The sequence below is a fragment of the Zingiber officinale genome, chromosome 6A (genome assembly GCF_018446385.1).
Source record: "Zingiber officinale cultivar Zhangliang chromosome 6A, Zo_v1.1, whole genome shotgun sequence".
In the NCBI taxonomy this organism is placed as follows: domain Eukaryota; kingdom Viridiplantae; phylum Streptophyta; class Magnoliopsida; order Zingiberales; family Zingiberaceae; genus Zingiber; species Zingiber officinale.
Window position 1 is genome coordinate 128,951,383 of NC_055997.1, and position 71,757 is coordinate 129,023,139.

The following is a 71,757-nucleotide window of genomic DNA, read 5'->3' on the forward strand; positions in this document are numbered from 1 at the left end:
ACCTTAAACCATGGTTTTCATCAACAGTCTGTTGATACAGTCTGACCTGGCTGTTGTTTTGATGTTGACACTGATTTAAGTTTGTATCAGATATTAATTAAACTCAGACTGATTATTGATCAAGGTTGATCATATGAAGAAGAAAAGTCCAAGTACGGATACTTGGCACGCGAAGTCAGAGAGGGCTCGGAAGCTCGTTCTCTGGACCAGACAAAGTCGGAGAGAGCTCGGTAGCTCATTCTCCGGACTAGGTCAGAGAGGGCTCGGTAGCTCGTTCTCTGGACCAGACAAAGTCGGAGAGGGCTCGGTAGCTCGTTCTCCGGACTAGGTCAGAGAGGGTTCGGTAGCTCATTCTCTGGACCGGACGAAGTCGGAGAGGGCTCGGTAGCTCGTTCTCCGGACTAGGTCAGAGAGGGCTCGGTAGCTCGTTCTCTGGACCAGGGAGACGTTAGGATTTAGGGCTGGGAAGCTCTAAAACTAACTCAGGGAACTTGGATCGGTCTCCAGACCGATCCAGTGATACTCTGTGTGACTGGATTGGTCGGCAGACCGATCCAGTGATACTTGAAGTCTCTGATCAGTCTATGGACCGATCAGAAACCACACAGAAAGTTTAGAGAGTTTCTGTGGGTATTCTGATCGATCTGTGGACCGATCAGTAACCACACAGAAGGGTCTGTGGGTATTCTGATCGGTCTGTGGACCGATCAGTAACCACACAGAATCGTTCTGTGAGTTTTTCTGATATATCTACAGACCGATCAGAAAGAGATCAAAAAGAAGAGCGAGAAGGGGGATCGGTCTGTGGACCGATCCACCCATCGTCTGATCGGTCCACAGACCGATCAGACTCCCTCCAGACCGATCAGGATGAGTCCTGATCGGTCCAGAGACCTATGGATCGGTCTGCTGACCGATCCACAACATGTCATTTTGTTTCTGCGCTTCTCTGATTTTGCTGATTCACTTCCGATTCACCTGACCTAACTATCTGCTATGAGATCTTTTAGTTACAGGTTGCAGGTACCGTGCCATTGGTTGATTTCAAATGAATCTCCATCAGAAGAATAAGAACAAGTGCCTTTTACGCTGTATTTCACTGCAAATGATGCATTTGAAGCATCAACGGATATTGGCGATCTGAGTATGTTCTGGCTACAATCAGCTTTACTCCTTGGCATTGGTTCGAGCTCAGAAGATACCAGTGAAGACCATGGATGGTATTGGTGTTAGTTCAGAGGACCAGATGAGGAGGAGGAGTGATTGGTTACGCATGAGTTGATTGCAGTGATTCGATACAGATTGCAGCGATTCTATGCAGCTTGCAGTGATTCGATGCAGGAAAACGCAGTGAAGAAAGCAGAGAAATAAGAAGGAGGAAGAAGAGAGGATTGCTAAGGTTCTGAAAAAAAAACTCTCTGTCGACCAAAGCAAGGGCGCTGTGTGGTTGAGCTCTTGGCTGAGGAATCCTTCTGTCTTTGCGCGTTGTTTTTCATTGTGGCTGTCTAGTTCATTTGTTCATTCCTTTAGCCACAAAGCTCTGTAAGTATGTGCTTCATTTCATATCATTTTCTGTGACTTCTGTGGAGAGGTTACTCCACCGAGAAGGAGGATCTTTAGCCGGAATTTATCCGGGGTGCGATCTACCGAAGATCAAGGGGTCGTCCACCTTACGGACACGCCGAGGAGTAGGGGCAAGTTATCCCCGAACCTCGTAAATCCGTGTGTTAGTTGTGATTTGTTTTCTTCCTTGTATTAGTTTGTTTTTGCTTATTTCCGCTGTGCTAACAAAGTTCTGGAAGAAAATTTGTGTTTAAGTTTTTAAGAGGCTATTCACCCCCCCCCCCCTCTAGCCATCTAAGATCCTAACAAGTGGTATCAGAGCGAGGCGCTCTTTCATTCGGTTTAACACCCTAAAGAGCAAAAGAAGATGGCTATGAAGGAAGGATTTAGCATCAATCGTCCTCCCTATTTCGACGGAGCAGATTTTCAGTACTGGAAGAGCCGCATGGAGTATTACCTCAAGACTGATATCTCCATGTGGTTCTCGGTCAAGGAAGGATTCACACCACCGAAGGACGAAGAAGGTAAGGAACTCGATTCATCAAGGTGGTCTACTGAACAAACTCGTAAAGGGCAAGTCGATGCCAAGGCGGTAGTCACCTTACAATGTGGGATTGCCAAGGACCAACTTGTCAAGGTAGGTCCATTCTCGAGTGCAAAAGATTTATGGAACAAGCTTATCGAGCTCCAAGAAGGAACTCGAGATTCTCGGATAGCCAAGAGGGACCTATTCTTGAATCAACTACAAAATCTCACCATGAAGGAAAACGAAACAGTAAGTGAACTACATGGGAGGTTCAAGGAAATCATCAATGGTCTACATTCCGTAGATGAACGCGTGGAGAATCGCGATCTAGTAAGGTACGCTCTTAAATCCTTTCCAAGGAATGCCTTGTGGTCATCTATGGTAGATGCCTACAAGGTTTCCAAGGATCTTTCCATTGTAAAGTTAGATGAATTCTTTTGTGAAATGGAGCTTCATGAACTTGCTAACAAAGGTCAAAAGGAGAAAGGTATAGCTTTGGTTGCAGGAGAAAAGAGCAAGGATGGGAGAAGAAAGAAAGGAAAGAAGAAGGAGAAAGAGATTCTTTCATCTTCATCCTCCTTCGAGTCCGATGATGAAGGTGGATCATCATCAAGCGAAATGGCAAATTTTGTGAGAAGGATTATGAGAAGAAGCAGGAGATACAAAGGTAAGACTGTAGATCAAAATATTGATAAGTCTAATGTTACATGTTATGAGTGTAGCAAGAAAGGCCACTACCGGAGTGAGTGTCCAAAACTCAAGAGGGAGGAACGGGCCAAAAAGAAGGAGGAAAGAGCCAAGAAGAAGAAAGCTCTCAAGGCCACTTGGGATGAATCATCCTCAAGCTCATCGGAGGAGGAAGAAAAGAAGGAGAAGAGTACTCGGCAATTGGCACTCATGGCAAGGGAGGAGTCCGAGTCCGAGAGTGATGACTCAAGCACTTCAGCCGCGGCTTCATCATCTTCGGATGATGAAGAGGTAACCTCTTCTCACTTAGAAAAATGCTATAAGACTATTACACATTTGTCTACCTTGCTTAAAAAATCAAAAACAGAAAATAAATCATTAAAAGAAGAAGTAAAGAACTTGAGAGCTCTTAGGGAAGATGAGGTTGATGACCTACATCTAGAGCTCCTTGAAGATGAAAACAAAGTCTTGAAGAGTGAAGTTGAGAAACTCAAGAAAATGTTTGAGAAATTCTCAACTAGCTCTAAGACCCTAGACATGATTCTAAATGCCCAAAGGGCGGTCTACAACAAGGCTGGATTAGGATACCAACCTAAGGAGTCTAACTTTATTTCTTTAGTGTCAAGAACCCAATTTCATAGATCGTATGTTTCTAGGGTTCATGAGACTAGGAAGAAGGTAACAAAGGCATGGGTGCCTAAGCTTTCATTGTAGATGCATTAGGTCCCAAGATTTGGGTACCTAAAACATCTATCTTTCGTGTCTTGTAGGCATTTGTCGAGGGGGAGCATCTATCAACTTGGTTTGTTGATAGTGGATGCTCCAAGCACATGACCGGGGACAAGTCACTCTTTACTACCCTTCAAAACAAAAATAGAGGTAATGTGTCTTTTGGTAATAATGGTAGCCTTAAGATTATAGGAGTTGGAGATATTCATATATCTGAATGTCTCCAAATTAGAAATGTCCTTCTAGTCAAGGGGATGACTTTTAATCTCCTAAGTGTCAGCCAATTGTCTGATACGGGTTACACAATTAAGTTTCACTCAAGTCAATGCCTGGTCAAACACATTGACACACTTGACACGGTACTAGTAGGCACAAGAGTAGATAACATTTATCAAGTATCATTTAAAAGTGCTACTAATGCCTCTGCTAAGTGTTTTATGTCAAAAGAAGAATAATCTTGGCTTTGGCATAGGAGGTTGGCTCACGTAAACATGAAGAACATTCGAAAGCTGGTCAACAAAGGACTAGTGCGAGGCTTACCAAGCATCAAGTACCAAAAGACAAAACTATGTGATGCATGTCAAAAGGGTAAGCAAACAAAAGCAACTCATAAAGGTAAAAGCGTTGTAAGTACCTCTACTATTTTAGATTTACTGCATATGGACTTGTTTGATTGTAGTAGTGTCATTTCTTTGAATGGTAGTAGATATTGCTTAGTGATTATTGATGATTTTACTAGGTATACTTGGACCTTCTTTTTGAAAAATAAGGATCAAACCATAGATATTTTTATTTCTTTTTGTAGAAGAACTGAAAATGAAAAATCAACAACAATTAAAACAATTAGAAGTGATCATGGTGGAGAATTTCAAAACCATAGATTTTTAGAATTTTGTCAAGAAAAAGGATATAGGCATGAGTTCTCTACTCCAAGGACCCCACAACAAAATGGGGTTGTGGAGAGAAAGAACCGAGCTTTGCAAGAGGCTGCACGAAGCATGCTCAATGAGTACTCACTACCGAGCTACTTGTGGGCTGAAGCTGTAAATACAGCTTGCTATGTGCAAAACCGAGTCCTGATACATAGGTTTTTAGGAAAAACTCCTCATGAACTTTGGTTTGGGAGACCCCCTACAATTAAACATCTTAGGGTGTTTGGTTGTAAGGTGTTTATCTTGAACACCAAGGATCATCTTGGAAAGTTCACGGCTAAGGCTGATGAAGGGATACTAGTCGGGTACTCTCTCACCAGCAAAGCCTATCGAGTTTACAACAATAGGACTAAATTGATTGAAGAGTCCTCAGATGTAGCATTTGAAGAAATCCCTAAATCGAATGATCAATCAAGGGATGTAGGAGATATTCAACTTGAACTTAGAAATCTAAGTTTGAATGATCAACATGAAGAAAGAGTCGAGGTTGACTCTGATGACGATGAGCAAAGGCAACAAAGGGCTCAAGCTGATCATTTGCCTGATATCGAGTCTCTGCCTGTGCCTAGTGAGACCATTCATGAGGCACCGCCAACACCAAGACAATCTAGGATAGCCTCTAGTCATCCCCAAGACCAGATTGTGGGAGACATCCAACAAGGGGTTAGGACTAGATCATTCTTTAGAAATGAGTCTAATGAGGTCGCCTTGATCTCAGAAATTGAACCAAAAATAGTTGATGAGGCATTGCACGATCCTAATTGGGTCATAGCTATGCAAGATGAGTTAGGCCAATTTGAAAGGAGCCAAGTGTGGGATTTGGTTCCTAGACCTAAGAAGACCACCATTATTGGAACCAAATGGGTCTTCAAAAATAAGCTAAACCAAAAGGGAGAAGTAGTAAGAAATAAGGCAAGACTTGTAGCCAAGGGCTATAGTCAAGTCGAAGGCCTCGACTATGATGAAACTTATGCTCCCGTGGCTCGATTAGAGTCCATTCGTTTAATGTTAGCTTTTGCTGCACATAGAGGCTTCAAGTTATATCAAATGGACGTTAAATCGGCCTTCTTAAACGGTTTCATTAAAGAAGAAGTCTATGTTGAACAACCACCGGGGTTTGTGAATACCGAAGCTCCAAACCACGTGTACAAGCTCAAGAAAGCTCTTTATGGGCTTAAGCAAGCACCTCGAGCATGGTACGAAAGGTTGTCAACTTATTTATTAGAAAAGGGTTTTGTAAGAGGTCAAATAGACCCAACACTATTTCTGCGTAGAGATGGTGAAAACATATTTGTAGCCCAGGTGTATGTTGATGACATAATTTGTGGCTCAAATAACAAGGGCTATTTGAATGAATTTATTACTCACATGGAAAGTGAGTTTGAGATGAGTCTTGTGGGAGAATTGACATTCTTCCTTGGACTTGAAATCAAACAAACTCGAGATGACATTTATGTCCATCAAACAAAATACACTCAAGAGATGCTCAAGAAATTCAAAATGAGTGACTCTAAAGAAGTATCCACTCCAATGGCGACGAACACTCGCTTAGACAATGATGAGAATGAAAAACCAGTTGATCTAACGCAATATAGAAGCATGATCGGTAGTCTTCTATATCTCACAGCTAGTCGACCGGACATACTCTTTGCTGTGGGCATGTGCGCTAGATATCAAGTCTGTGCCAAGGAATCTCATTTAATTGCGGTTAAGAGAATACTGAGATACCTTAAGGGCACAATTAGAGTAGGTCTATGGTACCCTCGTACGGAGTCTTTTGACTTAATCGGCTATACCGACTCCGATTATGCTGGGTGCAAATTGGATCGGAAAAGCACTAGTGGGGGTTGCCAATTTTTAGGCTCATCATTGGTTAGTTGGTCAAGTCGGAAGCAACATTGTGTTGCTCTCTCCACGACCGAGGCTGAATACATTGCCATGGGAGAGAGTGTATCACAATTGTTATGGATGATCCACACTCTAGAGGATTATGGACTTTCGTATAAGGGAGTGCAAGTGTTGTGTGACAACATTAGCACAATAAACCTAACGAAAAATCCAGTCCATCATTCTAGGACCAAACACATTGAAGTGCGTCATCACTTCATTAGAGATCACGTAGCTAGGGGAGACATTGCACTCACTTACGTTGAGTCCAAGTCAAACCTAGCCGATATTTTCACCAAACCTCTTCCGGAAAATGAATTTAGTCATTTAAGGAGAGAATTAGGAATGTGTTTGGCTCAGTAGGCCATTAGGACCCCATCATGATCAATAAGGACAATTAAAACAACAAGAGAAATTGGGAAATTAATTTGGGCAACTTGGGAACATCTCACACAAACTATAAGGATTATCAAATGATTTTTGTTTGCTAGAAATGGGGTGAGATGCTAGGATCAGCCAAATTATTCAAAATGTATCATGCATCCCTTGAATAATTAGGTTGACGAGACATAAATTGAGTATGGGGAAGACCATTACATAACTCATGTGTATTTGGTTCCTAGATCTTACTCATATATTCCAACCAAGGAAACTTGGTTGGGCCTTTGCCTAGATTTTATCTAACCTTGATTAATGTGTTGTTTGATATGGCTGTTTGATATTGTTCATAATTTTGAATGAAAAATAAGACAAGCTATTGAAGTAATAATAGCAATTTGAATAAATTTTGACAAATTTGAAACTGTACATAACAAAGGTCAAAAAAATTTCAATTTTCAGGCCTTAAGTTGTTTGTTTTCTAATTATCTGCATCTTTAGGGCTATAAACAAGTTCAGGCCATAATTTTTAGGTAATAGTTATGCTTGTAGATCCTTCGGGTCCTAGATTCTGAACTTGGAAGTTTTCCTAGCGAAACTCCCAGGAACTATCGAACATCTCTATGTATTTCAGTTACTGAAACTGCGAATTTCAGTTACTGAAATATCTAGTATCAGACACTGATCGGTCTACGGACCGATCAGGTCAGCCTGGAACGCAGAGCCCGCTACTGATCGCTTTCTGATTGGTCTACAGACCGATCAGGGAGTTCCCTGATCGGTCCGGAGACCGATCAGATCAATTCGGCAGAAAAGCCACTGATCAATCTCTGATCGGTCTACCGACCGATCAGGAAGCTCGCTGATCGGTCAAAGGACCGATCAGTGAGTACTGATCATCTCCTGATCGGTCCGTCGACCGATCAGGATGTTCCTGGATCGGTCCAGGGACCGATCAGGAGGCTGCTGATACTCCTGATCGGACAACCGTCCGATCACATTTCTTCACTGTACACCCATCTAAACCCTTAAAACCTCCCGATTCCTTCTCTTCCTCTTTCATGCGAAACCCTAGCCGACTCTTCCCAACACTTCACTCCTTCTCTTCTCCTTGCACGCCGGAACACTAGTACGCCGGAACACTAGTCGCAGTTCTAGCCCTCCGAAGCTCTAGCCAAGAGTTCAATGGCACCAAGGTAACTCCTATTTCTCTAGAACTTTGGCATTTCGATTTCATTTCTCACATATCTGTGGCTTTGTGTTTCGGGTGGCTCCGGTGCTCTTCTTTTTCCCATTGTATCCCATTAGAAAGAAACCAGTGGGTGAGGGGACCTCTAAATCACCTGAGAAGTCGAAATCTAAGGCTCCTTCCCGACCTCAACCATCTCTTTCCGGGAGATTCCCGAACCACAATTTTGAGGAAGCCTTTAGACAGAGAACTTTTAAGTTACTCCCTTGTAGGTCTGTAGATCGTAAATTCATGGACGAATTTTGTCCAACTATATCTGAAACCATTGCCTACTACAAACTTGACTCACTTGTTTACTTAGAACGGGATATCAACTATGACTTGGTCTCTGAGTTTTATAATAACCTTCATCAGACTAATGAAGTAGGTTATAAAACAAGAGTTGCTAAGCGTAATCTCGATTTTAGTTTCTCATCCTTCTTTGAATATCTCGGTTGTCGGTTGTGTTCTGGTAATGTTTGTTCGATATTTCCTGATTTACCAGATCCTTTACCTCCCCCCTTTGATATCTCATCTGACGAGATTTATGAGTACTTCTTCAGACATCCTAGACCAGGGGGCCTTGATGAGCTAGATGTTGACTTTCCTACTTTCGCAGCCTTGAGATTATCCCCTCAAGACTACATTCTTTTCAAAATTGTCACAAACTGTCTTCTGCCTATCACATCCAAACCATTGTCTGAGATCCGACCATATCACTGCCTGATGCTTTATGGATTGCGTCGGCGTCTCGACTTTGACATCGTATCTAGCATCTACTCATCGATCATCTCCTATAGTGAGCCGAGCGGCTACACTGTTTATATGCCTTATGGGCATATAATTATAGATTGGCTCGAGACCCTTTAGGTTGATGTTTCTAAGGGTAGGATAATCAAGATGGTCAGACAAGATTGTAGACTTGGGAAGCGGGCATTTTCCAAATCTGGGATCATAGGACGAAATGGGGATGTTTGGTGGAAGGATGGGAGAGCTCTAGGGGAGTTACTACGGAGACCTCCACAGGTTGCGGCTGCTCCTGTTGCTCCTCCTGCTGCTGCTGCTGACGATGGAGAGGCCGACCCTGATCTGCGCTGGCAGATCGCAGAGCTGGAGAGTCGTTTTGACCGACACGACGAGCTGCTGGTTGCTGAGCTTCACGGGCTACGCGTCCGGATTGACCAGCGCTACGATGACTTACGCAGTCAGCAGCTGGCGACCCATCAGACGATCATGGACTGGATGGCCAGATACCCACCTCCGCAGGATTTCCCGGGTCATCCATCTTCGAGCAGCGGCTTGCCACCTCAGGGATCCTTTCCTCCCGCTGATATTGCTGATGCTCCTCATGATGAGGAGGTTGACTGACACACACTGTTCTATGATATCATTTTGATGTTTTGGATGTTGCTTGTTGATACTTATGTCTGACCAGACTTCATATATTTATGCTGTCCCTTTTTCTTATTTTTCTATATGTTTCATTTCCTATTTGTTTTCTTTATATAAATTTGTTGCTCATATACAATGTCTGGTATGTCTCTTATGTTGTTATCACTGTCTCGTAATACACTTAGAGGCATTTTAGGTGGATTAAGAAAGAAAACAGTATGGGTTAAGGGAGAGTCTTTTAACACTTTCTTACTTAGTTCGCACCTTTTCGGTGTTTGACAAAGGGGGAGAAGGTAACTAAGTTTAGAATTAAATGAAAGTTTGAGTTAGGGGGAGAATCATGATTCCCCTATTCTTACATGGTATTGTATCTATCTTAGGGGGAGGATCTTGATTCCTCTAAAATTAGGGAAACATGAACATCTCTGATCTAAACTTAAATCTCGTGTTGTCAAACAACAAAAAAGGGGAGATTGTTGATACAGTCTGACCTGGCTGTTGTTTTGATGTTGACACTGATTTAAGTTTGTATCAGATATTAATTAAATTCAGACTGATTATTAATCAAGGTTGATCATATGAAGAAGAAAAGTCCAAGTACGGATACTTGGCACACGAAGTCAGAGAGGGCTCGGAAGCTCGTTCTCTGGACCAGACAAAGTCGGAGAGGGCTCGGTAGCTCGTTCTCCGAACTAGGTCAGAGAGGGCTCGGTAGCTCGTTCTCTGGACCAGACAAAGTCGGAGAGGGCTCGGTAGCTCGTTCTCCGGACTAGATCAGAGAGGGCTCGGTAGCTCGTTCTCTGGACCGGACGAAGTCGGAGAGGGCTCGGTAGCTCGTTCTCCGGACTAGGTCAGAGAGGGCTCGGTAGCTCGTTCTCCGGACTAGGTCAGAGAGGGCTCGGTAGCTCGTTCTCTGGACCAGGGAGACGTTAGGGTTTAGGGCTGGGAAGCTCTAAAACTAACTCAGGGAACTTGGATCGGTCTTCAGACCAATCCAGTGATACTCTGTGTGACTGGATCGTCGGCAGACCGATCCAGTGATACTTGAAGTCTCTGATCGGTCTATGGACTGATCAGAAACCACACAGAAAATTTAGAGAGTTTCTGTGGGTATTCTGATCGGTCTGTGGACCGATCAGTAACCACACAGAAGGGTCTGTGGGTATTCTGATAGGTTTGTGGACCGATCAGTAACCACACAGAATCATTCTGTGAGTTTTTCTGATCGGTCTACAGACCGATCAGAAAGAGATCAGAAAGAAGAGCGAGAAGGGGGATCGGTCTGTGGACCGATCCACCCATCGTCTGATCAGTCCACAGACCGATCAGACTCCCTCCAGACCGATCAGGATGAGTCCTGATCGGTCCAGAGACCTATGGATCGGTCTGCTGACCGATCTACAACATGTCGTTTTGTTTCTGCGCTTCTCTGATTTTGCTGATTCACTTCTGATTCACTTCCGATTCACCTGACCTAACTATCTGCTATGAGATCTTTTAGTTACAGGTTGTAGGTACCGTGCCATTGGTTGATTTCAAATGAATCTCCATCAGAAGAATAAGAACAAGTGTCTTTTACGCTGTATTTCACTGCAAATGATGCATTTGAAGCATCAACGGATACTGGCGATCTGAGTATGTTCTGGCTGCAATCAGCTTTACTCCTTGGCATTGGTTCGAGCTCAGAAGACACCAGTGAAGACCATGGATGGTATTGGTCTGAGTTCAGAGGACCAGATGAGGAGGAGGAGTGATTGGCTACGCCTGAGTTGATTGCAGTGATTCGATACAGATTGCAGCGATTCTATGCAGAAAAATGCAGTGAAGAAAGCAGAGAAATAAGAAGGAGGAAGAAGAGAGGATTGCTAAGGTTCTGAAAAAAAAACTCTCTGTCGACCAAAGCAAGGGCGCTGTGTGGTTGAGCTCTTGGCTGAGGAATCTTTCTGTCTTTGCGCGTTGTTTTTCATTGTGGCTGTCGAGTTCATTTGTTCATTCCTTTAGCCACAAAGCTCTGTAAGTCTGTGCTTCATTTCATATCATTTTCTGTGACTTCTGTGGAGAGGCTACTCCACCGAGAAGGAGGATCTTTAGCCGGAATTTTTCCGGGGTGCGATCTACCGAAGATCAAGGGGTCGTCCACCTTACGGACACGCCGAGGAGTAGGGGCAAGTTATCCCCGAACCTCGTAAATCCGTGTGTTAGTTGTGTTTTGTTTTCTTCCTTGTATTAGTTTGTTTTTGCTTATTTTCGCTGTGCTAACAAAGTTCTGGAAGAAAATTTGTGTTTAAGTTTTTAAGAGGCTATTCACCCCCCCCCCTCTCTAGCCATCTAAGATCCTAACACAGTCGAGCGGCGACCTTAAACCCTGGTCTACATCGACGGTCTAGCGGTGACCTTAAAGCCTCGTCTTCCCCAACGGTCGAGCGGCGACGTTAAATCCTAGTCTTCATCAACGGTCAAGCGGTGACCTTAAACCCTAGTCTTTGCCCAGTTTGCATCAATGGTCGAGCGACGACCTTAAACTGTTGGCTCAATGAGCGGACAAGCGTCGGTCTTATAATTCAAGATCGATGAACGACCGACCATGAATACGAGCTACTCGAAAGCTCCAAGTCTTCAGAATACGGTGACCGTTCGGAAGGTCACAAAGTAGTGATAAGCAGCTCAAAATCTCGCTCGGGGGTTTGTGCGGTGACACGAACTAAAATATGAGTCAAATCAAAAGAAGCTGAAGGACAGCAAGGGGACGAACACATAATAAAAGCTCACCGAACATGCGATCAGGGGCGGATCCAGAATTTTAAATTTGAGGGAGCCGCATGTTAAGTGATAAAAATAATTGTCGTCAGAAATTTGTACACCCTTGAACAACCACCGAATTCTCAATTTAGGATTGAAATCGAGGTCAAAATTTACCTAGAAATCATCGTCCTAGGTTACACAATGGTTGATGAGACAACAATAGTGAACAAATTCAAATGTAGCTCCGACATGAAACAAGGGCCAACAACCCTTCTCAAGTTGCGATGTTATTTCAAGATTTTGGTATCAAACTACCAATACAAAATTTAGGTTGCAGATTTTCTAAATATGTAATCAATTTTGAATTCTGGCGATCGACAATGGCATAATTTATAATGAAAGTAATAACAATGATTTTGGAATGAATTGGAGAAGATCGAGATAAATGCATATATCATAAATTAGAAAAGATTTTTATATAGAAATAAACTAATAGTATTATTACTAATAATGTTTGTATATAATTAATGATCAGTTTCCTTTTGTTAACGAAAGTATCATTTAAATTTTTTTATTGTAACTATCAATCTCTTAAAATAGTCTTACCAGTACGTTCCAACATAATTCCTATCAGGTAAATTAAAAAAACACCCAAAAGAAATATTTTTCTCTAATATTATATAGCATATTTAATAAGTCTATCATTCCCATCGATTATATTAAAATATATTAAAAAGAAAGATTAATTTCATCCTCTTGTGCTCCTTCAACATATATATATATATATATATACAGTTTTGATACTGTGCGCGTCTTCTGTTTTTTCTTTTTTTTTTTTTAAATCCAAGATTTTCTCATCAAAACAATTTCGCTTTGAAGCCGATGGCGTTGGCCGTGAGATCTTGAAAGCAGACGTTGGCCGTGGAGACCTTGAAAGCAGACGATTTGAAGCTGAAAACCCGGAATGGATCGGTGAATCCCTTCGTCTCGCTAGAATTCCGAGGCAAGCGCCGCCGCACTGCCACCAAGCTCTACTCCCTTAGCCCCTGTTGGGACGAGACACTGCTCTTCCCTGTCGCTGACCCCCTCGACCTCCCACAGAGCACGATCGAGGTCTCTGTCTACCACGACAACTCCAACTTTAACTCAACCGCCCAACATCGCAACAGCTTCCTTGGCCGCGTCAGCCTGTCGGGTTCTTCCGTCGCGCCATGCCGCCTCGACGTTGCGCTCCAGCTTTGTCCTCTCGATAAGCGCAGCTTCTTCTCCAACACCAAGGTGAGCGAGGAAGGCCGAGGAACACCGAGGCGAAGACAAGGAACTCCGCGGAACAGCGAGGAACGCCGCCGAGACGAGCGAGGAGAGTAACCAAGGAACACCGAGGCGAGCGAGGAAGACAACGATGTTCCTGTCCTGAACTTTGTTCAGGCGTAGGCGGAGACAGAGACTCTGTTCAGGCGGAGGCGGAGGCAGAACGCCGAGGCGAGTGAGGAGAGTTTTGATGAGAAAATCTTGGATTTTTTTTTAAAAAAAAAACAGAAGACGCGCACAGTATCAAAACTGTATATATATATATATATATATATATATATATATATCCGCCACTCCATGCGATCATTCATTAATACTTAGAAAGGTTACAAACATCTGGCAGGAGGGTTACAAACAGAAGGGTGTGTTAGGATCGGTTGAGCTAGAGGGGGGGTGAATGGCTCACTTCTTTTTCTGATTAACTTTGTTTTGCACAGCGGAAATCTGAAGGCAATGCTAACACCGTTATTTACTTGGTATCCACCTCCTCAAGGAGGTGACTAATCCAAGGATCCACACCACTCACACTCTTTCACTATCGAAAACCCTCCTTCTCGGAATCACACCGAAGGTGGAGAAACCTTAACAGAAATACACCTCTCCCTTTTCTTCAAAATAAATATCACAAAAGCTACAAAGAAGAAGTAGAGAAGGATTACAAGATTTAACCAGCTTCTTCTTTGCAGGTGAGATTTCAGTACGTAGTAGAGAGGAGCTTGAACCCTTTGCTTTGAATCTTTATCACTTGAGAGCTTTCAAAAGGCTTGGAGAGCAATGGAACAGTATAGTGTTTTCTTGTTTTTGTTTTCCCGTTTCTTTCCGTGCTTTATACGTTGAGAAAACTAGCCGTTTCTCACGCCGCCGTCGCCGTGGATCGATTGAGGTCATATTCCAATCGATTCACAACTATCGGTTGGAAGCCATCGCGTCAAGATCAACGGTGCAGATTCTTTTATTTGACTTGGATCGATTGGGGCGGCGTTTGAATCGATTCAAACGCTTGCTCATGAATTTAGCAGCTGCGTGAATCGATCGGCCGATCGATTCAATAACTTGAATCGATCGGCTGATCGATTCAGAGTGATTCTGTGCTTCGCACAGAATGTTCACGATTGAATCGATCGGCTGATCAATTCAGAACGATTCTGTGCTTCGCACAGAATGTTCACGGATCGATCGGCCGATCGATTCAGTACCTTGAATCGATCGGCTGATCGATCCAGACGCATTCTGTGCTGCGCAGAACTTTACCAATCGATTGCCTTACCTTCAATCGATCGGCCGATCGATTCAGAGGCAATTTGCCGCACAGCCATGTCTGAATCGATTTTCCAGTCGATCTCTGACAGTGAGCCTATCACACACATAATCTTGTGACTTGCAGGAGGTTTCTCTTGCCAAGAATCCGGTTCCCGACCTTCTTGGACTTCTCTTGCCTTGCATCTGGTCTTCTGACCTGCAAGAACTCTTTTTGCCAAGAATCCAGTCCTCGACCTTCTTGGTCTTCTCTTGCATCTGGTCTTCTGACCTGCAAGAAACTCCTCCTGCAAACTCACAATGCATGTTAGTTCCACCGTATTAACCTAAACTTAAATAAATGTCAACACATTGAAACTTCCAGGGCATGATTGCACCAACAGGGTGATACAACATCACTCGAGAAAAACTCACTCTAGATAATCGAAGGCATCATTGGGCAGCGATTTGGTCAGTTTGTCCCGACTGATGACCTTACTCGATAAAGCAGCAGAGATGTAGTCGCCCGCTTGGAGTTGGCCGAACGTCCCTTCAATTGCAAGATTAAATAGGCAAAGAGCTCGATTGGCGACCTTGTCATTGAAAGCGTCCGAGCGGATGTATGTTTTCTTCATAGTCTCAAACCGGCTAGACTCGGCATCTTGATAGGTTTTCAAAGCCACTCAGGAGGCCCCCAGCTCGTCCTTCATGGTGGCCAACTCATCATCTTTTGCGGAGAGTTGGCCTCAAAGGGCAGCTTCTTCGGTCGATCGGCTTTTCCGTTCGGCAACCAAAATATCTTCAGCTTCTTTGAGTTTCTTAGCGAGGGTGAGGGCTCGGGCCTCTTTATTCTTCAGATCCAGGTCTTCGATTGCTCAAAGCTTCCTCGCATTAGCTTATTCGATCTTGACGTCAAAAGTGCTCATTTACTTGTTAAGCCGAGCCAGTAGAGAGGCCTGCTCTGCGCTCTTTCCCCGCTCGGCCTCTAACAGCTCGGTGCTCTTCGCTAGATCGGCCCTCAGCTTAGCCACCTTAGCATTCGTTTGCTCCTGAGAGGCGGATGATTGACCGCTCGACACCTTAAGCTCCTTGACTTCCTCCTCCAAAAAGGCGAGCCTCTAGCACATGACCAGGCTCTCTACCTAATACTGTGAATAACCAGGAAAGTATAAGTGTCGACCGGGGATAAATTGAGAAAATACAATAAAACACAATATTTACCCTAGTGGACATCTGGGTGTGGTTGTTCGCAAGCGCCCTCGGAGGCATCATCACTGCACGGGCTCGAGCGTCAGCCCATATCTATGCAAGCGGCTCCTGAATAATTATTTGGTGCTCGAGGGCTCTGGATTCAGCGTTGGTCGACTTGTGCCATTCCTCAATCGACAGATGAATAACCGCTGTTATATGGTGCTGGCCGCTCGGGACTGATTGGGCAGAGGTCACTTGGTGGGATGGCCAAGATGAGGATGTCGAACGGAGGCCAAAGTTTTTGACCTTCGATGGTGGTGGCATGAAGGTCACTGGTGGTGCGCAAAGAGTTCCCTGCGGCAGACCAGATAACTAGGGTGTCCGATCAGACTACGTAGGGACCACAGTCTCTTGAACTGGAGTTAGGGTCGAAGTTTCAACCCGCTCGACGGTCCGCACTATTGAAGAAGCGGAGCGCGAGGAAGGCTCCGCTCGGCGCCTCTTGCACCTGATTAGTGGCTCCCCTGAGGAGGTCGAGCCCGACAACCCCTCAACTTGAACGATCATAAGCTCGGAGGGAGGTTGTGATCCACCAGCCGCTCCACCGCTAGGCATTCGACTGGTTGCCCCTCCGCTTACCAAGATTAGAGCCGCTTCGCTCTTGTCTTGTGGATCTTCTTGAAAGCCGACCGGCTGCAGACCACGATTCTCCAATTCCTCCACAGCCACCGCATTGATCGCGGCATCCGCAAGCTTAGCCTTTCCAGCCATACGCGTGCATAGCATGACTTCAGCTACAAAAGAGGAAGAAAAATAAGTTAGAATCAAAGAAAGGAGTGAAGAAATTGCATACCTAGGCTGGACAGAAACAGGGTGTGGATCGGACTCAAGTCGAAAATGTAGAGAACACCCTCCAGTAGCAACTTGTGGATGTCATATTTCTGACCAGCCAACATTGAAGCTGCGTTGAGGTAGTCCGACCGACTCTTGTACTGTTTCAAGGGAGGTTGACTCGCCACTTCGAGCTACTAGTTGGTCGGGAAGTCTGGCTGCTCGGGAAGGCATACAAAAAAGAAGTATTCCCTCCAATGCTTATTGGAGGTCGGTATTTTGTCAAAGAAAATTAAGCCCACTCGGGCTTGGAAAAGAAAAGTCCCCGACTCGGACAATTTCGAGTAATAAAAGTAATGAAAAATCTCAGGAGTGAGAGGAATGTCATGTAGGCGGAACAAAATCACTACCCCGCACAACAATCGAAAGGAGTTCATCACTAATTGATGAAGGGAGATATGGAAGTATTTACATACAACGGGAAAAAAGGGATGAATAGGAAATCGCAGACCGGCGGTAAACTAATTCCTAAAGAAACAAAGACAGCCGGGCGGCGGAGAATTTAGCCGATCGGAAGGAGAAGGAAGAACAACTTTATATTTGGAAGGGAACTCAAAGGTGGTTGTTAGGCTTCAACATCACCGGCGTCAAACATGGACTCAGTAGAGGTGTACCAAGGCCTAGGGACGCCGGCGGGAGGCTGTAAGGAACTTGTCATCGCAAAAACGCAAAGGAGAGCGAAAAGATGCGATTGGAAGGGAGAGAAGCTTACAGGGGTGTCGCTGGAGAACAACGGAAGAAGAAAATCATGGAAGAGCAAGGACAAAATGTCGCCGGAGGAAGTCACTAAAAAACGAGCACGGGAGTTATCGTCGAAGAGCTCGAATACGAGGATGCGAAGGAGGAGAAGTGACGCGCACTGGCTATAAGCCTCGGAGCTGACCGCCGGAGCCGTCCGATCTAGGTCGCGGAAACCCAGGTGGAAATCAGACCGTTGAATTCTAAACGCCAAACGTCACATCGCTAGTGGATATCCGCCTATCACGTTAAGCATGCAATGGCAGCGAGCAAGACACATGACGCCTCGTCACAGGTCGACATTTAATGGAGACAATTAAGGAAGCATGGGGCATGCTCAGCCATCAGGAGTCGGGATTTGCACGATCTCCCAAAAATATAGTCGACGTCAGCTTGGATCGCGCTCACTCAAAAAAGCCCAAAAAAAGATTTCCAAGTATGAATGTTCGTTGTGTCGATCATCTTAAGGGAGTAGACCTATGGCCGAACGACAATCTTCAATAGGCCAACTGGCAAAGAGAAGTCACATAGTCGACCGTTGGGCCACGTTAGTCCGATCAGAGGCCAAGGAGTGTCGAAATCGATCGGGTGGAAAGCTTCATTGACAATTTTGTCTAGTCAGTCGGACTTGCAGCCTCCTTCGACTAGACTTGAGGATGAGGCATGTGATGCGGTGGTAAGGAGGGACCCCACCCTGTGGAGGATAGTTGCCACAGTGGAGGTCAAGGTCAAGGCGGTCAACGCTAAGATATCATCGGTCGGTCGGGTGATCAGGTCAACACTCAGATGTAATCGACCGGTCGAGCATTCATGCCCTGACCGGGAGAAGGTTCCGGTCCAATCCCGCTTTTGACACGGGGAGGTGTCGAATGACCGACGCTCAGTGGAGTATTGGATGTTAGACGGAGGAGGAGACGATATGCAGAAGCCAGACCAAGCAGCTACCCCGCTCGGCCAGGCAGCAGGACTCGACATTGGCAGAGCGGAACTTCGGCCGAGCGGACGTGGCACAAGCACAGGGGAGTGTCGGTCGAGTGGACGCAACACATGCAACGAAGTCCTTACCGAGTAGCTGGTACATAGGAGCAGCAAAGTCTCAGCCGAACGACTAACCCGCTCGGCCCAGCAACAGACTCATTGTGCTATCTCTCGATATCCTTTTAGGAGTTAGTGTCGTTAACATCTGACATGGGCAATAGGAAAATCGTATGGCGGAAGCTTCCACTGTCACGTCAGAAATATGCTCGGCTCATTAAGATATTGTGTCAGAGACACTTTATTGATAAGTCTTTTAGGAAAATTTTCGAGAAGCATGTCCGCCTGAGGAAGCATGCATGCGCGCTACAGGAGCTCTATATAAAGAGTGGGTCCAAGCATCGGCGGAGGTACACAATAGACACTACTTGTGCTATCGTTCATTGTTGTTGTTGCTCCGCCTTCTATATCAACGTCGGTGGCTGACTTGAACGTCAGAGGGCCAACGCCGGAAACCCCTTTACTACCTCGGCACTGACATTATTTGTGTTATAGGTCAAAGCAAAATCTATATATAATTAATAGGAATGTCATATTCCTATTTTTCTATCTTATTGACTTTCGAACAATATCATAAGTATTTTTAAAAATATATAAAAAACGATAGGAATAGATTTATTTTTATCTTTATTTTTTTCTATAGTCAAAGTTAAACCAAATTAAAGATTTCGTTTTTATAATCCATCACATCTTCATTTTATTATTCTCGGGAAAAAAAGTTAATAATGATTATCTTACGTCTCATATTAAAAGATAGTAAATGTTAAGAGTTTCTCAAAATTGAAAGATAATGAAGATCAAATTGAATATTGAGAGTGATAAAGACGAAGATACATTCGGGAAGTCGGCAACTGACGAGATAAAAACATATTTTAAATAAAAAAAACATTATTTCATTAACAAAATTTTAAAGAAAAAAAATAATAACAAACCTGATAAAAAAATTAAAATTATAACAAAACTAAAAAATAATAAAAATAAACCTGATTAAAAAAGAAAGAAAATAGAAGAGCAGCATCGCCTATAAATGATGATGTCGCCGGCCATGGAAAGGTCTTCTTCACCAGCTCACCAATCAAGCTTCATCTTCGATTCCATTTCTAAAATGCTGTCGCCGCCAACGGAATTCCGAGTCCTCGAGACCTCTCGCGTCGCTCCTCCGCCGGGATCGGTGCCAGAATCCTCCCTCCCCCTCACCTTTTTCGACATGATCTTTCTCTACGCCGGGCCAGTGCAACGTGTTTTCTTCTATTCTTTCCCCTACTCCACCTCCCACTTCATCGACTCCCACCTCTCCACCCTCAAGTCCGCTCTCTCCCTCGCCCTCCAAGACTTCTACCCCCTCGCCGGAAAAATCCGCCCTACTCCTGGGAGCCACAACCAGTTCGAGATCCGCTACGCCGAGGACGACTCTGTTCCCTTCGCCGTCGCCGAGCACGACGGAGACTTTGACGACCTCTCAAGAAGCAACCCACGCGAATACACCAGGATACAACCCTTAATTGCCCAGCTGCCGGAGCCCACAGACGATGGCCAAAGGCCGGTGATGGCGGTGCAGGTGACTCTGTTCCCAAACAGAGGCTTGGCTTTGTCCGTCACCGTCCACCACTCTGCCTGCGACGGCTCAAGCTCCACCCGGTTCCTGTCGTCGTGGGCTTGTAGAGCTTCCGGATGCGAGAAGGAGGCGCCGGCGCCGCCCTCCTTCGACCGGAGCTCAGTTCCGGACCTTAATGACGCGTATTCCAAGTTTTTCAGCAGCCTTGCCGCCAACGCTCAGAACATGGGATCTATGATGGTCCAATTCGCGCCGCCTGACGCGGTCATCGGCACGGTGACGCTCACCGCCGACGACCTCCGGAAGCTAAAGGAGATGGTTTCCTCTAAAGTGAACAACTCCGCTTTCCGATGCTCCAACATCGTAGCGACCTACGCTTACGCGTGGGTTTCCCTCGTCAAAGCGCGAGGGCACAACGCGGACACACCTGTGCACATGGTGTTCCCCGGAAACTGCAGGGGGCGGATTCAGCCGCCGCTGCCGGCGGAGTACTTCGGCAACTGCATCGGCGCCAACTTCACCCATGCGAAGGCCATCAACCTCGCGGGAGAAGATGGGGTGGCGGCGGCTGCTCGACTCATTGGGGAAGCCATCGAACAGTTTAAGGAGGATCCGCTGAAGGACGCAGACAAGTGGCATGAGAATTACCAGGCGATCGCGCTGCAGAGGCCGCTGAGAGTTGCGGGGTCACCGGGTTTCAAGGTTTACGAGGTGGATTTCGGGTGGGGAAGGCCGGTGAAGGTGGACATGCCGTCGATAATGCGGGGAGGAGCCATTTCGGTGTCGGAGAGCAGAGATAAGAGCGGTGGAGTCGAGATCGGTCTGGTGTCGCCTAAGACTGAGATGGATGAGTTTCAGGTTCACTTCTCGAATGGTCTTAAACTGCTGCTGCAGTGAACTGATTCGACAGTCGCCGTGGCTCGGATTTAAGATCCCACAAGTTTCAGAAGAATGATCGTAGTTTCTTTTAGCTTCTCCTCCTACAAAATATGCCTGCCTTAGTGCTTTGTTATTTATGTTGTGTTCTATCTATCATATATCAGTGTGGATACCTTCCTTCCTTCCTTCCTATGTATTTTCGATTATATATATCTCAGTGAACTTGTTTTACATAACATGAACCCGAAACAAAGACTGCCTAATTCTCAAGCAACCAATTAAGAACAAGTCAACGATCTATATTTCCTTCTCAGTTATGGATTTATTAAGCATCATGAAGAAATTTTCATGGACATTACGGACCTAGCAGCCATAGCTGAATGCACATGTTTAGTAATAAAGATCAATGTGCTTCGTCATAAAATGTCAACCAAGTTCACATCGTCAGATAGAAGAAACACGAGGAAAACAACTGTGTTTTCCTTTTTCTCAGTTTAGGCATCTTTATAATGTTCCTCTTGACCAAGCTTCTCTGAAAATTAAACTCTTCTCAGTTTTGGAATAGATTCGTTGCAACTAAACACAATTTTATTCTCAGGCCATTAAGTTCATTCATCGGTACTGCTCTTTTAGATTTTAGTTAGATTATGGTTCTGGTGTTGCCATTGCCAGTGTGATCCTCATCAACTGAATTGCCCATATCTACTTTTAGGAACACAAACAGCTCCTAGGAAGAAGGCTGCTGCTGTTGCTGCAGCTGCAGTTTAAAATGGGTAGACATATACATGTGTTCTCTTGTCACAAATGCTGATTCGCTCACCCCACCATCGCTGTCAATCCATCCTTAGATCAACACGGAAGAGATAAATCATGGATGACTACTAGTTATTAGTGCAAGTGATTAAGGCATGAGGAAAGACATGCTCAGACGCGTCGAATTTCAACCCTAATACCTCATGTGACAATACTCTATGCTTCAATCATCGGAGCACTCCGAGAGTATAGATATATGCTTTCTCTTGATGGCATCTCGCCCTCAGTGCCCTCACTAATCCGTCCCTGGCCAACACAGAGAAGGTAAATCACGGATGACTATTAGCCCAAACAATAACTGATGTATAGGGGAGGATAGAAATTAACCTGACTATTAACTAAAATTTAACCCCCAGATTTTATAATGATAACACTTTGTACTAGCTACTGGTCCATCCCAAAGGGACAGATACATGCTTTCTCTTGAATCATAAGGAAATGAGTTTTCTCTACTACTTGCTATTCTTCTCAGAACATTTTTGTTTAAGATTTTTTGTTTAAGATTGGGTTTAGTAGTCACTTTTGGCTTGCTTTTATTGGAAGACTACAAAGTAATATTATTTTAAAAATGAGGCATTTGCACGAGAAAGCCCCTAATTTTACTATATTGCCTTGATTTTTTTTTCATAAATAACTTTTGTTTTCTAAGATAACCTTTAACTCTCAATCCTTCTCCCATTTCACCTTTTATAACACATCTTATAAATATTAGAACTAATATGTTTTATTAAATTATATAATATTTTACTCCTCAATTATAATTTTAAAAACTTTTTGCAAAAAAGATTTAAAAAAATTGGCTGCCTTTTTAGATGATGGCTTAATATTGTAAATACTTTCTCTAAAAAAAAGAAAAATAAGAAATTGCTACTGGTATAAATAATGGTTTGTGTTGATTTTTTACACCATCAAAATAGGGTGGGTTCATTCTCACTTTTCATTTTGCAACAGTAATCAATTAGTTGCTTGATATATGATATCATGACATCGTAGTGAGTAAACAAATGCGATAATGATGAGGAAATCCATGTTGAGTGATGACCAAGTTCATGTTTACTTGAGATATGGAGTGGAATTCATTGCATCGAATGAGAAGGTCAATCAATTCCTTGGACACATCACATAGTATCATATTTTAGAGAAGATCTACACGATGTGATTTAGTGTTAAACAGTAATTTATTGTGATTTAATCTGGTTCTTTCCTATGAATCAGAATGAAAATGAGAATATAAATCATAGTAATATGGATATCATTCTTAAAAATAAAATTTGGTTAGTTGAATATTTTCTATCAAAATAAATTAAAATTTTTTTTTTATCCTTAGTGAAAAATAAGAGAAAAAATTAGATGGGAGAGAAAGTTGAATATGAGAAAAAAATATGATGAAAGAGAATATATTATAAGAAAGAATGAAAAAAGAGAAAGTGTAATGAGAGACAATAAGGAAAGAAAGTGTGATGAGAGAGCATGGTAGCAAAAGGCGACTACGCTCGCCCCAACGCCCCCGCCAATCCATTTCAAGGATAATACGAAGGAGGTAAATCACGGGTCGCTACTAGCCTTTGGAATAGTGACTGACGCATGAGAGAAACATTTACCTCAGGTATGCCGAGATTCAAACGCCAGACCTCATTGTAGCAGCACCTCATGCACTAGCCACTAGACCGTCCTAAGGGAACGTGTGATGGGAGAGCATCATGAGAGAGGATGGGGAGAGAAAAAATGTGATGAGGAAGAAAATATGATGGGAGAGAATAAAGAGAGAGAGAAAATGTGATGAGAGAAAATGAGGAGAGAGAAAGTACGATGAGAGAGAAAATGTGATTAAAAATGAGAAAAAAGAGTGTGTGATCGATGAGATTGAGGAGAGAGAAAGTATGATGAGAGAGAAAGTGTAATGAAAAAAATGAGAAAAGAGAATGTAATGGGAGAGAAAGCATGGTGGCAAAAGGCGACTACGCTCGCTTCCAACACTCCCGCCAACCCGTCCTAAGGCCAACACATAATAGGAGAGAAAGCATGATGAGAGAGTATGATGAGAGAGAAAATGTAATGAGAGAGAATTAAGAGAGAAAGTGTGATGAGAAAAAATGAGGAAAAAGAGTGTATGATAGGAGAAATTGAGGAGAGAGAAAGTATGGTGAGAGAGAAAGTGTGATGATAGAATGAGGAGACAAAGTATGGTGAGAGAGGATAAGGAGAGAGAAAGTGATATAAAAGAAAAATTGAACAAATATATTAACGAGGTTTTCATCCAAAACTTAATTCTCATTCTCATTCTCATTCTCATTCTCATTCTCATCAAAACTCAAGGGAAAAAGTGAGTTTCATCAATACCCAAGTTTTTAAATTTCATTCTAAAATTTTAATTTCATTCCTATTAATCAAACATAAAATTTAGGAATGAATTCATTCTCTTATTCTCAAACCCCTAAACTAAACGCCACTTTAAAATTAAAGCAGTTACTAATTGCAAAAAAAAAAAAAAAAAACGAGAGTCTAAGTCCTCATCTTAGTAGTTCCTTCAAGTTCCATATATATATTATAAATCATAAGGGAGACATGTTGCAACAAACATCTATGCACATATGTGTGAATCCATGAGAGTAAAGATCGGATCCTCTATTTTGAATGGTCCCTATCCCCGTCTCCAGGTCTCACTCGTCGTCCCTAGCTCATCGTAAGCCGTCTTCAACCACCGGTTTGACTGCTGGTCCCGTCGTCGATTTGACCAGAACTATATCCCGGAGGGAAAGTAAACTCAGGGGATCGCCGTTAGCATGATCGGCGCCGGAATCTAGCTGGATATGAGCAGGAGCTTTGAGCAACGGTGGAAAAAATTCTACTCAGATCCGGTCGGATTCCGGTGCAGATCGCGCTTACAATGATCCCCTTAGATTCATCTTTCCCTTAGGATATAGTTCTAGTCAGGTCGACAACCTCTATGAGACATTAAAATAATTAATTAAAAGAATAAATAAGAGCATTAAAATTGAGATTTTAATGGAGATAAATATTTTGAAAAATGATTTCTAATTGTGCATAAACTATGTTCTACATTTACTCGATCATAAATTAAGAGAAAAGACCGTTTATTTTCGAGGGAAGAAGCTTGAACACTTGAATATATCAAAACAAAAAAAAACAAAAAAAGAAAACAAAAAAAAAATAGAGAAGAAATTCGGATCTCACAAATTAAATTGGGTAATAGCTTGACGTGAAAAGATGGTGGACTACCCAATTTATTGCGTCGGCATCACTCCCAGAGTCTAAAGGAAGGACTAATTAAATATTGTAGGGTATACATTAGCTCCATTAAAAGGGTGCTATAATACTCGTTTAGTATTAAAATTAATATGAAAGGATATAGGTACAGTGGAGACCGGTAAAAGGGAGGGTAAATTATTTCTGAAAAATAAAAACTATATCCTCCTCAGAATTTTCAACTCAAAAGTGCAATAACAATAATTAAATATCAGAAATAAAGAAACAGAAATGAAAAGGAACTCAGAAGTTAACTTGATTATAACTAAGAGGGTTATTAATTCAGGATGAAAAGTGCACTCGAAAATGTCTCATTCTCTGAAAGCGGAGAAGCCTTTTACACTTTGCAAGCTTAGAATTATTGCTAGGAAAGACTATACAGTTAATTGCTTCAGTTGTTGAATATTTTCTAGCTCCAGGAGCCTTTATATAGCTCATGGAAAGTCTATCCCAAGGGTCCAAGGCGCCTCCAAAAAGATTTAAGGCGCCTCCAGCTCGGTCTGCGGATAAAACTTTATCCGCAGCGCAAATGGTCACTTCTGCCATGTCTGAGGCGCCTCCAACAGGCATTGAAGGCGCCTTCAAGCTGGAGGCGCCTCCAAGCCTGATGGAGGCGCCTCCAAGCTGGCTGGCAACTTTTTCCAGCTTTCTTGCTTCTTTGCTTCGTCTTCCGAAGTTCCATTCTTTTGAGTAATTCCGGCCAACCAAAATAGGGCTCACCCGAACCCAATTTCCGGCCTTCTCCTTGAGCAGGCTTCTGTCCGGCTTCTCGTCCCTCGAACGCCGCGCACGTTCTTCTCGTCCACCGGAGTACTCTTCCGCAGCTCTCTCGTCCTTCGGACGCACCGAGCTCGTCGGCTCCCTTACTGTGCCGTCCTTCTCGCTAGCCGCGTCTTCCGCTCTACTTCCTGCGCTCCTAAGCTCCTACAATGTAACGACCACCCTTCTTTCTACTACTACTACTCTCTAAGAGTGACCGTTACTTATCTATTAACTCTACTTAACCGGTACGCTACTTAACTACGAGAAATCCCTACCGAAAAATTTCGGCAGAATCTCCCCTGTACCGGTGACCAAATCAACAATACAAACAAACTATACTCAGCCACAGGCGGCTGGAACATATATTTTCACAACCATGCAGTAAATAAAAATAACAATAACTCAAAGGAAACTATTCTAGCAATGGTAAACAAGTATATAACTCCAACAATAGACATAACAAGCTACAAATGCGAAATAAACTTAATTACAATCTTAACTCATAATAACATTTAAAGAAAACTAAAAGAACTCTAAACAAAAAAAAGTCTTAACAATTCCTTAATAAACTCTTGATCTCCCCATAGTCCAGCCATCACACACCTTCATCACCACCACCTTGTCGCCTTCCTTGCTAAATCTTTTCCTTTCCTTTATCTGCAGTAGGAGAAAGTGCAGTCTTAAGCATAAAGCTTAGTGAGCGCTATCTAACTCACAAAAACTCGATATGCATGTATACAAATAAAAAACATGCTAAAACTGAATGCTAATATGTAAAGCTACTCATGCTCATAAAAAGCAAAGAAATCAACTAACAGAAAAGATAACATGTATAACTACTCATGCTCATAAACTAATAAAGAAAGCAAACTAACTGGAATGCTAACATATAAAGCAAAACATGCTCATCAACTAGCAAATAAATAACATGTAAGAAACTAAACATGTAAAAGCTGCTAGCATAAAAGAAAGCTAAACTTGCTGATCTTTAAAACAAAGTGAAACTTACTTCTTTTACTCTAATCTTATTCTTTTATTTCACTTGTTTAAAATTTATACTTTAATACTTGAAAATAATAATCAACTTCTCTTGGGCCCAGGCTTAGTACCATTTATGCGCGTTCCCTAATAGGTTGGGGTAGCTAAAAGAGCAGACCTTGGTCTACCAGGGCCAAGACCTTGGAATTGGACACCTGGATTTGTTTAACGACAACCTTGGAAGTCGGGTACTAGTCTCTTCTTAAAAGTAAAATACTTATTATCTTAATTACTTCTTTAAATGCCTTGGCATATTAATAAGCACCTTGTGTGCTAAAATCCCTAAAGTCTTGACTTTGGGATCTACTTAAGGCCTTGGCCTTTTCTTTCTTTTCTTTATCTTTCTTATACTTTTCTTTAACCCAAAATACTATTAGGGTATCTTTCGTATGCATCTATGAATGAAACTAACTATGTAACACATAATCATGCATAGAATACAAAAGAAATCTGCACATACAATAGTTATCAAAAATCTGCACTAATACTTAACAGAAATCTGCATACTAGCTCAATAAAAATCTGCATAATAGCTTAACAGAAATTTGCATACTAGCTTAACAAAATCTGCAATTGCTTAACAGAAATCTGCATACTAGCTTAATAAAAATCTGCATACTAACTTAACAGAAATCTGCATAATAGCTTAACAGAAATTTGCATACTAGCTTAACAAAATCTGCACTCCTAAAAGCTTCTGTAACCTTAATGTTATGAATAACTCTTTCCTCAATGCTATATTTTGAAGGTGTTAATTAAATAATCTGAAAATAAAGTTCTCATCCAAGCTAAGCATATCTGTTCCAAAAAGGCAAGTTGTACCACTTCAAAAGCCAACTTAAAAGGGCTATCCAAATTCTGGAAAATCCATTTTGTTGCATCTTTGCAACATCTAAAATGTGCTATTGCAATGATTCCGTAAAAGTAGTTTTCCAACTTTCAAAATTCATCTCATGCCTTAATTCTCTACATAGAACTGTAAAACTAGCCAAATTGATATCAGAAATACTTCCATTAATTAGCTTGGAATCTATAGATGTAACAAGCAACAAGCAACAAAGGAGTTTCCAATTACGTGCAGCATTAAAGATCTAGAAAATTATTGTGTTTCAAGTTTGTAATAAGACTTTATGCACGCTTAAAAAAAACAAGGTTCTGTAGTGGTCAGCACAGATGCAACTAGGTAGCATAGAATCCGATCAAAAGCACAAAGCACCTACAATCTGTCCCAAAGCTCTCGGGAAAAAGGAAAGGAACAATCGGAGCTATCCTACTACAGGTGAGTAGCGACTCACCTCACTGCTCTTGGACTTACAACCAGAGAAGAGCAAAATTCTAGGGTTTCGGGTGAAGCTTGAAGATTTCGGCAGTTTCTTTGCGTCCGCGAGCTCCCCTCGACGAGAGGGTCACGGTGGAGTGAAGACCGGCCGGAAAAAAGGCCTAGCTCCGTCGCCTTCTCCGCCCGAACAGTGGAGTCGCCGCCGCCGTCGCCGTTCGCGCGAGAGAGAAGAAGATTTTGAGAGGAAATTTAGATTTTCCGAAAATAAAAACCTAAATTTCTTTTCTTATACTAGGGTTTAAACCGAACTATACCTTAAATCAATTTGTTCTCATATCTAGTTAACAAATCGATCACAGCTCGGTTGGTCGGGCCGAGTTCTGCTTGGGTCGAGGAGCTGGGTTCGAACCCTAGCTTCTACAAACTTATTTTTCTTTTATTTTATTTTATTTTTAAAACTTCTTCCTCTGGGTAAAAATACCAAACAAACTCCAAAAATTACATAAAAATATTCTAAATTTTCCTTAAAATCTCTAGAATATTTTAAAAGCATATCCAAATATTTTTATGGACATTTGGAACTCAAAATAGGGAAAATTGGGTCGTTACAACTCCCCATACCTTATAAAAAGTTCGTCCTCGAACTTAGAATAGCTCTGGATACTTCTGTCTCATACTGTCCTCCCGCTCCCAAGTGACTTCCTCATGCTTCTGGTTCTGCCAAATAACCTTCACTAGTGGCACTTCTTTATTTCTTAGTCTCTTGACTGCTCTGTCCACTATCTGTGTAGGTCTGCTCTCATAACTAAGATCCTCTTGGATCTGCACTGACTGAGGCTGAATCACTTGGCTAGGGTCATGGAGACACTTCTTTAGCAGAGAGACATGAAATACATTATGTATTGCTGACATGTCCTGTGGTAAATCCAGCTTGTAAGCTACTTTCCCAATTCTTTCTGTAATCAGGTAAGGTCCTACATAACGAGGACTTAATTTGCCCTTCTTGCCAAATCTCATCACTCCCTTCATAGGAGCGACCTTGAGGAAAACTGAATCCCCTACTTGGAATTCAAGTGGCTTACGGCGTGTGTCAGTATAACTCTTTTGTCTACTCTGGGCAGTCTCAATTCTCTGTCTGATCTTCTGAATAGCCTGAGTAGTCTCATCCATCAGCTCTGTCTGAATGCCCAGTTCTACTTCCATTTCTTTTCTCTCACCTGCTTCTTGCCAGCAAATGGGTGATCTGCACTTCCTGCCATACAGTGCCTCATAAGGTGCCATCTTGATGGTGGCTTGATAGCTGTTGTTGTAGGCAAATTCAGCTAAGCATAGATACTTGCACCAACTTCCCTTGAAATCTAGTGCACAAGCTCTGAGCATATCTTCTAGAATCTGATTTACTCGCTCTGTCTGTCCATCAGTCTGAGGATGGAAGGCTGTGCTGAACTTGAGTTTGGTGCCTAGTGCAGTCTGAACACACTCCCAAAAGTGAGAGGTGAAGCGCCCATCTCTATCAGAAACAATAGATTTAGGAACTCCGTGAAGTCTGATCACCTCTTTAACATACAACTGTGCCAACTGCTCTATAGAGTGGGACACCTTGATGGCTAGAAAATGAGCAGACTTGGTCAATCTGTCCACTATCACCCATATTACATCATATCCATTTGTGGTTCTTGGGAGACCTGTTATGAAGTCCATGGATATGTCTTCCCACTTCCACTCTAGTATAGGAAGAGGCTGTAGAACTCCTCCTGGTCTCTGGTGTTCTGCTTTGACCCTCTGACATGTCAGGCAGGTACTGACATATTTAGCTACATCACTTTTGAGTCCAGACCACCAGAATCTCTGTTTCACATCTTGATACATCTTAGTAGAACCAGGATGCATGGAGTAAGGTGTACTATGAGCTTCTTCTAAAATTTTCTTTCTCAGCTCTTCATCATTAGGGACACAAAGGTGACTCTCCTGATAAAGAATTCCACTGTCTGATACTCGAAACTCCGAATTACCTTCTTCTTGTATCCCCTGCTTGATCTTCTGGATGTCTGGATCTTCACTTTGCTTTCTCTGTATATCCTCAAGCAGGGTAGACTCCAAGGTCAATGCAGAGAATTGCCCATAAATAACTTCAAGTCCGAAATCTGATAACTCTTTCTATAGTGGAAGGGCTAATGATGACAAAGACATCAGGGATGCACTGGATTTTCGACTTAGAGCATCTACCACTTTGTTAGCTTTACCTGAGTGATAGAGGATTTCACAGTCATAATCTTTGACCAACTCTAACCACCTACGCTGTCTCATGTTTAAGTCCTTCTGAGTGAAGAAGTACTTAAGACTCTGATGGTCTGTGAAGATTCTGCACTGGACTCCATACAAGTAATGTCGCCAGAGTTTCAGTGCAAAGACCACAGCTGCCAGCTCAAAATCATGAGTGGGGTAATTCTTCTCATAGTCTTTGAGTTGTCTGGAAGCATAAACTATAACTTTTCCTTCTTGCATGAGTACAACTCCTAGACCCATCTTGGAAGCATCACTGTAGATGTCAAAACTCTTCTCACTTTATGGAACAGTCAGAATAGGAGCACTGGTCAGTCTCCTCTTGAGCTCTTGGAAACTCTGCTCACATTTATCTGACCATTCAAACTTCTTGTTCTTTCTGGTCAGGGCTGTAAGTGGAGAGGCTATCCTGGAAAAGTCCTCCACAAATTTTCTGTAGTACCCAACTAAACCAAGGAAACTTCTGATCTCCCTGGCATTCTTGGGTCTACTCCAGTTGTTGACTGCTTTTATTTTGGCTGGATCCACTTGGATGCCTTCTTTAGAAATTATGTGACCTAGAAATGCCACCTAATTTAACCAGAACTCGCACTTTGAGAATTTAGTGTAAAGCTGCTTTTGCTGAAGGTTGTGCAACACTATTCCCAAGTGCGTGTCATGCTCCTTTGGGGTTCTGGAATAAACTAGATTGTCGTCGATGAACACAATGACAAACTTATCAAGGTATTCTCTGAACACTCTGTTCATTAAGTCCATGAAGACTGCAGGTGCATTAGTCACTCCAAAAGGCATGACTACAAATTTGTAGTGTCCAGATCTGGTCCTGGAAACTGTTCTGGGTGTATCACTTTCTTTCACCTCCAACTAATGATACCCAGAGCGCAGGTCTATTTTAGATAACACTATTGCCCTTTTTAGCTGATCATATAGATCATCTATTCTGGGATGAGGGTACTTGTCCCTAACTGCTACTTTGCTCAGCGCTCTAAAATCTATGCACATTATCATGGATTCATCTTTCTTCTTGACGAACAACTCTGGAGCTTCTCAGGGTAAATGACTAGGGCGGATGTAACCCTTGTCAAGTAGCTCCTAAAATTGTTCTTGTAACTCGTTTAGCTCTGCTTGAGAAATTTGGTACGGAGCTTTTGAAATTGGCTCCACTTCTCTGTAGGGAGGTAGTCCAGGTAGCATTTCTGGAAATACCTTTGGATACTCACAGATCACCTGAACATCTTCCTGCTTGGGTCTTTCTTGTTCTTCTGTACTCCAGTTCTGATTACTTGACTGGGGTCTCTGTTTCCCCACTGTCTTGTCTTCTATCTTGACTGACTTGTGTTACGTTTGTTGTGTCTTATCGCTGTTCAGATAGTACTCACTAATGCCCTGCTGACCAGCTCTTCACCAATCTATGGTTAGTGAGTTTCACTACTCACATTAGGTGTTATTTCTGGTCTCAGCGTTAGGAGCATCAGTTTGACTCATTCTTTCACTGTACTTACTAACTCTAGGCAAAGGTGAGCTAGCCTGTTAAATCTTTTAACCGCTTCTTCTACTGGTAGATCACCTGGTCTAAACTCTATAAACTCCTCATAATGTTTATTGGTGATCCGTTGGCGGAAGAATTCTTCATAAAACTCTGTCTCGAAGTCAACCCAGCACATCTGGTTAACTGCTCTCTTACTCTTAACTCGCCCCCACTACATACAAGCATCTCCAGATAAGTAGAAAGAGGCACATTTAACTTTCTCGACTTTTGGTCAGTCAAGAAGCTCCATTGTGCTCTCAAGTGTCTTGAACCAAGCCTGGGCACCCCAGGGCTCAGCTTTCTGGTTTCAGTTTCAGCCACTGGATGAGGTATGCTTTTTGTCTTATAGGTGTTGTGGCGACTTCCAGAGCAACTGATAGGACTTCAGTCACCACTGGAGTCTCCACATTAATGGTTGGGGAGTGGGAGGAGCTGGCTTTTGATTGGCCATTAGATTGGCAATTACTTGTTGCTGCTCTGCTACCTGTCTCTGGAGTTGAGCAACAACTTCAACGAGATTTGGTTCAGCTGCTTTGGGCTCTTCGTTCTCCTGAGCCTGGTCCTCAGTACGAGCGGTACGGGGGTGTCCTCTTCTTGACATCTAATTATGCAAAGAAAAGAAAGACTTGATATATTCTTTATCCTTTCTAAACATACATATGTATGAATAAAGAGAAACAAACTTTTATCTTACTAAAGCGCATACAAGCAAATACTCTATACTGCAAATAATAAGGAAAGCATAAGAAAGAAAACTTAAATACTTTCTTACTTGAAGACGACAAGGATGATGCTGATGTGTGTGTGATGCTGGAGAATGGAACACTGCTCTGATACCAACTGTAACGACCACCCTTCTTTCTACTACTACTACTCTCTAAGAGTGACCGTTACTTATCTATTAACTCTACTTAACCGGTACGCTACTTAACTACGAGAAATCCCTACCGAAAAATTTCGACAGAATCTCCCCTGTACCGATGACCAAATCAACAATACAAACAAACTATACTCAGCCACAGGCGGCTGGAACATATATTTTCACAACCACGCAGTAAATAAAAATAACAATAACTCAAAGGAAACTATTCTAGCAATGGTAAACAAGTATATAACTCCAACAATAGACATAACAAGCTACAAATGCGAAATAAACTTAATTACAATCTTAACTCATAATAACATTTAAAGAAAACTAAAAGAACTCTAAACAAAAAAAAGTCTTAACAATTCCTTAATAAACTCTTGATCTCCCCATAGTCCAGCCATCACACACCTTCATCACCACCACCTTGTCGCCTTCCTTGCTAAATCTTTTCCTTTCCTTTATCTGCAGTAGGAGAAAGTGCAGTCTATAAGCATAAAGCTTAGTGAGCGCTATCTAACTCACAAAAACTCGATATGCATGTATACAAATAAAAAACATGCTAAAACTGAATGCTAATATGTAAAGCTACTCATGCTCATAAAAAGCAAAGAAATCAACTAACAGAAAAGATAACATGTATAACTACTCATGCTCATAAACTAATAAAGAAAGCAAACTAACTGGAATGCTAACATATAAAGCAAAACATGCTCATCAACTAGCAAATAAATAACATGTAAGAAACTAAACATGTAAAAGCTGCTAGCATAAAAGAAAGCTAAACTTGCTGATCTTTAAAACAAAGTGAAACTTACTTCTTTTACTCTAATCTTATTCTTTTATTTCACTTGTTTAAAATTTATACTTTAATACTTGAAAATAATAATCAACTTCTCTTGGGCCCAGGCTTAGTACCATTTATGCGCGTTCCCTAATAGGTTGGGGTAGCGAGCCGCCAATCCTAAAAGAGCAGACCTTGGTCTACCAGGGCCAAGACCTTGGAATTGGACACCTGGATTTGTTTAACGACAACCTTGGAAGTCGGGTACTAGTCTCTTCTTAAAAGTAAAATACTTATTATCTTAATTACTTCTTTAAATGCCTTGGCATATTAATAAGCACCTTGTGTGCTAAAATCCCTAAAGTCTTGACTTTGGGATCTACTTAAGGCCTTGGCCTTTTCTTTCTTTTCTTTATCTTTCTTATACTTTTCTTTAACCCAAAATACTATTAGGGTATCTTTCGTATGCATCTATGAATGAAACTAACTATGTAACACATAATCATGCATAGAATACAAAAGAAATCTGCACATACAATAGTTATCAAAAATCTGCACTAATACTTAACAGAAATCTGCATACTAGCTCAATAAAAATCTGCATAATAGCTTAACAGAAATTTGCATACTAGCTTAACAAAATCTGCACTTGCTTAACAGAAATCTGCATACTAGCTTAATAAAAATCTGCATACTAACTTAACAGAAATCTGCATAATAGCTTAACAGAAATTTGCATACTAGCTTAACAAAATCTGCACTCCTAAAAGCTTCTGTAACCTTAATGTTATGAATAACTCTTTCCTCAATGCTATATTTTGAAGGTGTTAATTAAATAATCTGAAAATAAAGTTCCCATCCAAGCTAAGCATATCTGTTCCAAAAAGGCAAGTTGTACCACTTCAAAAGCCAACTTAAAAGGGCTATCCAAATTCTGGAAAATCCATTTTGTTGCATCTTTGCAACATCTAAAATGTGATATTGCAATGATTCCATAAAAGTAGTTTTCCAACTTTCAAAATTCATCTCATGCCTTAATTCTCTACATAGAACTGTAAAACTAGCCAAATTGATATCAGAAATACTTCCATTAATTAGCTTGGAATCTATAGATGTAACAAGCAACAAGCAACAAAGGAGTTTCCAATTACGTGCAGCATTAAAGATCTAGAAAATTATTGTGTTTCAAGTTTGTAATAAGACTTTATGCACGCTTAAAAAAAACAAGGTTCTGTAGTGGTCAGTACAGATGCAACTAGGTAGCATAGAATCCGATCAAAAGCACAAAGCACCTACAATCTGTCCCAAAGCTCTCGGGAAAAAGGAAAGGAACAATCAGAGCTATCCTACTGCAGGTGAGTAGCGACTCACCTCACTGCTCTTGGACTTACAACCAGAGAAGAGCAAAATTCTAGGGTTTCGGGTGAAGCTTGAAGATCTCGGCAATTTCTTTACGTCCGCGAGCTCCCCTCGACGAGAGGGTCACGGTGGAGTGAAGACCGGCCGAAAAAAAGGCCTAGCTCCGTCGCCTTCTCCGCCCGAACAGTGGAGTCGCCGCCGCCGTCGCCGTTCGCGCGAGAGAGAAGAAGATTTTGAGAGGAAATTTAGATTTTCCGAAAATAAAAACCTAAATTTCTTTTCTTATACTAGGGTTTAAACCGAACTATACCTTAAATCAATTTGTTCTCATATCTAGTTAACAAATCGAGCATAGCTCGGTTGGTCGGGCCAAGTTCTGCTTGGGCCGAGGAGCTGGGTTCGAACCCTAGCTTCTACAAACTTATTTTTCTTTTATTTTATTTTATTTTTAAAACTTCTTCCTCTGGGTAAAAATACCAAACGAACTCCAAAAATTACATAAAAATACTCTAAAAATTCCTTAATATCTCTAGAATATTTTAAAAGCATATCCAAATATTTTTATAGACATTTGGAACTCAAAATAGGGAAAATTGAGTCGTTACATACACACTCAGACACAAGGATCAAATACAAAGCAGGACTTAACTAACTTGGTTGATCACATCAAAATACCCATGGGGACCAACAATCTCCCCCTTTTTGATGTGCATCAACCCAAGTTCAAGTTAGGGTTAAAATAGACAGAAAATTAATTTTAAAAGAAAATTACTAAACTAACATGTTAAGTATCAGTTTGTAATAAATAAAATTGCAACTACTAAATTAAGAGTTAACCAGAAAAAATATTTTTAATTTTAAAAAATTCTCTCCCCCTAAACATGTACTTCTCTAAACTTGTACCTTTCTCTCCCCTTTTGATCACAGCAAAAACGGGATAACAGAAAAAATTTGTAGCAAATTTTTAAGTTAGAAAAATTTCTAATTTAAGATGAAAAAATGTTAAGTAAATTGAATTTATAGAATTTTCAAAAATAGAATTTTAAAACAATTTCTAAGTAAAATGAAATTTTTGGAATTTTTTTAAAAAAAATTCTAGGTAAAATTTCTAAGTCAAAAAATTCTAAGTAAAACTTTCAAGAGACATTTTTCTAGATAATTAAAAAAATAAATTTCTAAGGAAATATTTAAAAACTTTTCAAAGCATTATTTAATTCTAATTTTAATGCTTTTATCAGAAAGTTAATTAAATATTTTTATTTCGATATTTCGGCTTCCAGGTCGTGGCGAGGCACTAGACCTTCTTGGTTATTGGAGCAACAACCACTTCCTTAGACAAAGCTTCCATAAAGAAACGCAAAGTTTAATTTTCTCACTATAAGCTTTTAATTAAATAAATTAATTTAGCACAGATTTCGGAACCCAATAGAGGTTCCTTCCTACAGGGTTATTCAAAAATTTTGGGGGTACATAGTTCTTGAGCACTCTTCTAAGTTGACCCTGATGGTTTCTAATGTACCAATTCAATTTTCCATAAATTCTAACTTTTGATTTTGGAAATCTATTTAAGCATGCATCAGTTTTTAAATTCTTAATTTCTAATTTTAGATTATCATTTTCTGATTTTAGATTATCGTACATCTCAAGTGGACATGCTTTTGCTAATTTCGTTTTCAATTCAGTATTTTCTTTTTCTAATTTGAATAAATTTTTAGAAAGAGACTTAATAAAGAGAAAAGACTGAGTCGGGGTTAGGTTACATACCTTACTTACCTAACTTGGTGAGGCTCCCCCTTCACTGCAGCTTTTCTCTTCTGATGTTCCTCCTCCTTCATCTATGCTCATCTTTGAGCTTGACTCTTCTTATATCTGATGGTTAGCCATTAGCGCTAACCCCGAGAAGGCTTCGATGTCTAATTCGGAAGACGACGAGTCTGACCAAGTGGCCTTCAGGTTCTTGTGCTTGGAGGATTCTGGCTTCTTGTACTTAACCCTTTTCCTTTTCTTTCTGCTTGCTCTTTAATTTCGGGCAGTCATCCTTGATGTGCCCTTCTTCGTTGCAGTTGTAGCAACAAACCGTTCTCCTTTTTCGCTCATGCTTCTGTGATCTAAATTTGTTAGATTTAAAAAACTTATTAAATCATCTTACTATTAATGCAGCTTTGGATTCGTCGATCGAGGCTTCGGAGTCAGAATCGTTTGTTCTTTCCTTGAAGGCAATGTTCTGACTTGCTTTCTCCACTTTAATGGGCTCTGCAATCCGAGATTCGTGAAGTTCAAATGTAGAAAACAAATTTTCTAAAGTACTTACCTCGAAGTCCTTAGAGATATAGTACGCATCTACTAAGGAGACCCGCTCTGGAGTTCTAGGGAAGGCGTTGAGCGCGTACCAGATAGAGTCCCGGTTCGTTACTTCTTCTCCAAGATTAGTTAGTTATGTGATCAGCTCTTTGATCCTTGCTTGGAGTTGCGCTACCTTCTTGCCTTGGTTCATCCGAAGGTTCGTTAACTGGGTCCGGACGATGTCGCGCCTTGCTAGCTTAGCTTCCGAGGTATCTTCGTGAAGCTCCAAGAATTTTTCCCAAAGGTCTTTCGCGGAGGAGTAGCTTCCGATTCAACTTACCTCTTGTGGTGGCAGCACGCTCAGCAGGTGGAATTCTGTCTTTCCGTTGGCAACAAACTCGGCCTGCTCATTCTTGCTCCACCGATGCTCTTCTTTGTCTTTTGGAACTTCAAAACCATATTTCATAGTTAGTAAAATATCGAAGTCGGTTTTAAAGAATACCTCCATCCGGCATTTCCATGTCGCGAAGTCTCCGTCGAACTTCGGGGGATGAGTATTCACTCCGGCCATCGTCTTGATCGTTGTGCTTCAGTCGGCGTTTAGTCCTTCTGAGGCGGCGGTTTGGCTCTAATACGAATTGTAGGTGCAGTGGAGGCCGGCAAGGGGGGGTGAATTGCTTCTGAAAAATAAAAACTATACCCTCCTCGGAATTTTCAACTCAAAAGAGCAATAGCAATAATTAAATATCAGAAATAAAGAAACAGAAATGAAAAGGAACTCAGAAGTTAACATGGTTACAACCAAGAGGGTTGTTAATCCAGGGCGATGAAAAGTGCACTCGAAAACGTCTCCTTCTCTGAAGGCGGAGAAGCCTTTTACACTTTAGAAGCTTAGAATTATTGCTAGGAAAGACTACACAGTTGATTGCTTGAGTTGTTGAATATTTCCTAGCTCCAGGAGCCTTTATATAGCTCCTGGAAAGTCTATCCCGAGGGTCCAAGGCGCCTCCAACAAGGTTCAAGGTGCCTCCAGCTCGGTCTGCGGATAAAACTTTATGCGCAGCGCAAACGGTCACTTCTGCCAGGTCCGAGGGGCCTCCAACAGGCATTGAAGGCGCCTTCAAGCTGGAGGCGCCTCCAAGCTGGCTGGCAGCTTTTTCCAGCTTGCTTGCTTCTTTGCTTCGTCTTCCGAAGTTCCGTTCTTTTGGGTGATTCCGGCCAACCGAAATAGGGTTCACCCGAACCCAATTTCTGGTCTTCTCCTCGAGCAGGCTTCCGTCCGGCTTCTTGTCCCTCGAACGCCGTGCACTTTCTTCTCGTCCACCGGAGTAGTCTTCCGCAGCTCTCTCATCCTTCGGACACACCGAGCCCGTTGGCTCCCTTCCCGTGCCGTCCTTCTCGCTAGCCGTGTCTTCTGCTCGACTTCCTGCACTTCTAAGTTCCTGCACACTCAGACACAGGGATCAAACACAAAGCAGGACCTAACCAACTTGGTTGATCACATCCAAACACTCATGGGGACCAACAAGGATGTTATAATATATCTTCTTTTGAACATTGATACGGTGTATAAAAGAAGACCCAATAATATCAGAAAGTCAATAATCTAGATGACGTGGTAGTCAATAGTTAAGGGAACATGACAGTTAACAATCAAAGGGATGTAACAGTCAACAGTTAAGAGGATATGATAGTTGCCAGTTAGAAGGATGGGACAGTCAACAGTCAATGGGAGGTGGTAGTTCAGCTTTATAACTTCACCCTCTACATAATTCGTGACCGGTCATATGCAGGTCGGGCCCTCGAGGCTGAAACACAGGTTGGGTTATGGCTAATTCCATGCCGATAACATACGACTCAGGACCCGTCCTCAATCACATTCGCAGATGATTCCTGGCCGGTTCTTCACAGCCCATCCTCTTCATCAAGGATCAGCGCTTGCAGTACATATGAGCAGTCATCTCAAGCTGTCTGCGAATTGAACTCAGGCGGGACGAAGAGCGCTAAGCGACAACAACATCAGAGAATCGTAATCTCCTATCAGAGAACAACTGTCATACACCAGGGAATATTCCAATGGTATGCCACTCTCTGATAGTGGAACCTTCCTTCTACCAATGGGAGGCCGCCACATATCCTCTCTCACCTGACATTCCTTGACACCCGACATTTTTTAGCAGCAGTCAGGTTCAAAAGGTATGCAGAGTCATATAAAAAGGGAGGTCCTCTTCATTGGCTAGGTACGCACACATACACACTCATCTTCAATAGTTCCTTTTTCTTTTCGTTATCGTACACTGCTTTTCCGAGGAAAGGGACTTGACTCAAGCGTCAGAGAGCTTGCGCCGAAGACTTTTTCCCTGGTTTCTGGTTTCTAATGCTCTGTGTACTTGTCTGAGTGTGTACAAGGCCCAAGTACCACCGGTCCTGTTACTACGGCCTGTGGTTCTACATGGGGGGTTTGCTTTTGCAACGTGCAAGCACAGGATACATCAAAGTCGCCTCTCCATCAACACCTACGCCATCTCCGTCGGCCTCCATCTGACTCAACTTTCAGATTGGATCAGTTTGGTGCCATGTGTGGGAATCTTCCCTTTGTTCTAAACGTAACCATGTCCGCGAGAGAATACAAGCTGTTCAAGGAAGCCAAGAGGCGAGCAACCTCTGAGAGGCACACCGCAGAGTCACATCCCTAGAAGATACCCGTAGCCTCGAAGAACCATGCCCACACATCATATAGAGGGTCTAAGAGGAAACAACTCGAGGACTTCCCTCGAGATTTCTATCGCTACCCCGATTGGGATTGCAATAACAAGAAAGAGCAGTGCCAAGCCTCTATGGCCGAAAGTTCTCCACCAAGAGATTCAAAAAAAAAAAGAAAAATCCATTGTCGTCAGGGAGGACCCTAAGGAGCTGCCTGAAGAATTGCAAGTGCCCTTCTCTCCAAGAGTGCTTGAGGAAAATCTACCGAAGGGGTATAAGCCCCCAGCCATTGGAGAATACTATGATAGTAAGGATCTAGAAGATCACCTTCGTAAATATTAGAATGATGCACTGCTGCATCAATACAGCGACATCATTAAGTGTCGGGTGTTCTTAAACACTCTATCAGGCTTGGCACAAAAGTGGTTCGATGGATTGTCTGTTGGATCTATCACTTGCTTTCAGGATTGCAAGAACGCTTTCCTATACCACTTCGCCAATAGCAAGAAGTACCAAAAGACCAACCACTACTTATTTGCTCTCAAGCAGGGATCTACGGAGCCCCTAAGGGCCTACATAAGACGCTTTAACCATATTGTAGCCCTGGGCATCCCGACTGCCACATTTGATATTTTGATGAGTATCTTCTCCTTAGGACTGGTGGAGGGGGATTTTTTCTGAGCCCTTATGTTGGATCGAGAAGCGCTAGAGGGGGGGGTGAATAGCGCTCGTGGCTATTTCGTTCGATTATCGGAAAACTATCGAAGTTAAAACGTGCAGCGGAATAAGCGGAAATAAAATAAAGAGACAACACAAAGAGACAGGTCGATTTTACTTCGTTCGGAGCCTAAGTCGACTCCTACTCGAAGGCCCGCGATCCTTGATCGCTTCCGGTGGGCAACAACTATAAGCTCGTTAAAAGATTACAATTATGAGTACAAATAAAAGCTATAAAAAATTATACCGACAACAAGAAATGATAATTCTGAAGCTTCGGGTCGTCGGGCACTTGTAGTAGCACTTCGGAGCGTCTTTTGGAGCATCGTGTAGATAAAAGATCACTTAGAATTCGTTGTTTTTTGAAGCTGCACCTCAACCCTCCTTTTATATGCGGTTCCGGGCGCCTGGATCCCTTCCAGGCGCCTGGAGTGTGACGTGGCCAACCAACCAGGATGCTCCACGTGGCGAAGTCGCGCAGGGGATAGAATTTAGTCCCGGGCGCCCGGACAGCCTTTTTCCAGCAGGTTCCTCACCTGCAAACAAAGGTTAGTCCGAGCAAAATACCCTGCAAGACAATGTTAGAATCTGATAAAACACAGTAAGTAATAATTGACAGTCTTCGGACTGTCCGAGTCTGACTTTGGATTTCTAGCCGGAAGCCCTAGGTTGACCCAACGCCTCTCGCGTCGAGCTCCTCACCTACCCACTCTAGCTACTTTTCGGTCTCAACAGACTGGACTTTTGCTCAGCACTCGATGCTTCCGGACTTTCTGCTGGACATCCGCTTCCCCGGCTAGTCCAGTCTTTCACCTGGTTCGCGACACCAGGACTTTTCACCTAGGGTTACCACCCCCTAGGACTTTTGCCTGAAGCCATCAACCTGCCAAGACTTTACGCATAGGGTTACCACCCCCTATGACCTAGGGTTACCGCCCCCTAGGGTTTTCCCTTTGCCTAACCGCAGCTAGGACTTTCCTGAAATCCTCAAGTAGACTTGTTAGACTAAAAAACATCTTAACTTTGAATTCTTTGCCGTTATCAAAACACGAGTTCGATCGTCGGATGCTTCCCGCACCAACAATCTCCCCCTTTTTGATTATGGCAACACAAATTCGAAGTTAAGTAAACAAGCGAATAGATAGTCATTTTAAACACAGGCAAAATTTGCTAAGTATAGCTGAACAATGTAACTAAAGTAAATTTTGCCCTATATACTCCCCCTTAACTTTGGCTCCCCCTTAACTTTTGCTCCCCCTTAATTTTTAACTTCTTGAATTTTATGTTTACATTTTTGCTACTCTCCCCCTTTGTCATAACTCAAAAATAGGCAATGTATAAAGAGTTGTACATGATTAAAGTTAGCAATATTCAACAGAGTTTGGAAGTTAAGGTCAATTGGAATTTAAGTTTTTAGGACCAGATTATTCATTTAAGTTCAGTTGGTCCTTAAGTCCAAGCACAAGTCATGTTTATATATTAGGTATCAGAGCCATAGAGAATAAAACATTCTTGAAAAAGAAATTGAGTATCTTTTGCCAACTGTCTAACCTTTAGTTACTTGCTGATTGTCTATAGGACAATAGCTTTTACTAGGTTAGTCAAGTTAAGTTATTTAGGTCCAGATAGACTTGACTAGAGCTGGAGAACTTTAACTTGATTAATGTTTATTGCATATTTAACGCCCAGACTCATATTGATACACAGATATAAGCATTCTTGAGTCCAGGCTATACCCTATGCATCTCACGCCATTCTATATTTTTCATTCACAATCAAGGTAAACCTAGGTGTTTTGTGAGATGCTCTGGCTTAATTCTAGGGGAACATGCTATCTAGGGGGGAAATCCTAGACTAAACCCAACTTTTGAAAGTCTAGTAAAATTGGAGTTTTGAAAAACTGTTTTTCCTAGAATTTGAAAACAAAATAATAATAGTAAGATATCTATTCTATCCAACACATTCCTATTTGCCTTCTAAGTCCACTGAACTCAAGTTCAGGTAAGGGTTTTGTAAAAATGTCAGCTAGGTTTGATTTGGACTCAACGTGGTTGAGTGCAATTTCACCTTTAGCTACATGATCCCTTACAAAGTGGTGTTTTACCTCTATGTGTTTGGTCCTAGAGTGGTGTATAGGATTTTTGGTCAGATTAATTGAGCTGATATTATCAATAAAGATTTTAGTATTTTTATAGTCTAGTTGATAGTCTTTTAGTGTATGCATCATCCATAACAATTGAGATGCACATTCTCCTAGAGCTATGTATTCAGCTTCTGTAGTAGATAGAGCAACACAATGTTGCTTTCTGCTTGACCAACTTACTAGGCACTGACCTAGAATCTGGCAGCCACCACTTGTACTTTTTCTGTCTAGCTTGCACCCGGCATAGTCTGAATCAGAATAGCCATAAAGGTCAAAAGTGCAAGTTCTTGGATACCAAAGTCCTACATTTAGAATTCCTTTAATATACCTCAGTATTCTTTTAACATATGTTAGGTGTGACTCTTTTGCACAGGATTGGTATCTAGCACACATACCTACTGCAAACAGTATGTCAGGTCGACTTGTAGTTAGATAAAGTAAACTCCCTATGGCACTCCTATAGTATTTTGGGTCTACAGATTTTCCGTCAGGGTCAGAGTCAATGTTTATGTTGGTTGCCATTGGAGTATTTATAATTTTTGAGTTTTCCATACTGAATTTTTTGATTAACTCCTTAGCATACTTAGTTTGATAAATGTAGATTCCATCTTTGGTTTGTTTTATTTGTAAGGCTAAGAAAAAGTTGAGTTCCCCAACCATGCTCATTTCAAATTCACTTTCCATTAACTTAATAAATTCTTTTAGAAATTTTGAGTTAGTTGAGCCAAAAATTATGTCATCAACATAGATTTGGGCTATAAAGATGTCTTTTCCTATAGTTTTCACGAACAAAGTAGGATCAATTTGTCCTTGGTTAAATTCTTTGGATATTAAGTAATTAGATAATCTTTCATACTATGCTCTAGGGGCTTGTTTTAGTCCATATAGTGTCTTTTTTAATTTAAAAACGTGATTAGGGTAGTCTATGTCTTCAAACCCTGGAGGTTGGCTTACGTAGACTTCTTCCTTGATAAAACCATTTAAAAAAGCTGACTTAACGTCCATTTGGTACAATTTGAATCCTTTATTGGCTGCATAGGCTAATAACATCCTAATGGACTCGAGTCTAGCTACTGGAGCATAGGTTTCATCATAGTCTAGGCCTTCGACTTGACTAAACCCTTTGGCTACTAATCTTGCCTTGTTTCTTACTATATCACCGTGATCATCTAACTTATTCCTAAAAACCCATTTAGTATCTATTATTGATTTATCTATGGGTTTAGGTACAAGGTCCCAGACTTGGTTTCTCTCAAATTGGGCTAATTCTTCCTGCATTGCAATGATCCAGTCTAGATCAGGCAGGGCTTCTTCTATAGTTTTAGGTTCAATTTTAGAAATTAGAGCAATCTAACTAAGGTTTCTATAGGACGATCTAGTTCTGACTCCTAGGTTTGGGTCACCCAAAATTTGGTCAGGTGGGTGAGAGGTGCTTATTCTAGTTGGTCTTATTTGTGAGTCAGAAACTGGTTCTTCAGACTCATTAAGATTAGTTTGGATTTCATCATCATCTACATCTCTTGGATTAGTGTTAATATTTGCAGTTATATTAGGTAAGTTGTTTTCTTCATCAAATATTACATTAATTGTTTCTTCAACTTTCAATGTATTTTGATTATATACTCTAAAGGCTCTACTGGTAGAGGAGTGTCCTAAGAATATTCCTTGGTTAGATTTGGGTGTAAATTTTCCTAAGTAATCTTTAGTATTTAAAATGTGAACTTTACAACCAAATACTTTTAAATAATTTAGATTGGGAATTTTATGATAGTAGAGTTCATACGGTGTTTTGTTGTGATATTTGTTTATTAAAATTCTGTTTTGAACATAATTTGCCATATTTATTGCTTCAGCCCAAAATTGGTGACTTAACTCATATTCGTTTAACATTGTCCTAGCGGCATCTTGTAGTGTTCTATTTTTACGTTCTACTAGTCCATTTTGTTGGGGGGTTCTAGGACATGAAAATTCATGTTGGTATCCATTTACTTTACAAAATTGGGTGAACTTATGATTTTCAAATTCCCCTCCGTGATCACTTCTTATCCTTTTAATTTTAGTATCTTTTTCATTTTCCGTTAAGTTACAAAAATTACTAAATATTTCATAGGTTTCATCTTTTGTTTTTAGAAATTTTACCCAAGTGTACCTGGAGTAGTCATCAATTATTACTAAGCAATATTGGTTCTTGTTTAGTGATTTGGCTCCATGTGAATCAAATAGATCGAGGTGAAGGAGCTCAAGTATGGTGTTGGATCTTTCTAGGTTAGTTGACTTATGGGTTGACTTGGATTGTTTTCCTTTTTGACATGCATCACAGATTGAATTTTCAATAAATTTTAATTTGGGCAAACCTCTAACTAGACCATTTTGACTCATTCTTGAAATAAGTCTTGTGTGTGTGTGACCCAGCCTTCTGTGCCACAGTTGGGTTTCCTCTTGTTGTGTCAGGAGACACTTTATAGAGGATATTGATAAATTAATTGTGTAGATGTTATTTTTCCTAAGTCCCTTAAGTTTAATTTCTGGATTTTCAATATTTTTAACTAGACACCCAGTTTTATCGAAATTAACTAGATATCCGCTGTCACACAATTGACTTATACTTAGTAAATTAAAGTTAAAATTGTCAACCAATTAAACATTTCGAATAACGAAATCCGAACTAAGTTCAATATTACCTTTTCCGATTACTTTAAGTTTACCGTTGTTGCCGAATGCAACTGATCCTAGACTCTTGTACTTGAGTTTGGTAAACTTCAACTTGTCTCCAGTCATATGTCTGGAGCATCCACTATCCAACATCCATTGATCCAATTCCTACACATGAAGTAGTTGAATTGGTTTGTTTTTAATGGATTAAAGATAGCGTGATTGAAGCAGACACTATGTTTATTGTCTCCTTAAATTTTCTATTCTATTGTATTCAAGATAAAAATAATTTTGAAATTTAAGTTTAAAATAATTTTGAAATTTAAGTTTTGAAGTTTTAAAATAATTTTAAGTTTAAAATAAGTTTGAAATTTAAGTTTAAAATAATTTTGAAATTTAATTTTAAAATAATTTTGAAATTTAAGTTTTGAAGTTAAGTTTGAAATAATTTTGAAATTTAAGTTTAAAATAATTTTGAAATTTAAGTTTAAAATAATTTTGAAATTTAAGTTTAAAATAATTTTGAAATTTAAGTTTGAAATAATTTTGAAATTTAAGTTTGAAATAATTTTGAAATTTAAGTTTAAAATAATTTTGAAATTTAAGTTTTAAATTAATTTTGAAATTTAAGTTTGAAATTAGTTTGAAATAATTTTGAAATTTAAGTCTGAAATAATTTTGAAATTTAAGTTTAAAATAATTTTGAAATTTAATTTTAAAATAATTTTGAAATTTAAGTTTAAAATAATTTTGAAATAATTTTGAAATTTAAGTTTGAAATAATTTTGAAATTTAAGTTTGAAATAATTTTGAAATTTAAGTTTAAAATAATTTTGAAATAATTTAAGTTTAAAATAATTTTGAAATTTAAGTTTGAAATAATTTTGAAATTTAAGTTTAAAATAATTTTGAAATTTAAGTTTAAAATAATTTTAAGTTTTGAAGGTTTTTTTTTTTTTAATTACTTAGTCATCTCACCCGATCTAAATTCTCAATCAGGGAGTCCTATAACTTTTTGTGAGATGAATTGAGGTTCAATTAAAGGGTTTTGTTTAGTCTTGTGTTAGATTCAGGTTTAGCTTTGGATTCAACAAGTAAGCATTCTTTGGATAAACTTCTGGGCTATGGTGAGTCACAAGGAGCTCATTAAAGTAACCATGCCTTCGAGGTTTTCCAAATAGTCCTACCCATTGAACTTAATACTAAAACTTGGTCTAACTAGTTAGGATCCATTTAAGGGTAGCTTCGATCAGTTTCACTTGGCCAAATGCACCAGGTCGAAGCCATATCTTCCTAGACATGCGATGCCCAAGTTTCCCTAACGTACTATCATCCAAAAACTTCACCAGTACTGTGATTCAAGTTAAACTTATCCTGTTTTAATCTAACCTTAACTACCCTGCCGGGTAATCTATTCTTATTTTACCCATTCCGGATAAATTAGGTTCAGTTACCCTGTCGGGTAGTTCAGTTGGAGGTGCCAGCTAGTTTGGACCCTCCATCTATTTATAATTTCGATTTGTTTAATTTTGAATTTTTAATTTAATTTCGAATTGATTTTTAATTTTAAAATTTTTTAATTTAATTTTGAATTTTAAATTTTGAATTTGATTTTTAAGTTTTAAATTTTTAATTTAATTTCGAATTTTAAATTACGATCGTTTTCATTTTAGCTTTCCCTGGATCACGACCTCGATATGGTCTGTCGAAGTAGTATATTTGATCCTTCGGAACCCAGTATTGGCCAAGTCCCATTTGATTTATCAATTTGGACTTGGGGACCCATGCTTGGACTGATTTACTACTTTGTTTGTTTATTAAGGATAAATAAGATTTATATTTCTTTTTACTTTTATATCCTAGCCCAGTTCTATTGTAGAGGGCTCTTTGTGTCCCAAGAATTAGATCCAAATTCTTGGAGCCCAGAGAGAACTTTTCTAAAGTAATTTTTAAATCATTTAACTGATTTTTCAGATTTGAATTTTCTTTCTCAAGTTGTTGTACTTGAGTTGAATCTTCAGTTAAAGATTTTGAGTTAGTTACTCCTTTAAGAATGGTTACTTCTTTTAAAAGTGACTTAATTTTCAAATTTGACTTGGCTAATTTGCGAAGTAAATAATTGACTAAATTATTAAGCCTAGGAATACTTACAGCGGAGTCTGGCCCTTCGGAAACGGATGCGGATCCGTGGCTTTGCTCGGAGTCGGCTTCTGACTCGCTGATCTGGTCCAGGGCCATCAATGCGAGTAAACTTGTTTGGTCGAGTTCGTCGTCTTCGTCCTCCGAAGAAGATTCGTCCCAGGTTGCCTTTAGTGCCTTCTTTCTTCTTTGCTTTTTGGCCTCCTTTTGGTTGGGACAGTTGGCCTTGATATGCCCTTTCTGGTTGCACCCGTAACATGTGACTTCGAACTTTACCTTTGAGTTTTGTTGGGCCTCCCTGGATTGGACTGCTTTCTTTAGATCTTTCTTGTTGAAGCCCTTCTTCTTCTTGTAGAGCTTCTTTACAAGATTCACAAGTTCGCTGGTTAGTTCATCTTCTGAATCTTCTGAGTCAGGTTCATCTTCTGATTCCGATTCAATTTTTCGCCGTCCTCTTGATTCCCGTGTTCGATTCGTTCCTGCAACCAAAGCAATCCCTTTCTCGGATGGCTGTGCATTAGTTTGTTCATGGAGTTCGAATTCACTAAATAATTCGTCTAATTTCAAGGAGGACAAATCCTTAGAGACTTTATAGGCATCTACCATTGATGCCCATAGTGTACTCCTAGGGAATGAGTTAAGGGCATACCTTATTATATCTCCATGTAGAGAATTCAGGATATCTTGAATTCGGGCGTGCAAAGAGCTTGCCGTCTCACCTTCCTGCATTTTCAAATTGTATAGTTTATTTAGTAACAAATCACGCTTACTTACCTTGGTTTCCGAGGTGCCCTCGTGTAGTTCGATCAGTTTCTCCCATAGTTCCTTTGCGGAGGAGAATGGACCGACTCTGTTGAGCTCTTCTTTGGTAAGACCGCACTGGATTGTGCAGGTGGCTTTGGCGTCGGCTTCCACCTTTTTGATAAATGTTGGCTCCCAGTTCTCACAGGATGTAGGCTTACCGTCTGTACCTGTTGGTAGTTGCAGTCCTGTTTTGACGATCATCCAGGTGTCGAACTGGATCTTTAGATAAATTTCCATTCGCCCCTTCCAATATCCGAAGTCTTCTCCGGAAAATAATGGGGGACGAACGGTGCTAAATCCTTCTTGTTGGGCCATTTAGATCTAAAAAACAGAAACAACAAGATCTATTCCAAGACTAAGTCTTGGATTAGTAGTGCGGGAGGAAGAAAAAAATTACAGGCTCAAGTGGTATTGACCGGCTTTGAGCAGAAAATCGATTCGTAAAAAAAATTAGAATATAGCTATGAGGCTAAATTCTAATCGACTCCGAACAAAACCACGAAAAAAATTGTCTCGAATAGTGGTTGCACTGATTCAAGACGACCCCGCTCTGATACCAATTGTTGGATCAAGAAGCGCTAAAGGGGGGTGAATAGCGCTCGTGGCTATTTCGTTCGATTGTCGGAAAACTATCGGAGTTAAAACGTGCAGCGGAATAAGCGGAAATAAAATAAAGAGACAACACAAAGAGACAGGTCGATTTTACTTCGTTCGGAGCCTAAGTCGACTCCTACTCGAAGGCCCGCGATCCTTGATCGCTTCCGGTGGGCAACAACTATAAGCTCGTTAAAAGATTACAATTATGAGTACAAATAAAAGCTATCAAAAATTATACCGACAACAAGAAATGCTAATTCTGAAGCTTCGGGTCGTCGGGCACTTGTAGTAGTACTTCGGAGCGTCTTTTGGAGCAGCGTGTTGATGAAGGATCACTTAGAATTCGTTGTTTTCGAAGCTGCACCTCAACCCTCCTTTTATATACGGTTCCGGGCGCCCGGACCTCCGGGCGCCCGGATCCATCCCGGGCGCCCGGACAGCCTTTTTCCAGCAGGTTCCTCACCTGCAAACAAAGGTTAGTCCGAGCAAAATACCCTGCAAGACAATGTTAGAATCTGATAAAACACAGTAAGTAATAATTGACAGTCTTCGGACTGTCCGAGTCTGACTTTGGATTTCCAGCCGGAAGCCCTAGGTCGACCCGACGCCTACTGTTCCCTCTTCGGGGAACGTGTCCTCATCTACTCCACTCAGGAGATTTACCTGTTGCCAGTCGATCCTCCAGATCGACTGGACTTTTGCTCAGCACTCGATGCTTCCGGACTTTCTGCTGGACATCCGCTTCCCCAGCTAGTCCAGTCTTTCACCTGGTTCGCGACACCAGGACTTTTCACCTAGGGTTACCACCACCTAGGACTTTTGCCTGAAGCCATCAACCTGCCAAGACTTTACGCATAGGGTTACCACCCCCTATGACCTAGGGTTACCGCCCCCTAGGGTTTTCCCTTTGCCTAACCGCAGTTAGGACTTTCCTGAAATCCTCAAGTAGACTTGTTAGACTAAAAAACATCTTAACTTTGAATTCTTTGCCGTTATCAAAACACGAGTTCGATCGTCGGATGCTTCCCGCACCAACACCTTATTCGGGAGTCTATGAAAAATTTTGACGAGATGCATGGAAAGGTGGTAAGCTACATCAACGTAGAGGAAGCCCAGGCAGCTTGAATGAAAGAAGCTAAGGCGTTTGCTCCTACCAATAAGGCAGATAGGAGGCCACCCCAACCTCCCGCTCGACCCCTGGCCTGCCCATAGATACCTGACCTGGCTTTTCGCATGTCCAGGAATCTAGGGCGGCCCAACGAGTCGAGGTTATACAAAGAGTTGGTCAGCGGGGACCTCGTTACTGCACTTACTATAGGGCTCCCACTCACTACACGGGAGATTGTGTCCAGTTCGCCCGAGATTCTCGACATGCCACCGAGCTCGGCTTGCCTCCACCCGAGATCACCCCCAGCTCCAAAGGCAACCAAACCATCCTCCCACTACTACAAGACAATCAAGTAAGCCCTTGACCGAGAGAGAAGGTTAGGGAAACCAGCAGGCAGGACGGGGCAAGGAGACGATGGAATCTCCTAAGGAAGAGAATAGGGGAAATATCGCCATTCGGGAGATCGACATAATCTCCTGAGGACCTACGGATGGAGATTCCACCAGAGCCCAGAAGTCCCATGAACACTGCTTAGAGATACACGCGATAGGTTGTAGTCGGGAGCAAGTTGTAGGGCCCTCAATTAGCTCTGGACCGCAATACCTGGAGGGAGTGGAGGTCTTTCATGATGATGCCCTCATAATCAAAGTTGTCATCGCCAACAGTCGTGTGGCCAGGGTTTTCATTGACATAGGAAGCTCTGTCAACGTGTTGTTCAAAAGTGAATTTGATAGCATGCAGATTGACGCCAGCGAACTTCAACCTATAGCTATCTCTTTGTACAAGTTCACAGGAAACAAAGTATGACCAATGGGTCAAATCAAATTAGTCATATCTTTGGGCAGCGAACCATTAGTGAGGATGTGAAGGAGGTTAGGGAAACCAGTAGGCGGGACGGGGCAAGGAGCCGATGGAATCTCCTGAGGAAGAGAATAGGGGAAATATCGTCATTCGGGAGATCGACATAATCTCCTGAGGACCTACGGATGGAGATCCCACCAGAGCCCGGAAGTCCCATGAACACTGCTTAGAGATACACGCGATAGGTTGTAGTCGGGAGCAAGATGTAGGGCCCTCAATTAGCTCTGGACCGCAATACCTGGAGGGAGTGGAGGTCCTTCATGATGATGCCCTCATAATCAAAGTTGTCATCGCCAACAGTCGTGGCCAGGGTTTTCATCGACATAGGAAGCTCTGTCAACGTGCTGTTCAAAAGTGAATTTGATAGCATGCAGATTGACGCCAGCGAACTTCAACCTATAGCTATCTCTTTGTACAAGTTCACAGGAAACGAAGTATGACCAATGGGTCAAATCAAATTAGTCATATCTTTGGGCAGCGAACCATTAGTGAGGACGTGGAGGAGCACCTTCATCGTGGTGGACTCTCTGTCCTCGTACAACTTCATTTTAGGGAGACTCACGCTTCATGAATTCTGAGTGGCAGTTTCCACTTTTCATTAGAAAATAAAATTTTCGGTGGGAGACCATGTCGGGGAAGTTAAAGGTGGACAGTTGGTCTCGCGCAAGTGCTATGTGGACATGGTGAAGGTCGAGGCCCGAAAAACTCAAAAGACCCAGGATAGGGGAATCCACGTTATTTAAGAAGAGCCTTTACTTATAGCAAAGGAACCCATTCCCTGGGAGGAGGTCTAGCTTTATCTTGATCATCCTGAAAGCATCACTCGTATATCAAGTGACCTACCATCTGAGATCAAGTCAAATCTAGTTGAATGTCTGGTGCGCAACAGGGACATTTTCGCCTTGTCCCCCTAGGAGCTGCCTTGAGTTAGGCCAGAGATAGCTGAGCACAAACTTCATCTCCAGACCGATTCTTGGTTAGTCAAGTAAAAGAAAAGGAACTTCTCAGCCGAGCAAAATAAAATCATCTGAGCTAAGGTGGACCAGCTCTTAAAGGCAGGACATGTCCGAGAGGTACAATTCTCACCCTGGCTTTCTAATGTGATCCTGGTATCCAAACCCAATAACAAGTGGAGGATCTGCATTGACTATCGAGACCTCAACTAGGCCAGCCCTAAAGATTGCTACCCCCTACTGAGGATCGATCAAATGGTAGATTCTACCTTCGGCTGTGAAAGAATCTGCATGCTCGATGCATACCAAGGGTACCACCAGATTCCTCTCGCTCGGGAAGACCAGGAGAAAGTTAGCTTCATCACGACAGATGGTACTTTCTGTTATATAGTTATGTCATTTGGATTACGAAATGCATGGGCCACTTACCAAAGGATGATGGACAAAATCTTCTGAAAACAAATAGGGTGGAACGTGGAAGTCTACGTGGATGACATCCTTATCAAGTTTATCGTGACAATAAACTTGATTTCTGATATGGAGGAGACCTGCGACACACTATGGTAGTATGGGCTAAAGCTAAATCCCCTGAAGTGCTTGTTTGGAGCTCGAGGAGGAAAGTTCCTCGGATACCTTATCACCGAGCGAGGAATCGAGGCCAACCCAGAGAAGGTCCAAGCGCTTCGGGATATGCAGGCTCCTAGAAATCTAAAGGAAGCCCAGAAGTTGGTGGGAAGAATCACAATGCTCTCCATGTTTATATCTCGGTCCGTAGATTGAGCACTTTGCATTTTTATAGTGCTCCGGAAGGCTGCCAAGTTCCAGTGGGACGAAGAATGTAGTAAATCTTTCGAGAAACTGAAGCGGCACTTAGAGACCCTACCCTCATTGTTCAAGCCTATCACGAGAGAGCCGTTATAGGTGTATTTGTCAGCTACCCCTGAGGTCGTAGGGACAGTTCTAGTGAAGGAGCAAGACAATACACAACGACCAGTGTATTTCTTCATATATCTATTTAAAGGGGCCAAGTCCCGGTACATGGCCATCGAGAAGTTGGTTTATGGATTGGTCCTTATGGCTCATTGTCTAAGGCTTTATTTCCTAGCACATTCAATTGCCGTGATGACCAATAACACTATGGGGAAAGTCCTCACCAACACGAAAATAGCTGACCATCTCATTAAATGGGCAATTGAGCTGAGAGAGTATGACATACAGTACCAGCCTCGAGCAACAATTAAAGCACAAGTCTTGGTTGACTTTTTGATGTTGATCTATCAACATGATGCCAAGGAAATATAGAAAATATATGTAGATGAGTCATCCACTCAACAAGGAAGTAGGGTGGGAATACTTCTTATATCCCCTCAAGAGAATATCATGCAATTAGCTGTTCGGTTAAACTTCAGAGCTACCATTAACGAGGGAGAATATGAGACGTTACTGGCTGGACTGCAAGCAGCTCGGCACGTAGAGGCCACGTGGGTAATCATTTACATAGACTCCTAATTGGTGGCTTAGTAAGTGGCAGGTAACTTTGAGATCAATAATGAGAAGCTACAGCTTTACAGAGAAGCGTATGAGAAAATAAAGGAGGGTTTTGAAGAAGTCACAGTTGAAGGGCGCTGTAATTTCGTTTTGTTTTAATTTTCCTATACAAAAAAAATTATATAAGAACAGAACTCTTCCTAGCAACCCGCATGTTCGATCAATCAAGCAAGTTCTTGAATGATCAAAGCACACATTGCTCGAAATACAAGATCGCTGGCCTCTTGTGTTGGTATTCAAAATTGATACGCAAAATTGATACAAAGAAAAATGAAACTAGATACGCAACGGAATTAAAGAATCAGTTGTACCTTTTCTTTGTAGCTAAAGACCTCTTGATCTTCTGTTATATTACTCTCCTCTTCTTGGACGTCGTGTGGGCGACGATATACCAAGAACAAAACCACCCTCCTTCTCTTCTCTTCTAAAACCGCCGGCCACAGAAAGGAGTCTCTAGGATGGGGTACCTTCTAATCTTCTTCTTCTTCTTCCTCTCCTTCCTCTTCTTCCTTTTCTTCAAGCCACTGGCCACCAAGAAGAAGAAGTGCCGCCGACCCTAGCTAGGAGAGGAAAGGGGCGACCCTTGCAAGGTGAGAAAGGGGCAGCCCTTGGTGGAGGTGGCGCTGGCCCTAGGTGGGGTTGAAGGTTGTGCCGGCCACAAGGAGAAAAGAAGATTGTGGAGAATTAGAAAGTTAGGTTTTAGGAGCCACATCCTACTCCTTTTTATAGACTTGTCGTCGGTTACAAGGAAAGAAAAATTAACAAAATTTTGTTTAGAAAAAATCTAAACAAACTATGTTAAACCAAACCAAGTTAAGTTAAAATAAACCAAGTTAAGTTAAACTAAACCAAGTTAAGTTAAACCAAACCAAGTTAAGTTAGACCAAACCAAGTTAAGTTAAACTAAACCAAGTTAAGTTAAACCAAATCAAGTTAAGCCAAACCAGGTTAAGTTAAACCAAACCAAGTTAAACCAAACTCAGTTATGGATGGGTGGATGCGAGGCTTTATATATAGAGGCTACAAAAGGGACCTGGAGGAGGAATTGGTTTAGGTCTCCCGATGGACTTGGGTTTCCCGTGTTCGTCCCGAACACCCAACTCAAGTCCATCAATAATAACCCATACCACCACTACAACAAAAACCTTCATAGACATCGGTTTTCCACCGGTGTTTATTTCATTTTCGACCGATGTCTATGAAGCCGATGTTAAAAGTCTGCCATTTTAGACATCGGGTTAAAACCGGTGTAGTATCACTTAACGACACCGGTCTTCGAATCGGTTATTAATCGGTGTAGTATCACTTAACGACACCATTTCATCAACGGTGTAAAATCGATATAATATTGTATGTTAATAACACCAGTTTTGGCAGCGGTAAATGACCGATGTAATATTAGTTAATAACACCGGTTTTGCAGCGGTGGAAAACCGATGTAATATGTATATTTTTTAACAACACAAATTTGATTTCTGAAACAATGAAAAACCGACAATAATAAAAAAAACATAAATATTCACAAATTATACAAATATTCTTCATTCAACAATATCCATAAAATACACAAATGTTCACAAATTATATAAATAATCTTCTTACAACAATATCCATAAAATACCCAAACATTCTTTTTACATCAAAAGCTAGCTAATAGATATCAAAATCAAGTAAGAACATTCTTTTAATAACACATCAAGGTAGAACCGCACTTCAAATGTAATCTAGCATGCATTCAGCCCACTCGAACCGCACTTCATCAATTTCAACTCTGGAGTACTTGAGATTGGTAAACTGTAAAAACACATAAATAATATATTAGTAAACCAAGACTAAAAATCATAGTTGAAAAAGTAGTAAGAGCACCAGGTAACAAGATGACTAATTGGAATGCTTAAAAAGAAAAACATTCATCATTTATCTCAACCACATCATATAGTGATAGATCTATCATTCCTAGGAACTTAATATAATCCAAACCAAAAATTTTAATCTAACTACATAAACAGCAATTTAATCTTTCAAATTCAATTCATTAGTAGTCGGCCCAAATGGCATAACTGTTTACCACTAAGAGTACATGAAAAGTAAATAAATTCACTTTTAGTTTGCAAATAATAAATTCACTTTTATCACTAAGAGTACATGGAAAGTAAATAAATTCCTCAGTAGCAATAAAGATGAGTAACATCAATTCATTTATATGATTTCCAATGAGATATATATATGCACCTTAGATGATAATTTATGTTTCAGAAGTGAAGCAACAGAGCATAAAGCAACAATAGTCAATAACCACACCGCATCGCCAATGTCATTCATGTAAAGATTCAGCCGTAGCAAGGACTTAGTTTTCTTAACAAACTCAGCGATGCTAAAGGCGCCTTTGGGACCAATCTCATTGTTGTCAATATCTATAAGTGTTATTTTTCCTAAACAAGAAGAAATATAGTTTTACATAATTGCTGAGAAGTAGTACAATCAATAAATACTGGAAAGCCAACAGATCTGATGAAGAAATTAAATCTGCAAGAAAGAACTGCATGGATAGAAAATCTAAGTGTGTGTAAGTCTTATTAGCTTGAGATGTATAGATCGAATTGCCTTATTCTCAACTAGTGCTCCAGCAAGACTTGCAAAACCCTATAAAATTTCACATGGAAATAAGGTGTAAGGAGTAAGGACACCAGAAACAAAGTGTAAAAGATCTAGGAATTTCATAAAAAAATATGAAAGATTGCCCAAGAATAAGGTCATACAGAATATTCAATCATATTATTGTTAAGTTCCAGTACACGTAAAGTTTGATTTTCTTTCAGCATATCTGCAATAACCCTTGCACCCTATATAACATATTTAACATTCAGACTTTACCAGAATCAAGAATCATTTTCTTCCTCAAGAAACAAACAACCGGAACTTGCAACAAGTAAAATTAAACAACCTCATCTCCAATACCTGAACTGTTTAGTTGGAGTTCCTGAATACATCCATTTACCTTCAAAATATCTGAAAGACGCTGCATAGGAAATTTTCACAATCTCAACATCTAATGAAAGAAATAAGAATAATGTAAAGTAAAATAACATGTCCAAAAACTTCTTGGTCAATGAGAAAAATTATTAAGAAATAAGCACATAAAGAAAACAAAATCAATACCCAAAAAAATGTTAAATTACTCATTTTGACAAAAGTTATAAAAACAAAAAATATGTTGGTAATAGATGACAAAGAAGAAATAAATGTTACTTGAAAAGTATAATTCTCTTAATCTTAACAAAGTGACTAATACTAAGTGATATTCTGGTCAACACAAAGAACTAACCCAACACAAAGAATCGAGTTTACTGTTATAGATAGCTATTTGCCTTTCGTGAACAACCAACAGATGTGTCTGATTACTATGAAATTGAATTTGGGTGTCCCCAATTAATGGAGATGTACATCCAGTAAATGCCTGGATAAAGCGGGAGTTTTTCTTCTCCCAACTACCTATGCTCCAAACACAAAGCTGCATATAATCACCAAGTAAAGGGGTTAGAATATACATTAGAAGCGAAGATGTTAGCAGATACAACTTTAAAATATGACTCGGAATGCAAGTGGAGATATGGTCGACAATGAATTATTTTTTATCTGCACACCTGAGCATCGGCTCCAGCAGACACGAGAACATTTAGTGAAGGGGAAAATTAAGACCGGTTATCTTTTTTTGGTGGCCCTTGAGTTTGATTTTCACCTACAAGAAAGTGACATTATAGACAATGATTTCAAAGTAATGCAAAAGAGGAAGTTACCTATTGAATTTCAAAAGCAATACAAACTATAGAAGGCATCAAGAATCGACATAGTTTGACAAATAGAAAGCACGAGATTATGAACCTCATCAATCCGAATATTATAGATCAAAATACTAGAATCTTCCATTCCAGCAGCAATCATGTTATTATCTTCAGGATGAAATGCTAAAGACGTGGCTGCCGGTGGGGTTGGCATAAAAGTGGTTATAACCTGAAAGATATGTTTTGATTTAGTCGGTTTAGTCCGTTTGGTTTCTCCATTTTTGGTAGCAAGAGTAAAATCAATTCATGGCTACGCACCTTAAAAGTCCTCATATTTAACAGAGAAACTTTTCCACCTGATGCAGACGTTGCATAAGAGTCATTCTTAGATAAAGTAATACAAGCAGTTGCTTCTTCTGGATTGTTATCACTCCTTTCATTGGTCATAAGAATACCATTTGGTGGCTGACGGAGCTGAGGAGCAACAGATGCAGTTGACTGAACAAGCAAAGCAAGCAATCAGCACTAGGCTTATAGCAAATAGATAATTTCTTACAACTGTTTCTTTCTGACCTTGCCCGATGGATTTCGTTCATTGCACGACCACTGCCAGAGTTTATGCACTGCATTGGAACCAAGTGCTAGTAAACTGCATCCAGAATTGTTGTATATCATTCTCACAACCTTGCTCACTGCTGATGTTGAATCGGGCAAACGCAAAGTTTTAAGATGCCCAACATTCACAATCTCAGTTAGCTTCCAACTTCTGATTCTTTCAGTTTCTTCAGGAATCCTTGGCTTGACATCAGCAACTCTAGTACTATCCACAACAGCCTGCAGATTTTGCTCATGTCATATAAAATTTTGTAAACACAATATTCACTTTGAGTAGTTGCTGAATATTACCTTCACATTGGAATTAGATTGTTTAGAAACACTACGTGAAACCTCAAGCATCCTTAAAACCCGTTGTCCATCAGCATTTGCCAGGATTTTAATTCCATTATCACTAGTCGTAACAGCAAGTAATGAACCATCTTTCTGGAATCTCAGTTGAGGAAATGCCTGGCATGGAGAAATAAGAGTTGCATACAAACTCAAAGTTTGAACTGCAAGAAATATACAAGAAAAGCTAACATAGATTAAGCTACTAACAGGAAGTCCTCCATTTGCATCAGTAGTAGTCAGTATATCAGTGTTATCCATATCCCAAAACTTAATCTGGAATTCATCCCCTGCAACCAAGAAGCGGTTCCGAGTTGTGTCGAACTGAACAACTCCCAATGAGTGTTTTCTAAAGCCATTGTATGTCTGCTTAATAGTTCCAGTCTCATTCCACTCAACTAAATGTGAATCCCCATCTTTACTTGTTCCACATGAAAAAAGCCTTGTTCCATCTGCACTATATGCCATTGTTGTGCACCAGTGGCCAGAAGCTTCATAGGCAACTCTAGATCTCAAACCCTCATAGCTCCATGCTTTGATTTTACCATCAGTTGAAGTTGAGAAGAAAAGCTTCACAGATAGAAATAATGAAACACTAGAAATAAACTAAATTGAATAGAAACAGTATTTAGCAGAGCAAATACATACATGGATAGACCCGTTGAAGTGAGGACAAACAGAATAAACAGGGGCTTCATGGCCTTCAAATGTATACTGTTTCTGTCCAGTTGAAGCAACCCACACCTATTCATCATGCAACGGAACCTGTTAAGAACATACAATTCTTCTTGTACAATCTTTTGACTGATCAACCACATGGTTTTACTCACTTTAATTGCCTTGTCATCGCCGCAAGTGATGTTCGAGAGAGTCTTCTTGGGATAGGGAAAGGCAATGTCATTAACACTGCCTATATGAGCATCAATCTGCAGAACAAGATGCTATCATCATCATCATATATATGGTTGCCAAACACCATAACTATTAACTGACCTCCAAATGTTGTCGTAATTCTTCATTTAGATTAAAAGCATAGATCTGCACTAGATGCTTTGAAAATGCAACACCTATTAGTATCATAGAAGAATAACAAGAATTTTAGTTTGATGAACTTGATCAAAATAATCCAACTTTGTTTTTTTGCTTCAGCATACCAAGAATAGAACCTTCAGGACTCCACAAGCATCTGTTGACAGATACAGTAGCATCATTAGTGAGTGATGCCTGCAAGTAGGAAAAACTCCTGCTCTGTCACAAATCCTGTCAAAACAATTTCTATGAGAATAGGCGATGAATATCACTATATTATGAAAGAAGTATCCTTTTAAATACATCATGTAGCACATGCTGTCCGATCCTGATTAAGAATTGAGACTTGTCTACAAAGTAGCAAACAGGAACTAGGCAAACAAATACAACGCACAATGAAAAATAATCAGAAATGAATTGTAAGAGTTAAATAGGAACAAGAAATATATAGTAATTTCCATGAAAGGGGCAAATATAATCAGGATACATGTATATTAGTATTTCTCCTATTCACTCAGCACCAAAACCATTTTCTTGTTTCAAACAGGAGCTGAAATTAACCATAGCCAAACAACTTAATAGACCAAACAAAACATTCATGATGCCATGAAGCAGTAACAATCAAAGGATAACCTAAAGAATGGGAAACAAGGAAACTATTTTACAATTTATTAGTTAAAAAAAGATGCACTGAGTCCATAAATATTTTTTACTAAATTTTTTTAGCATGAATTTTTTGATATAACAATCCTGTACTTATATTATAGAACAATTAATTTGCTTTCATCATCAGTCATATGAATGCCTGAAGCTGCTAAGCATTAATGCAGAATAAACTGGAATTGTGCAAGTACAGAGCTTACTCTTCTCTGTAAAATTCCACGAGTATATGCTACTGCCATGACTAGAATTGTCACTCCAGGAAGATAAACCCACCCAGGACGCCTCCCTCCACAACATGTAAGACAAATCGATAGAGTGAGAGATCGAAGGGGATGCTTCCTTCGGATCCTTATCCTGGCAAAGCATGACCTCTATTCTCTTCGATTCTCCATTGTAATCAATCCAAGAATGTAATTTTTCTCCTCTGCTGAGGATGAGAAGCAAACCATCGTCGGAAAGATTACTGCTTTTTGTCAAAAGTTCTCCGTCAACATCGACTTCGACGAGGCTTGCTACCGTCACGAACTTCACTGCAACGACACTGGTCGATAACCTAGACCAGTCGCCATTCGCCGGTTCCAAGGGAACGCTGACCGGAGATAAAAAGAAAGCTAGGCCTCCGCCATTGTCGGGCGAAACAGAGAACGAGAAGGAAGAAGAGAACCCGGGCTTGGTGCCGAAGAATCTGACTGGTTTCCAGTAAATCATAAGCCCGGAGCTCTCGTTCGCCGCACGCGTCACCCTCACCTCCGAGCTATTCATCTCAGCATCGCCATAGAGGGCAAACTCCGTGGCGAAGCTCCGATTTTTCCCCGACCCACCGAAAGAGAAGAAGAAAGCGTTACCTTCTCCAGTCGATGCACAGTTCCCATGTGACAAGGGGGTGACAAGCAGAAGGATGATGGCGAGAATGAGAGCGGAAGCGGTCGAGGACGTCGTCATTGGAAAGATCCCTAGGCGAGGTGCAAAATGTGCAGACGACGAAGGAGCAGAAACCTAAGCACCAGGAAGCATGAGGAAAAGACGGAGAAACCAGAAACCAGAAAGCATGAGGAGAAGAAACCCTAAGAGATGGAGCAACCCGCGAGAGGGCAAAGACAGAAGGGAGAGGAGAAGAGAAGGGGAAAGAGGATATGGATGTGGTCGTTTTCCACAGACCTCACAAGGGAGTCGTGTGTTGATCTTGATCGGAGAGGAAGGGGGCGTCGATCTAGCAAGGGGAAGGACGGCGCGATATAGGTTTAGGTTTGGAGGGAAGTGTTGTAAATTTTGGCTAAGTATGGGTGGAAAAATTAGATTATTTTATTTATCATAGACACCGGGTTTTAAAAATCGCTGTTAAAATCGGTGTCTATTAATGAAAAAAATGCGCTCATAGACATCGGCTAAAAAACCGATGTCTATGAGCATCGGAGGACCATCATTGGGACCCCTTCCCTGGCTCGACACTGACGCTGCTTGTGTTGCAGAACCAGAGCAAAGTCCACAGGAGGTCAGCAGGAGCACCACATCCCTAGCATCCATCTCATCGACTTTCGGACAGGATCATATAATTTATATAATAATAAAATTATTTATATATATATATATATATATATATATATATATATATTTTACTTCTTTTTTTTTTGTGTATTTACTGATTTTTATTTTTATTTTTTTAAAAATAAAATATAAATAATAATCATAAAGTAAATCATGAATTAAATAATAATTACTATTTTTTCAGAAGTGATTAATTTATCGGAATAAATCTGAAAATACATTAATTAAACATCCCATATTTATCATTCTATTATAAAAAAATAGACTATAGTGATGGCAGCACCTCATAAAAAAAAAATAGACTATAGTGTACCATAATTAGGAATGGAATAATGAATACTTAAAAAATTGTAGTATAGCGCCCTATCGTGAATTGTAATCATCGATAATTGTGAATCGTCAAATTATCAATTTTTAATTGCTGTCGGGCTTAAATTAACCAATCAATTTAGCGTCATTTGGTATCTAGTCAACTTTGAAGGCTTCCAATTATTTGCAAAGCACGTTCCATGCCTTCTGGAATATAATTATTAAATAATATTGTTCTTTTTTATTTAGAGTTAGGTTAAATGTTAATAAAAATATTCTTGACAGAAGAGTTTATTTAATGTTTGAAGATTATAAATATGTTATATATTCCTTCGAGTAATCATATTTTCGAATGCGTACATGCTATTATAGTGTCCTATTGCTATGGTAACTACAATGCTAAGAAAATCAACCTGTTCCTCCGAGTAATCATATTCTCGGATGTTACAATGTCATGTTGCTACCTTAACTACAGTACTACTGAAATCAACTTATTCTTCCGAGCAATTATATTCTCAATTGTTACAGTGCCACATTGCTACATTAGCTACAGGGCTAAGGAAATCAACTTCTTTTCTTAGCAATTATATTAGATACTACAGCAATATTATAATAACAACACTGCTACAATAGTTAGAAAACTATTCTAATCTCCCGAATAATCAAAATTCTCAAGTGCTACAATACCTCCACAAGCAAGATTGTTATTTCGAGCAATCACATTCTCTACGCTATACTAACATCATTGCTGTCGTACTGCATAATTATAGTACATGGAACCCCATCTACCCTCTTGAGCGATGAAAGCTATAGTAAACTACAGTGCTACGAAGCTAAGTACTCTAGAAAATCGATCTATTCCCCCTAGCATTGGAATATACTTCCCCGAAGCATCCAAATAAAGTTCTACCAAGCAAAATGTGTTAAAGATACAATAACAGTCCCAGTCCCATGTAGGAAAGATATGAAAAAAGATCATATATATAAAAATGGATAAAAAAAAAATCTCTATTGATATGAGACCTTTTGGATATAGTCCAAAAATAAAATCATGAGGGCATAGACCTAAAGTGGATAATATCATGTAATTATGGAGATATGAATTCCTTTTGTACCTAATAAATGGTATCAGCGCCATGATTCAGGCCAAATCCTATGTGAGGTGACTTTGAACAAAGTTGAGAGGAGGTCCGGAGTAGATCAGGATGACTGGATGCTTATGGTGAGGTTCAGAGCAGGTCAAGAGTAACTGGATACTCACAGGAAGGCCCAAAGTAAGTCAGGATGACCGAATGCTTGCGGAGAGATCTAGAGCAAGTCAAGAGTGACTGAATAATTGTTGGGGGGCCTAGAACAGGTTAAGAGTGATTGGATGGTTGAAGGTCTGGACTATGAAAGTAATGACAGTCCTTCGTTTAAGGAGAAAATTATTGGATATATAATCAAAATCCTATATTAGAAAGATATGAAAAAAAATCATGAGTTTTAAAAAGAATGAAGATATCTCCATTGGTATAAGTTTTTTTAGGTAAAGCCTAAAAATAAAATTATGAGGGCTTAGATCCAAAGTGGACAATATCATATTATTGTGAAGATATGTAAATTCCTTTTGGACGTAACAATATAGGCTGAACAATCTAACCAAGATTCATCGAGCAATATGTAGATCTTGTGAAAATCGACAAGAGGGAGGGGGGATGTGAATTCCCTACAATAGAAGGTAGCACCTTTCTCGATATTTGGACTTTAGTTAACACATGCTAATTAAAAATTAATTACATAAAAAGAAAAAGGGACACTAAGATTTAATTGGCTTACAACCGGGGAGGTTGCTAATCCAAGGCAATTGAATGCACACTATTAAGTTCCTTCTTTGACATAGTCAGAGACGGAGTAGCCCTTTACAACGTTTGAGAACCAGCAGAATTAAAACACAAATTTGGAAATGTAAGTACGATGTCTTGTCTCAACTTCGAGGACCAGGACTCTATTTATAGTCCATTGATTGAACTAGTCGTTTGCTGACATGACATCTCTCAGGCAACTGGACCTAGTCTAAGCGCCTGGACATGGTCATCATGATCCACTCTACAACGACTCTTTGTCAACGAAGTAATCACTGTCCGGGCGCTTGAACCGATCTGGACACGTGGAGTCTTGCTGACGTGGACTCCAAATCTGATCCTCGCTACAATGGCTCGACGAGGTGCCCAAGCTTATTTGTGTGCCTAAACCTGGTTCGAGCCCTTGGACTTGGTCCAACCACTTGGACAAGTCAACTTCGAGCCAACTTCATGTTGACTTGTCCTGTAGGTTCTCTAGTCGCTTGGGTGATTTTTCGGTCATCCAAAGTTGAGCTCACCCGAACCCAACTCCGCCCTTCTCCTCGAGCAGTCTTCCTCTCTGACTTCTCGTACCTCGGAAGCGTTATGCACGTCCTTCTTATCGGTGTACTCTTCCTTAGCTTCTCATCTCTCAAATGCATCGATCATATCGACTTACTTCTCATGCCATCATTTTCATCTTTTACGTCTTCCGCTCGACTTCTTGTTCTGAGTCCCTATACACTTAGACACATGGCATCAAAAAATACAAATCCTAACTTAACTTAGTTGATCACATCAAAACTCATCCATAACACTAACAATCTCTCCCTTTGTAATGTGAATCAACATAAGTTAAGTTAGGGTTAAACTAAAATAAAATATTTTGAACAAATAAATGAAATATGCAATTATGACAAAAAAATTTGTAATAAATAAATCTCTCCCTTAATTTAATCCTTATTTCTCCTTTTTTTTTATCATATCAAAAATAAAATAGGGAAACTATGAAAAAAATAGTTTAGAAAAATATTAAAAAATTTTATAGGGGTACAAAACAGATTTTTTAGAGATGTCTTTTTATAAAAATTTATTTTTAAAGAAATAATTTTTTATTAATTAATTCTCTATTTTGAGATAAATAAATTATAAATTATTTTTATATTTTAAAAAATTCTGAATGTTTTTATCAAAGTCAAACAGAAGTACTAGACCAGGATAAAAATTTTTACCAAAAAAATATTTAAAGTGTAACGACAATAAATATTTTTAAACAGATGACATCATTTTTAAACTTAATTATTAAAAATAATTTTCAAGTTCTAAAATTATTTCTTATTTTTCTAACCAAAATACAACGGCAACTTTTAAGTTTTTTAAAATTAATCTCCAAAAAAATTTTAAATTTTAAATTAAATTTTTTATCAAAAATTTATAATAAATCATATAATTGTCAAAAAAAAAATTCTATTTTTTTTACACTAATAGAAAATGATCCGGTGGCAAGACCAGGGGGCCCTCATAAGGGAAAGTCCGACAACATGTGGAGATCGGTAGTCAATGGGGGGATCAACCCCCTGGACTCGAGGAGCGAGCAGGACATGCCGAGCACCAGGCAATGACCCTTACCCGAAAGGACAACCATCAGGCCGGGCGCCAAGGAAGGAAGGAACACAGAGCCGAGCGGATAATCCGTTCGGCCGCGAGACGACGCACGAATGAAGGCCAAGCCGTTTGCCCGCTCGGCCAGGGTCTCAGGCGATACGAGCCGAGCGGAAGGACAACCCTCAGTCTTCCTGGACGGGCGACCACCTAGGTCAGACCAAAGACGAGCGCTCTGGCCGAGCGGCTGGATGGTCGATCCAAGAAGAGGAAGTCAAAGAGTAGAGGACAGTGTGAACGTCATTTCAGTGACCCCTGTTGCTGACAACAGGCATGTTCGAAGACTATACCATACTCAGTATGGTGTTCTACTGTCCTATCAAGGAGACGCTCAGACGGTAGCGGTATGGAGTCAGACATGCCCTTCTGACAAGCCCACGCTGCGGTAAGGGATATGACACGTGTACACCTCGGTTGGTGTGCACCAAGTTCCCGTGGCTCTATATAAAGGCCATTAGACTTCACCGGAGGTATGCAATCTGAAATCTCTGGAGCCACCTTCTTGTCATTCGTTTTCTGACTTGAGCGTCGGAGGGTCGTCGCCGGGAACCCCTTCCCGGCCCGACTTCTTTGCAGGATCGCCGAAAGTTCGGACCAGCAGTCGAAGACCCACGTCAGCAACCAGAGAGCGCCACGTGCCTAGCGTCCGTTGATTCAGCTTTCGGACAGGATCAGAAAATATAACTCACGATCACAAAAAAATTATTTTTTCAAAAAAAATAATTTTATAAATATTTTTAATTCTCAAAACACATTTTGTAAAAAAATAATTTTAAAAATAAATATTATGAATAGAAAATTTAGAAAAAAAATTTGTGAGTAAATAATATCTTTTTTTTTTTTTTTTGCATAGAAAAATGTTTAACACAAAACATTAATAGAAGTCATGCGAAATAATTAATTTGATAAATAAAGTTAAAAACTAAAGCAAATTAAATTTAAATTATACATAAAAAAATAATCTAATTAAATTAAGCATGATTTAGGAAAGTTACTTCCTATTTGATTTACTAAAATTTTCATAGAATAAATTTTCTACCTACCTTTATAATTTGGCCTCTATAGTTCCTAATATACTAGTTAAGTCCTTTATAATTTCTTATATTTGGAATAGAACATGTAAAATTTTTAAAATTTCTATTTGTTCTTTCAATTTTACATTTTCATTTTTAATTTTAACAAATTCTTCTAGTGAACATGCTTTAACTAAATTTATCTTTAACTCCTTGTTTTCTATTTTTAAATCTATACATTTATTTCACAATTTATATAAATTTCTAGATAGCATTTGAATAGCATCGTAAAACTGGTCATGAGGTAAAAGTTGTACCTCACTTATCATGTCCGACTCATTGTTCAAAGCTCTCCCTTCATTTATGCTCTCGATGCTTATCTTAGATGAAGTCTTGTCGTCTTCTTCATCTTGGTGATTTGCCATTGGCACAAGTCCAGCTTATTGCTTCATCTCAGATTCAAATAACGTCTCATCCCAAGTCATTCCGATTTTTATGCTTCATCCGTCTTGTCCCTTTGTTTTTGTCATTTTTCTTGGTTTTCAGTTTCAGATAGTTATCTTTAATGCGTCATTCTCCTTGACAGTTAAAGCATCGAACCTTTCATTTGCTTCGTAGAAGCTTCTTATCCTGCAACTTGTTAAACTTGTTAGACTTAAAGAAATTACTAACCTTTCTTATCATAAATGTTGTTTCATCTTTGTCGAGTGATGTGTTAGAATTTGGTTTGTCTTTTTGGTTAGCTTTTAGTGCTACATTTTGACTTGGCTCCTTTTTCCTTTTTACACCTATACATATTGACTTGTGTAATTCAAAAGTGAAAAATAATTTTTTTTAATGTACTTAACTCGAGATCTTTGGAGATGTAGAAAGAGTCTACTATAGACGTTCACTCGAGTTTTCTTAGAAAAATATTTAAAACATACCTTAGTAAATCTCGATTTATTACTATTTCTCTGAGATTTGTGAGTCCGATGATCAGTTTCTTGATTCTTGCATGTAGTTGAGCGACTATTTCTTGTTTTTTCATTGGGAGGTTGCTAAGACACAAGGATTAGACACAACATGACCTAACTTAACTCAATTGAGTACATCAAAACTATCCCGGGGTACTTATACACTTGTCGAGTAAGAAGGAACAAGCCGACTTCGTGGCAAACGACAAAACTGAGTTCCATCTGCTAAGAATTCTACCACCACTATCAAGGCAGTTGAACGCACACTATCAAACTCCTTCTTTGATAGAGTCGGAGGCGGAGTAGCCCCTTACAACGTTTAAGAACAAGCAAAATTAAAGAACGAATTCGAAAATGTAAGTATGGTGTGTTGTCTAAACTTTGAGAACTAGGGCTCTATTTATAGCCCATTGGTCGAACTAGACGTTTCCTGATGTGCATGGTAGCTCCTGAGCACCTGGACCCAATCCAGGCACCCGAATGTGGTCGCCTCGATCCACTCTGCAACATCTCTTTGTCAATGAAGTTATCGCTATCTAGGCTCCTTGACCGATCCAGACGCGTAGAGTCTTACTGACGTAGACTCCAAATCTGATCCTCGCTACAATGGCTCGACGAGGCGCCCAAGCTTGTCCTGGTGCATAGACTTGGTCCGGGCGCTTGGAGTCTAGGTGCCTAGACAAGTCAACTTCGTGTTGACTTGTTCTACAGCTTCTCCAGTCACTTGGGTGATTCTCTGGTCATTTAGAGTTGGGCTCATCCGAACAAAACTCCAGTCTTCTCCTCGAGCAACCTTCCTCCCAGGCTTCTCGTCTCTTGAAAGCGTTGCACACGTCCTTCTCATCTGTCGGTATATTCTTCCTTAGCTTCTTGTCCCTTGGATGCACCGAGCTCGTTGACTCGCTTCCCATGACATCATTCTCGTCTGCTGTATCTTCCGCTTGACTTCTTGTGTTTCTAAGTCCTTGCACACTTAGACACAAGGCATAAAAAAATACAGAGTCTAACTTAACCTAGTTGATCACAACAAAATTCACCTAGAATACTTATACAATATTGTCACTTTCTACTGAGCAATCGAACCTAGTTTCACTAACCTATATAATCAACTTCTACGTAGCATCAAGAGCATCTCATATTGGGAGTCATAATCCACTCTCACTTAATATTAGAATGATCTTCCTAAAGTGATCAGTTCCAAAACTTTTAATTAAAATACACATGGTGACTCGCGAATGGTAAAACAACTCCCCTAATTTTTTCTTCTGAATACGTGACAATTAATAAATGAAGGAGGGTGTAGCAGATTATCAGAAGGCTCGTCTTCACCAACTCGCAAAAAAAAGTAGAGGGGCGCATCACAGAGATACTTTTCTGATAACTATATAAATAATATAAGAGGTAAGTTAAAGGTAAGTCGGTCTTCTTATTCTTGCAAGCGTCCATTAAGCTTTCTCCTTTATCTCCATCGTCTTCTTCTTCTTTTTTCATTTCTTATCGATGACTGACTTTAAGTATTGGAAGATCCGTACCAACAAGTCGGCCAAAGCCTTAAGTTATATTATCTAACAAGCCAACAGATATCAAATCTAGTTTTTTAGAGAGAAGGAGCTTGAGCGAGCGGAAGGAAAGGTCATCATTATATATTTTACTATTTAATTAAGAATATGGACTCTTTAATAACTAATGTTGGTGAAGCCTAAAATTAAATTATGTTAATATCTTTTTTCTTCACAATAGAAATAATTTTAAGATTCATTAATAATTTTCTCTAATTATTTTTATATAAAAAATATACATTACTATTATTCTCTTTAGTTTCACATCTTAAGATTGACAGCACCATAAATGGAGAAATTTCTATAAACACCTTGGATCGACCGACGATATTACAACAAATAATTTTTTTTAACTTTTTTTTAGTTAAAATCAAATATAATATTTATTCTTATTAATTTAATATTTGATATAAAAAATTAAATTAATTTTTTATCAGAAAAAATATATTATAATAATATACTGTTGAGTTCTTGTGCGTGCACATCCTGATACAACCTTATCGAATTTAATTTATAGGACACGATAACATACGCGATGACTAGTCTTAATTAAACTTATGAATTTTTGTTATAATATATTATCAAGCATTCATTGGCTGTTTAGTTTGACTAAAAATATTCTCAAGAGATCACATAAGGCTTTTTTAATGTTTGAAGATCGTAAATATCTTATTTATATTAATTAAATTTATAAAAAAAAATTATAGTATTATCAAGCATTGGAGGTCACTTGCTTCTATCTGTTTGGCAAAAACTTAGACAGGACCCCACATATTTTTAATTATTATTAAAACAAAATCTATTATACCTTTTTTAAATAACTTTATTTTTGTGATATTATAATAGTATTATAATTCCATAACTATAATATCATAAATACAAGTTGATGCGATAATAACGAGGGGCTCCATCTCGTGGAGAATAGTTACCATGGTTGAGGTAAAGGTAAAGGCGGTCAACGCTCAAATATCATCAGTCGGTCGGACGATCAGGTTAACGCTTAGATGTAATCGGTCGATTGGGTGATCATGCCCCGACCGGGAGGAGAAGGTTTCGGTCTGATCCCGCCTTTGACACGGGGAGGTGTCGAATGACCAACGCTCAACGGAGTATTGGACGTCGGATGGAAGAGGAGACAATATGCAGAAACCAGACCGAGCAGCTACCCCGCTCGACCAGGTAGTAGGACTCGACATTGGCAAAGCGGAACTTCGGTCGAGCGGACGTGGAACAAGCACAGGGGAGTGCTGGCCGAGCAGACGCAACACATGCAATGAAGTTCCGGTCGAGCGGCTGGTACACAGGAGCAGCGAAGTCCCGGCAGAGCGGCTAACCCGCTCGGCCCAGCAACAGACTCATTGTGTTATCTCTCGATATTCTTTTGGGAGTTAGTGTCGCTGACATCCGACATAGGCAACAAGAAGATCGTATGGCGGAAGCTTCCACTATCACGTCAGAGATATGCTCGACTCATTAAGATATTATGTCAGGGACACTTTACTGATAAATCTTTTCAGGAGGAACTTTGGGAAGCGTGTCCGCTTAGGGAAGCGTGTATGCGCACTACGGAAACTCTATATAAAGGAGGCTCCAAGCATCGACGGAGGTACGCAATAGACACTACTCGTGCTACTGTTCATTCTTGTTGTTGCTCTACCTTCTACATTGTCGTCGGTGACTGACTTAAGTGTCGAAGGGCAAATGCCGAGGACCCCTTCCCTGGCTCGGCACTGACGTAATTTGTGTTGCAGGTCGGAGTGGAGTCTACAGGCAATTAGTGGGAGCGCCACATCCTCATCTTTTCATCTCATCAACTTTCAGACAGGATCATATTTGGCGATGTCTGTGGGAACTTAACCTGCATCCGAGTTGAAAAGATAGAGGACGCTGGACGACTCACCACCATGACGCTCACAAAAGAGGATCTCGACATGCTCGTGCAAGCATGAGCGATGAATATGTTCGAGTAGCAATAACAGCAGGCACTAGTCGATCGGCTAGTACAACAGTAGACGACGTCTGCAGCAGGAGGGCGAGTGGGATTGGAAGATCGGCCGAAACCAGTTTCCATATAAGGGCAGAATAGAGGTCCGACCGGCACACAGGGGGAAGTGCCGCCCACGCCCATCCCATTTCATCGCGCCTTGTTCCAAATCCCCTCAGAAATAGCTCAAGCGAACCAGGAAAGGGGGACATCTTCGGACGATGCTCCCATTCGGGATGCACGAAAAGGAAAGGTGCCTAGAAGTCACGATTCACCTAAGCGGATCAATCTGTAGTTCTCTTAGGCAATCTTATGTGACCCTCTACCCAGGCACTATACCCCACTGGCGATCGGGGAATACATTGGAACGACCGATCCAGATGATTATCTGGATAAGCTTGATAACGCGACTACGCTGCACCAGTATACAAATGGGGTGAAGTGCCGAGTCTTTCTCACTACTCTCTCTGGCTCGGTGCAACGCTGGTTCTGAAGACTGCCGAACGGATCCATACGCGGCTTCAAGGACTTCCGAGCTATATTCCAGCACCATTTTGCCAGCAACCGACGTTATCAGAAAATGAGCATCATCCTCTTTGCCCTAAAATAGGGGCCCAAGGAAGCGCTCCGAGCCTACATCAGGCGTTTCAATCAAGTGACCATGGATATCCCCTCGATCTCATCCGAGACGATGATGAACGCCTTCACTCAAGGGCTGGTTGAAGGAGAGTTCTTCCAGTCGCTCATTAGGAAGCCGCCCAGGGACTTCGACCACCTGCTCAGGAAGGCCAATGAATACATAAATGTGGAAGAAGCTCAGGCAGCGAGGAAGAAGGAAACGACGGTTGAGCCCGCCCTGGTGCTTGAGCGGCGACCGTCGAACAGCCACCAACCGCCCAAAGGGCCAAGAGAAGAGGAAGCGTGGCTGCACCAAGAGACCATGACACATGTCGTGCAGTATGTGGCCTCCAGTCGACAGAAGACGACAAGAGGCAAGGTATGGACGCCAATGTTCTACTTCTTTCACCAGTCGGCAACGCACAACACGCGTGACTGCTACGATCTGACTCCGATCAACAGTCGACCGACGTCGAGAGGATA

General features: G+C 40.7%; 1 protein-coding gene and 1 pseudogene across 1 annotated transcript; one reads left to right on the forward strand and one right to left on the reverse strand.

Moving 5' to 3' along the window:
- Positions 1-19,410: 19,410 nt before the first annotated feature.
- On the forward strand, positions 19,411-21,112 carry LOC121994406 (phenolic glucoside malonyltransferase 2-like). The gene has a single exon (XM_042548452.1). It carries the CDS (start codon positions 19,494-19,496, stop codon positions 20,916-20,918), a length of 1,425 nt encoding a protein of 474 aa, XP_042404386.1. The 5' UTR covers positions 19,411-19,493; the 3' UTR covers positions 20,919-21,112.
- Positions 21,113-50,401: 29,289 nt separating this feature from the next.
- On the reverse strand, positions 50,402-60,747 carry LOC121995319 (annotated as a pseudogene).
- Positions 60,748-71,757: the final 11,010 nt, after the last annotated feature.

Bases quoted from the DNA above. Each gene is read 5' to 3' on its own strand.
- LOC121994406 (XM_042548452.1), top strand. From the start codon at position 19,494: ATGATGATGTCGCCGGCCATGGAAAGGTCTTCTTCACCAGCTCACCAA.